The following is a 72,089-nucleotide window of genomic DNA, read 5'->3' on the forward strand; positions in this document are numbered from 1 at the left end:
CTAACCATATTGGTTAAGTCATTGATTTTGACTGTTGAATTAATACAGAAAATACGTGTATTGATTGTGTGTTGTATATGATAAGTGTTTGATTCATTGCATATGCATTTTGTTTGGGAGGAGATAGGGGATGTACTCCACGGTTTAGGGGAAGATAGGGGATGGACCTCTAAACCGGATTTTGTTTGGGAGGAGATAGGGGATGGACTCCATTAGCACCACTATATGTGTGCTTATTGATTTTTGGAAGTGTTTTTTTTTTTACATGTTGTTGATACAGAAAATTTGTGTATCAATTGAAGTATGGAAATGTTTATATATGAGTTGTAGTCTCATTTAATAGCTCGGCTAGGCAATGGGCCATGTTTATGATTTTAAATTGATTAAGTAAAGGAAGGTAGGATGAAATTCCAAAATCATGAATTTCTTATGCCTTATGTGTTGATAGTAAGGTTGTTATTTCTATTAACTATTATTATAGAAATGTTATGTTTTATGTTGGTTGTGGCATCACCGTGTGAGTGGTGGGTGTTATGTTGGAAATAGATTGGAACATAAATTCTTCCTAGTGTTTTGGCCTTCTAAGGGCGCTGTTAAAAAGGAAAAATGTTGAGGATTTGATTTAATTTGAATGTTATGAGAATTTCCAAACGAGTAGTTTTTGGCAAATAAACTGGAGATGTTTATGTATTATGGGTTTATGAAAAATGTTTACAAAACTTTTGAGTTTCGCATGGAAAATGCAAAATTTATTTTTGAATGTCACGTTGAAAATTTGATTATCTTTGAGAAATGTCTCATGAACAAAAGAATGATTTTTCTTATATTTCTATAAAAGATTTGCTTTGATTGTCTTATGTGAAGTTATGAATGTTGAGTAGTGACATAGCTTGGAGCGGTAGTCGGGTGTTTTGGTGATTTGTTTCGAGAAAGGTTTGGTTTTGTTGAGGCTTTTGTGCCTGAGTGTTGCCTTTTGAAACGTGTCCCCTTGGTAAGCCCTTTCTTTTGTGAGAGTTAACCAGAGGTTTGTGGTGAGAATAGTTTCTTTTCTAAGTGCTCGGGTGTTGAGTGCTATGTGATTAGTTGGCCTTGTGTTTCTGGTGTATTCTTAATTTCGGGGACGAAATTCTTTAAGGGGGGGAGGTTATAGCGATCTCAGTTTTCCCTTCATTGTTTAATGGTATTTTAGACTCGGTTCCGTGGATGTGTTGTTGTCTTTTTCTAGTTTCCATCCTTTACTCTTTGTATATGAGTCTTGGGTCGTGTTGGGTAGGTTTAAAACACGTTGGTTGTGTTTGGAAACCAAGGGTTAGTGTCCATTAAATTTTCATAATGGTTCATTTAATATCCTTATTAGTGGTTACAAACTTGTTCATTTAATATCCTTATTAGTGGTTCATTTAATATCCTTATTAGTGGTTACAAACTTGTTCATTTAATATCCTTATTAGTAGTTCAGTTACTACCCTTATTAGTGGTCCATTCATATTCAAACTTGTCCATTCATATTTGTAACTTGTGTTCATTTAATTCTACTTAGTGTTCATTTAATGCTAGTTAGTGTTCATTTAATTCTAACTTGTCCTTTCATTTTCCAATTAATGGGCTTTAATAACAACCTTTCAATATCACTTGTTCATCTCCCTTTTGATTTCAAAACCCTAGAACCATCTTCTCTCTCTACACACCTTCTCTCTAGGTTTTCATCTCCCTCTAGTGTAAATCTAGACTAAGTCCTTTGTAAGAAAGGTAGAGTGGGTTGAGAGCTTCATTTTAATCTGAAAGTTTGGCGATTTGGAGCACTTTGGTTTTTGGCCATCATCTTCTCCATTTGAGGTAGGGATTTCTTTGTTCCTTTTCAATACTCCGTCTATAGATAGACATGTGGTAATTTTGTATTGCATGAAAATCATATCCGTGTTGGATTTGTTTTAAAATCATGAGGGGAACCTAGGGTTGGTTGTTTGAGAATGGTTTTGTTATCATTGACTGTGGTTTGGACTAATTAGAGAATAAAATTAGCATGTTATTATTGAAAGAATAGAAAGCCCTAAATTATATTTTGATTTGGTAAAATAAAAAGGGTTTATGGTTGAACAATGTTGGTAAATTTCTATTGTTAATATGAGTTGTGTAGAAGGTGTTAACAGTTAAAGGATTAATTATGGTATTGGAGTTATTTTGAAATGAACGTATTGAATCAAGTTGGGTTATGGCTTATTATCCATGGAATTGATTTTGTAAAATGAAAAGAATGTAATTGGTTTTGTGAAAAGGGAAAAGTGTTTTTGGAATAAGTGATGGAACGTGTTGACTTGAAAAATTATGAAAGTTGATCTTGAAAATGGTAAATGAAATGTTAACTCTATGTGAGTCTCAGAAAATAAATTTGAGAATTGAACTATTGTATCATGAGTGTTGAATACACACATTTGGGGGTTTTATCCTTACCTATCGTACTAGTGCCGTTGTTGGGTTTAAGGATTGCTTAAGAGCTGAGTCTCTTTTATTAGGTGTACTGAATACATGCATCTAGAGGTTTTGTCCTTGGTCATCGGTGGAGGATGACATTGTTGTGTTGAATTGTGATGTATGCGTTACACTTGTGTTGGGTAAACATTATTGAATAGTTTATGTGTATGTATTACACTTGTTATTTATGCTTTGTTGTATTGAGGAATTTGTACATGATAATCGCTTATATACATTGTTTTGTGTGGGAGGAGATAGGGGATGGACCTCTAAACCGGATTTTATTTGGGAGGAGATAGGGGATGGACTCCATTGATACAGCACTAAAATGTGTATCATTTGTGAAGTATAGAAGTGTTTTTGGTTGATATTGATACAACACTAAAATGTGTATCATTTGTGAAGTATGGAAGTGTTTTTATCTGAGATTGATACAGTACTAAAATGTGTATCTATTATGAGGTATGAAATGTTTAAAATGAGTTATTATTTCGCTTATCGCTTTGGCATATCCTTAGCTACTGTGCATATAGCCGGTAGAGCAGAGTTTTAATTGTTATTGTCAGTGTATCTGAATATGTTATGGGTTGCGATGGTTACAGTTTTGAAAGGCTGAGCTGCCTCATTTGTGGATTATATACATGTTGATGATTTGTTATTTCCCTTTTATTTAAGGCATGCATGTATTGATATGAATGTATTAGGAACAAACCAAAATGCCATTTTGAGATTTTGGAAAGTGTGAAGGAAAATGGGGTATTTGTGAACATGTTTTCAAAAAAGGTCATTTTGTTGTAAGTACGGAAAATGGGGGAAGAGTAATGGGCTTGGTGAAATTGTTTTTTTTCTAAAACTGTTTTAGTCATGAAAGTTTGGAAAAATGGGTAATTAAAAGGAAAGAAGGTGAACCACTTATAGTGTTGAATGAAATGGTTGTTTTCGAGAAAAAATTCATACTTATGTATATTTTGTATAAACTGCCACATTACTATTCTAGTATGAGATTGAACATTCATGATCATAGCTATCTGTAAGTTGTTATTGTTGAGGATCATATTGAGATCTCTACTGGACTATATGTTCATCCCACGTTGTTGAATCTTTTTCAGGTGATAGCCAGGATGTGCTACAAGGTTTTGGATCTTCTTATTTGTTGGCCACGGGGCCTCTTTTGTGTTGACGGAATGTCATTTATGTAAAAAGGGTTATACCCTTCTTCTTGACTTTTTAATGATGTAAGCCCAAGGGCAATTTATTTAGTGTTCTCATGTTGTATTTACTTGCATACGAATGAGAGTAATGTTATTCACTTCTACAAGTTGAATATACGAGTTTATTTCCGCATGTTATCTCTGAAATGGAATTAAGTAAATGAAATTGGTAATACTTCGAGTAATAAAAAGCGGGGCGTTACATTACCCCACCATTTTAAAGCATATAGATAGGAGTTTGTGTTATCACAAATTAATAGTGGCATGAAACGAAAGCATTCTATGTTGGGAAATCATTCTTGGATTTTTGTTCATTTATCACAAATTAAGCTATGATTTTATTTATTTATTTTACTTTTGTAGTTATATGATTAATTTAATGAAAATTTTGTTGGAACTCCCTTTATTATAAGTTTTTACTAGCATAACATAAAATAAAAGAAATTATTAACTCAAGTCTTCTAATTATTCGAAGACCAGATGATGACTAAAGTACTCTCCTATAAAGCTAACCATTGCACTCTATTATCTTGTTAACAAAAATATATTTGATTCATTTAAAAATTTTAAAATATGATAATTTTGGAGGTGAAATTGGATGTGGTAGTAGGTGGTAGCAATGGCGGTGGTGGTGTAGGGAGTGACAGTAATGGTGCTAGAGTAATGATAGTAGTGGAGTTGAAATGGTGGTAGGGAGTGGCGACGATGATAACGGTGGTGATGGTGGTTGTGAAATCGGTGGTCTTAGTGTAAGAGGCGGTACCTGTTGTCCAATCCATTTGAATCCAATTGTAATTGAGTTTCTAGGATAAAACTCAGCCCAAGGATGAACTCATGGAAAGATCTAGTTTATGGGACCCTTTTTGCACATTTCGAGTTTTATGTGAAAGGTGCTTTATTTTGTTGATGCAGGTTCTTCACCTCACATCTTTGTAAGGGTGATTAGAACTTGGTTGGGTATGACTTATAGGATAGTATTTATGTTTTTCTGGGCCAACTATAAATTGACAAAATTAAAAATACAAAGTGTATTGTGTTAAATGGCTCAAAACTTGGGTTTTTTTTATTTTTAATAGTAATTGTCGCCCCCCCCCCCCCCCCCACGGCAAAAAAAAATGATGAGTTAAGGAGTATTAATGATTTTCATTTGAGAAGAGTTTTCCATGATTTTTTTATGCTAAATTCCTTTGTATTTCCTCGCATGATTTATGTGTGGTTGTCATTTATATAACCTGGCATAAACATTGAACTTCAAATTATTTTTTAAATGCGTAATTTTTATTTTATTTTATTTTATTTTTTTATACCCTAACTTTAATTAACTTTGCATAATCATTGAACTTCAAAGTTGAGCATATAGGATACAAATCTAGACAGGATACTACAAATCTTGATATGTAGTTTTTGTTTTGTGTTTTCTATATGGACATGTTTTTTATGCATTACATGCTTATGTTATATTTTGCTTTGTTTCTTCAAGTAAATAGTTTGCTTTATATTTTATGTTTTACATAAATTTATGCTTTTTAGTTACCAAAATGGCCAAAGGGGAGAAACAATGGATGAAACCAGGTTTTCTAGTGAAACAGAAGCTAATAGAGTATGAAAAGGAAAGAAATAAGAGAATCAAGAAGAATAATAAGAAAATGAACGCTCTACAAGTGAAGGGTATAGCAGCTTCTTTGATGGGTTGTACTTAGCCCAATCGTGTCAATGAAAAGGGAAAGAACATTAGGGTTGAGGTAGATGACAATGACTACATACCGTCAGATCATCATCATACTGATGATGATGATGAGTCCTTTGAAAGTGTTGAGGATGAGGTACTATATGCATGATATAGGTTATGTATGATATCTAATTTTTGTTATTATGTCTTGTAACTATATATTCATTATTTTTTTTTATTATGTCTCGCAATTGTTATTTTTTCATGTGCAAGATTAGAATTCTTCGTAACCAATGAAGATGTTTAATAAAACGTTATTTTTTCCCCTTTTGTTATTGTTTTATTGTATTTTCATATGTACCATGATGTGGAATCTAGGGTTCTTTATTTGGGTTTTAAAATCTATATTATATGTGTATATGATATGATAAGAATTTAAAGCCCCATGCTACTTCCCTATTTCTATTTCACGATCATTGGGGTTTGATGTAATGAAAGGGTTGTAAAATTTTTGGCAATTAGTGATTATACTTGTCACTACAAGGGCCTTTACCAATTAAAGAGTTAAAATGGAAAATTTTGGCTAAATTTGCACATTTTGTTGAAAGGTAGTAATCAAGTTAAAGTTTTGCATAAATATGCTTTGTTATGTGCCCATTTAAAATTTTTGTCAATTAGGTTTTTGCTTCATGGGCATGTGATAATTATCAGTTTTGCCTCTAATTTGCAGGTACAATTGTTTAGCTTTTGGAAAACTTGGTATGCTATTATCTATTGTTTGATTTGGCTTTGTGGCAAGTTTAGGGCAAGAAAAGCCTGTAGATTTAAGGTTCTAGAAGAAGGTATAAGAAAGGTTGTAGGTGTGTGGGGATTGAATAGGACAACATATTGTTTGGCTTTGACTTTCTTAAGATAGTTCTCTGGCAATTATTGTTGAGCTGTTTACACTTTTCTATAAACATTTAATTGAGTATAGTTTAAGACATTCAGTGAAGCTCATGATGTGTAAATTTCTTTTATGAAGCTGAGATGGTTATTTGAAGTCAAGGTTTTGAACCACATTCATGTTTTTCAAATCTTTGTAATTAATGTATGTGTGGTGTCTCCAGGGAAGATTCAAGTATCTACCGAGCCAAGTAAGAGCTTTTGGGAGGCACTGGCATTACTCCAATGTTCTAGGTACCTAACTTGTTGATAAAAGACGAATAGCTTTCCCAAAACGAGGACTCTTTCTGTGTTGAACAAAAAAGATGTAGGTTATCTTTTACCCCTCAAAAGCAAGTTTTATTCTTTTGAATTTTTTTATTGCAGTCCCTCTACTTGTCATGAAAATATAGATTGATATTTCTATTACATGTTTAAATTAATTTATTAATTTAATGTTATTTTTCATATAAAAAAATTTGTTAGGTGCTTGCAATTGATATTTTTGTTGTAACAAATGCATATTTATAATAAGGGTAAATTATACTGACACCCTTGAGGTTTTTGTTTAATATAGACCCCTCACGTTTGAAAAATTATATTTTCCCCCGTGTCAGATTAAAATAACATATTTGCCCCTTAGCCTTTATACATATAAAATAATACTGATATTTTGTTCATTTCATTTCAAGATAAATAATAATCATCTTCTTTGGTTTAATTCATACAAAAAATTAAATTTTTTTTTTTTTGTGTGTGATTTTTTTTTTACTGAATTTTTCAAAATATTTTAAGCAATTTTTTTTTTTTTTAGATACATATAATCTAGATATACTTAATAAGTATAATATTTTGTAATTTTATTTTAAATTCACCAAATACAAAAAAATAAAAAAAAAATACAAAAATTCAATAATATTGTAATATATGTGAATGACAGTGTGTGGTAATACTGTAATAAATGTGGGTGAATAAACGACAAAGAAAAATGATGGTGGAAATAAAAATGAAAAATTCTATTCATATATAAAAATTTATAAAAATAATATCATAAAAATGTTGCGATAGTGATGTTGTCATAAATATAAATCATGTTCATGGATGTTTTGTTCTAAAGTGAAAGGTCACCATTAAGCTATATCATTGTGTTTCAAATTTTTATATAAAGCCTTGACAATGAAATTATTGAACAAATACCTCAAGTAACACCATTTTCAGATTTTTTTAACAAAAATAATTTAAAACCAATACAATTAAAAAGAAAACTCGGTTAAAAAGAAAACTCAAAAGGAACCTAATTCGTGCATGCATTACTTGCATATATCCAATGATTGGTTACAAAAGTAGAATGAAAAAGATTTTAAGGTTATTACATTTCACATAAACATTGACATGTACAAATGAATGTAGCAAATAAAAAATTAATGTGAAGCACAATGCTTTCCCCAACCAATGTGCTACGTTTTGAATGAGTTAAAATTCAAAAAAATTCCAGTAAGATATATTTGATCATTGGATACCCAAGATATATTTGATCTATTTCAGTGAGCTAGATTTTAACCATTTTTGGTAGCCAAAATAATTTGAAAGATCTTATGCTTAACACTAATTTACCAAAAAGATTTACTTAGTAAGTAAAAAGGGCAGCACATTCAAACTCCTCTCCAAATGCTCTTCACTAAAGTTTATTTTTGTTGATCAAAAGGAAAAAAAAAAAAAAACTAATGCATTTTTACAAACATCTTAAATGCAATCAAAATTCAAAGAACAGTTTGAACACAATCATTTACAATCCAATTTTGAATAGTTTGGAACATTCTCTTATTCTTCAGATAATCTTAACTGCAATCAAAAAATCATTGAGAGCAGTTTGGAACAACTTAAATACAATCAAATTCAAACATCTTAAACACTAGAGAGAAAAATAGTTTAAAATCATTAACAAGTTTGGAAAAAAAACCCTTAAGTTGTAGTTTCACTAGCCCTAGTTCAAAATTCTGAGATAATCTAAGATAATCAGAAGAATGAGAGACAAAATTGGATAAAAATCAAAGTGAATAGAGTTTTCCAAGCAACAAAAAATGAAGGGTTAGTAAAAATTATAATAAATAGATCATATGGGTTTCACCCCACAAACAATGAACTTAAAAGAAGTAAAAATTCAACAAGCAAAGAAGAGTTCATAAAATGGACCATAACACAATAACGAGAGAGAGGGAGAATATATCAGCAGAAGAACACAAGAAGATGCGTAGACTTCAACTGCTTCTATATATTAACACAGAACCAGAATAAGGCTCACAAAATGGACCAACATATATACTAGATTTTAGGGGGGAGAGAGAGCTCTGACCTAAGGCTTCGATGGCAAAGTACAAGGGATTTTGCGGCAACAACAAACATAGCAAAATACTCCTGCCACCATGTAATCACCTTCGCATTCTCATATGTGTGTGTGTGTGTGTGTGTGTGTGTGAGAGAGAGAGAGAGAGAGAGAGAGAGAGGGTTTATAGCCTTGACGGTGTGTTGATTAACGGGTGTAGCCGGTTGCCTATTTTGCACCCTCAAACAATTGAATGGTTCAGATCAAATTTAAGTAATCCAAGGGTTTAGAATTAAGATGCAAAGCCCCCACGTATATTTTGCAAGAAATTGAAAAGCAACTTACCATGTTGCTATGGGTTATACACAATTTAACAATCTTACATTTTCCAACATTATTATTTATCATGCCAAACAAAAAAGGAAAAAAAAAATTCAAAATTTTTCCTTTCTCACACTTTCCACTACTTCAATCCTAAAGTTTCACACTAATCTTTCATGGTTGCTAGGCAAGCCTCCACGGTTAGAGGGAAGACAATAATTCATGGATTATCTTAACATCAATACACTTTGAAAAAAGTATGCGAAGAAAAGTCATTTTATTAAACATAAGCTTCATGTGAATTGAAAATTAAAATTAAAATCGTATAAAAGAGGGAATTCATTTTATTAAACATAAGTTCATGTCGACTACTTTTTAGCTAAAATTAAAATCATATCCTTCAATTCTTTTTAGCTTTTCACACTTTTTTGTTGGTTGGAGTCTCTTCCCTATTATCTTGTCAACTGCTTATGCTTAAACAAGGATTGTTTAGCATTTTTGGAAGTATTTCTATTGTTTGTGAACTATGTTCGCTTATATATATATATATATATTTAAAAACTAATCAAACAAATGATTTACTTGAGATGGCTATGTGATTCAACTAGAACAACAAGTACTAAAAATTACCAAAAACACTTGGAATAACTATTTGCCCTAACTTACAAATTGGGAGGTCCCAATCATAAGTTATAGTTGCTTCATGTGAATATCACTAAATATATTTTGCGATAAATCTTCGGAGAACATGTTAAGTCAATTACAAGTTTTCAACATCTAAATGCAATGAAAATATAGTTCCAAAATACATTTGTTTAAATTGCTAACGAACAAGGCATTTTTACAAACATCTTAAATGCAATCAAAATTCAAATAACATAATTAGACCTATAATTTTAATGCCAAAATTTCTCATGAAATATTTTTCAACAACTCAAGAACAAGTCATGGAAAAACAATATGGTTACAAACTACTATATTAATTAGTGTAAAAATGGATTATTTCATTAAGAATGCCAATCGAGATACATAAATAGCAAAATAGAACAAAATCCTTACCAAGCTTTGCTTTAGTACAAATTTCGAATCAGTGTGAGCCAAGAGAGACTGGAATAGAAATTCAGATAGCACTAGAGATAGAAAATAGGGTAAAAATCAGAGAGTATAGTTTTAGAAGAGAGAGGATTTCAGAAATATCCACAAAGAGTAAAAAATTAGGAAGAAGAGAGTTTTAGAGAAGGGTTTAGGGTTTCAGAAATAATCAGAGGGAGGCATACCTTGTTGATTGCTCTTCAAAAAAAAATTCCTTTGTTTTCTCAGAAACCAAACAAAGGCTTACTGGGTTAGATTAGAGTTTTAAACCGAATAGCCACTTAGAATCTGCAGTCAGTCGAACTAGAGAGAGAGAGAAGAGATCACTTGAAGGAGGGAGTAGCAGAGGGAGAGAACGGGAGAAACGAAAGAGTGAAAGTAGAGAGAGAGAATACCCTGTGGAAGAAGAAGAGAGATGGTCAACCGGTTGCTCTCCGATGTCCAATTTTTCAAAATTAAAGAATTCAATGGTTAGGATGTATTTGTGTAATCCAATGGCCAATAATGAAGGTGCATATGGTGTGCAACTCTTTAGGCAGTGAGGTGCACACTGCAACAGGAGAGGTTGGGCTATGTTTTTTTATATTTTTATTTTGGATAAATTACATTAACACCCCTAGAGATTTGGTCCAATTACTACCCACCCCTTGACGTTTTGGAAATTACATTCCCACCCCTGTGGTTAATAGTCTCATTTCACAAACCCTTTGCTTATATAAAAGGTAACAACTCCTAGTAAAAAAACAGAGGAAATTACATTAAAAAAAGTAAAGGAAATGGAAGAAAGTAAAGCAAAGCCAAAAAAGAGAGAGTGCATGAGTTCAATGTCTTCATTTTGTCTAAATAATAACAATGACAGGGGGGTTAGTGTAATTTTCCAAACGTCAGGGGGTGATATGTATTAAACCCAAACCTCAGGGGGTGTAAGTGTAATTTACCCTTTTATTTTTTATCATGACAGTTTTCCTTTTAAATATAGAAAATCACAAAGAAAACAACAAATTTGAAGGAGGTTGACTTATCCTTGATTTATTTCAGTGTGATGTTTTGGAATTTCTTATACTATATGTGAATTGTTATGTTGGAATTACAATGCTAGGATCCAACTTTTTGTTTTTACCATTGAATGGGGCAGGTTGACGAAGGTTGAAGATGAAGAGGCCAAATCAATTTCTTATATGGACATTTAATAAAATGTGTTCTTGTTGTTGATCAAAAAAATTAATACAAAATTTAAATTCTTATATGGAAAAACACGAGAATTACATTGTAAGGAGGGTTGTATTCTTCTTTAGAAAGAGGGATTTCTGTTCTTTCTTATCCCTTCCCCCTGTTTATTGATTGTAATGATTCACATTATTATTTATAAACTCTTTCATTTTCCAATAAAAAATAAAAAAATCATATTGTTGATGCTGAATGGCAATTTATTTTCTCACTTTTAACACCCTAGACAATCAGGATTACATGCCCAATCACAATAATCAACCATATCTTTCTTTTTCTTTTTTAATTTTTGTGTTGGAACATTGATTACTTATCTAGAATTTATGTATTTTCACCATGAATAATTGATGCCTTTTTGCTTCATCTACATATGTCGTTTGATCTCTGTTTTGTGTTCGTCACTGACCCAATTACTTTTCAATTTTCAGCAATTTTTCTATTTTGGTGATGGTGTCTATGGATGACAGCATGGTTTAAGGATTTTTTTAATTTTGAATTTCTATTTCTTTGTTTTGTCTCTTCCAGAGCTCAATGTAAGTATCATCAAATCTAACTCTGTATCTCGGATATTCTTTCTTGCTTTCTTTTTTTTATCATTGTCAAATTGTTTCTCCAACTATAAAATTGAACTCATGAAGTACAAAAGGAGTGAGGTTTGTCGAATTATCAAAATTCCTGACCTCATTACTCATTAACTAATTGTTTGTGCCATGATTTTCATTTTTGTTCACTGGAGGGAGAAAAGCATGATCTCTTTTGTAGGTGTAGCTTTTTTGAAATGGATTCTGCTTCAAACTCTACACTTAAATCAACTTTGGAAAATTGTGGATTTCAACTTTTGGGCATCATATATGATCTATGGCAGGCTCGCAGCACCTCATGTTCTGCACTTAAATCAACTTTGGAAAATTGTGGATTTCAACTTTTGGGCATCATATATGATCTATGGCAGGCTCGCAGCACCTCATGTTCTGCTTGGGTCACACACGTATACACTATATTGGGTACACTTATGCATGTACAATTAAAAATAGTTTATTTAAAAGAAAAAGAAATGAAAGTATGAATTGCACAAATATTGTGACATCGTTGTCGTTATAGCAAGTGTTCGTTTGCTTTTGCAGCAGTGTTTATTTTCTACTAGCATTGTTTTGCCATTTTCTCATGTTTATTTGCAAACTAAATAAATAGTATCAGAAATTCTCAAACCGAAGCAAAGGTCATGGTTGACAGCCAATATGTCAAGTAGTTCAAAGTATTGTGCAATTTTTTCTTTAGTCTGTCTTTATCTTGTTTGAACTTCATGTTCATTTTAAAATTACATTGAATTGCCCCTACTGCTTCTATTGCAGTTCATCAGTCTTGCTCAATTTTTTTGGCCTTACCATCATCCATACAAGTAAAATTTCCCCATCACCTATGAAGCACAAGCACCTCTCCATAAGTCATGTATCAGTGTCTGACATGGACACACGCCAGACACGTTACGGACATGTTGCAGACACGTTAAGACACACCGGGGACATGTTGTGAATACACTAGGGAGCATCTTTAATTAAAAAAACGTAATATTTTTAATTTTTTTTTTTTATTGAAATAGTATACCTAAGGTTGATGAATTTGATGAAATTAAATATTTGACATAAAATAAATATATAACATTAAAAAATGACCTATAATAAATATATAAAATTATACATTTTGCACATGTCCCCAGAGTGTTGTGTTCTGCATTTTAAAATTTTGCATGTCTATATTGTATCACGTGTCTATGTCCATACTTCTTAGCCCTTCACCCTTAATTTCAAATGATGAATGGGTTTTTCCACATTCTATTATTTAGAGGGAGTCTGTATAACAATTTCACTACTAAATTTTGTTGTCTTGTAATGCAATGATTTTGGCCTTTGTCCACATTTATTTGTCAAATTTTAAAAAAATTTAAGCTAGTGGTTAATGCCATCTCTAAGTTATGTACTTCGGAGCTCATCTTTATGCCAAAGAAATGACCAAAATTGTATGTTCTCTTGAAAAAATGAATCCGAAGCATGTGACATGGTTTTACTTGAAATTTTGCTATTAGAGATTGCGTCTTTCTCATGACTAGCTAAGGAACTGCAATGTTTACCATAGGGGTTACGGTTATGTCTATATGCTTAGTTGCTTGCGCTAATTCCATTCTTCATATTTGATGTTACAATGTTTAGGTATTGTGTAGTTGTATTTCTTTTGGCAACGTTGAATAACTTCATACAATATATGGTTAGTCTTGCACTCGTTTCTGCATTACTGGATGCTTATGCAAATATTAGTTTTTATGATGAAATGCATTCTTCATGGAATATTTATTTTAATGTTGCCATCATTCACCAGAAGTTTGTTGCTAAACCATCTCTCTCTCTCTCTCTCTCTCTCTCTCTCTCTCTCTCTATTTTCTTTTTTGTTGTGGCCATGGTGTTTGCAGATTGTAGTGAAGCTGATTCAAGGTGTAAATGTCATCTATTCCAACCACAGGAAGCTGGTTCAAGGTGTAAATGTCATCTATGCCAACCACATGAAGCTGGTTTCATGTGGTTTCAGTTTAAAATGACAATAATGTCAGGAGGGATTTTTGGTGGCTGCTTGTCAAATGCTTTTAGTCATTGTTGTTTTCTTTTCATTTCCAGGTTTGATACATTTATTTTTGTGAATGGTATCAGCTCTTTCAATCACTTTCAACCTTGTCCAGTGAAGTAAATATTGCATCTGATAAATGTAGAATATCCTATTTTGGGAAAAGATTGGTTATTGATGACCTAATGAAGGTTTGATGATTCTAGACATGCAGTAGTTTGATGAATGTGTATTGTTGTTGTTGTTTCCATGCTTCTGGTTGTGTTGCTTTGCTTCTCCTATCATACTCTATATGATGCTTCTGCTTTTGTATCTGCATCATATTGTAACACGTCCGCGAGGGACCCCGCTACAGTTCGGACTCAATTTGTGTCACAGTTCTTAATCTGAACCAAAGAGTCCAAATTCGGCAAATCGTTTTGAGAAACAGATTTTTTGAAAAGAAGTGCCAAACATGGACTGCTTTGCCAGATACAGAGTCGCCACCTAAATATTTTAAAATGGGAGAATTTAGGAAACCCTGACTCGGTGCCAAAGGCCATGTGTCCGTCATTGCCAAAGTTGCCTCGGCTCGGGAGCTTGGGTACGATTGGGGAAGGTCAGCTATGAGCACCCCCTCTCGCCCGATCCGAAGATCGGCCTCTACTAACCGTGATATCCATTTTTGAAAACGTTATGTGTTCTTATTCCGGTTATTAGCCTAGAATTACTATGTTATGCGCACAGCAAACAAGTATAGACTAGATTGCCTAATTTGGAAATAAGCATTGCATATCCGTTTGTTTTGGAAAAATGCTTTGGAATTTGCTACTCGCAAGTAGGCTAAAATATGGATTTCAACGAGTTTTCCCAACTCAAACAATCCAACCTTCACCCACAGGCATTCAAACAGTTTATAACACATAAGCATCTAGCCACATGGTAAGCATACTGTCATGATAGCACTCACACGCATGCGATGATGCTAAAGCATAAACACTTACACCGTACTCCGTACCAAAACAGTAAACTAGTTAGCAAACATGCGTGATCCTAGTTCATGTTAAAAATGGCTAATGCATCGCATGCAAAAATGCAATCTAGACAGGCTCAGCTATCCTAAACATGGTATGTGAAGTGTAGTCAATCAATTGATGCACGTATTCAATTTGGAGTTGAAGTACAAATGCAGTTAGCGTGATGTACCGAGCCTGATGCATGCAATACAAATGCATAAATGCACGCATGCATTGCATAAGGTATGCTAATTTAAACATGTCCTAATCTACCATCATAAGCAGGTAAGTAAAAGGGAAGAAAGAAGTGGGGATTGGAAGACATGCACGCACACACACCCACACTTATTACAGATTCGCCCTCGCTCGGAGAGACCGAAAGAATATTACAAATAATTGACCTACAAGCTAATTAAACATTACAGACCATCTAATTAGCTAAGCAAATTAACTAATCTAGGGAAAACAGATAAACCGCCTCGGGAGGAGAGCTCGATGCAATGCATGCTCGGTCCTGCTCGGAAGTGTACCGCCATGCATAGGCTGCCTCTGTTTTCCTTTCTTTACTCCTCTGGAGGCTGCCAAAACCTCAGGATTGCTTCTATGGATACTGGGAGACATCACCGGCTGAGTAGGATTACCACCGGCAGTGTTATGTGGCCACCGGCCATTGGTGAAGCTATCGGCAGAGAGAGGATTGCCGGTCGGCACTTGGCACTGCCGGTCGGCAGAGTGTTCTTGCAGAATCTGCAATTGACAGCAACAGAGGGCAAGGCAGAGCATGGCAGTACAATTCAAGGCATATATGCACCAATCATGTCCCTTATCATGGTAATGACTCAAAGGAACATGCTCCTCGGTTCTCAGACCATCAATCACGCATTTCCATGCGTGATGGCTCAAGGGACCAAGTGTGCACATTTGATGCCAAATGCAATGCAATGCGACAAACCAAAACCCAATTCCTATCACTAGATCAAGGAATAAGACATGCATGCTAGATGCAATGCAACCTAGGCACGCAAGCTAAGGATGCAACATGGGAAAGCGAGGTGCACATGCAAGCATGCAAACAAACATCCAAGGCAAGCACGCAAGCAAACAAATAATGGACTTAAACATGATTTGGGCAGCTCTAAAAAGGGCCAAAACAGTTGTCAAAGTAACCAAAATAAAGGACCAAATACACATACACACATGCACATGTTAAAGGGCCAACACTTAGGCACAAATGAGGCAACTCTCAAGCACATTTGAATGAGGCAATCATGGACATATGGCATGCAAGGTAAGCATTGGAACTCATGTTAGGATGGTGTCAAACCAAGTAAACAAAATAGACCAAGTATGCAATGAATGGCCCAAGTACTTGAAGCAAGTCAAAGGGACTTGAACCATGGCTAAGCCAACCAAGCCTCACAAGGCTAAGAGGACTTAAAATAGATTCAAGGCAGACCTAGACCATGCAAAGGGGACTCTTAGATGGCATCTAAGTGGCTCAAATTCAAAGGCATGCACAAATACCAAAACATGGAGCATGCCACACAAGCTTTCAAAGCATTAAAGAGACATCCAAGGAAAGCATATAGGCATGCAAAGGGGACTGAAATGACATGGTGGATAATTCCAAATCACTAAATCAATGCAAAAATGTCATGCTATACATTCACACACTTAAGGCCAACAAGCCGAAATGCAAAGGGACTATACTAAGCATGCCAAATCCGACCCAAACAACCTAGGACAGACCTTAAACATGGCAAAATACGCACAAAAGCTTCACAAGACTAAGCCTAAAACATGCTAGAATCAGGGGTTACAACCTAAGGCATGTTAAGGCCTAAACATAGCATTACAAGGTAGGTATGCTAAGCATGCATGGTGTACCAAAACCAAATAAAAACAGAAGCATATTATGGCATATTAAGCACAAAAAACAACTAAGGCATGGTCAACATGAAGCTTAGCTAGGTGCTCCCTCAAGAGGCCAAAAATGGTCCTTTTCAAGGACAACAAGGAGAGGGGGTGGCCCTCTCCTCCCTAGGACCTCAAGGCACCATCCTCACCTCTGAAATCCCTCAAGATTTCAGTGGTGAGGAGGCCCAAACACCAAGGTCCCGGAGTTCACTCAAAATGGCTCAAAATGGGGCCTTTCAAGGCCTAAGAGGGGTCAAATAAACCACAAAACACTCTAAACAAACTATTTAGAGGGCCTAAAAACAGAACTTTTTTATGTTATACAATAAGCACGAAAACAGCTCTAAGATAGGTAGAAAAGCAATGCAAAAATGGGGAATAAAAGGGAAGTTTCTCACCCTTGTAGATCACCTTCACAAATGATGCTCCAACAGCCCTCTTTGGCTTGAATCCAGCTCCAAAACACCAAAACCAGCCTCTTAGAACCTCAGTAGCTAAGAGAAGGTGGAACACTAGGTGTTTGTGTGCAATACTAAGAACAAATGCACCTAGAACACTCAAGAGAGAAAAAGAGAGATAGAATGTATATCTAACCCTAACCCTAAAACCAGAGCTCTCCCCTGTGTTTTTTGTTTCTAAAATGTCTAACCCTAAGCAAGGGAGAGAAGGGCTCCTCTTATAGAGCTTCTTGTCTTGTAAAGCTTACAAGACAAGCTTCTAAAGAGGGAGATCCCTCCATACACGTGTATGGAGGGGAGCCAAATGCAAGACAGCTGTGATAAAATATCTGCAAAAGCAGATGCACAGTAGTCGGTGTAGACACCCCATTTTTGACCGTCCTCAAGACTTGGACGTCACCGTTTGAACACTCGGTAATCATCCATGTTTGTGTTTGTTTGGAGTTCCCGGAGGTCTCGGCTTCGTGCCTTGCCTCGGGATCTCCGAATTCGACCGTTTAGTGTCTGGTTTTGCACCAAACACTTGCATTTTGCCTTGGAGGGGCAGGGAATGCCTTGTGAGGTATCCCCACACACCACCGGCCATGGCCAGAGGCCACCGGCTGGTTTTTGCTGCCCCCGGCAATGTATATTGCCGGTCGGCACTATTTAGTGCCGGTCGGCACTCCATTTTGCCAAAATGGCATCTTTGGCCGGCCGACTACTGTGCATCTTCTTTTGTAGATATTTTGTCACAGCTGTCTTGCATTTGGCTCCCCTCCATACACGTGTATGGAGGGATCTCCCTCTTTAGAAGCTTGTCTTGTAAGCTTTACAAGACAATAAGCTCTATAAAGAGAGGTCTTCTCTCTTGTTGCAAGGGTTGGACACTTGAGATATTCTAGAGAGTTTAGACAACCATTTTTAGAGTTTTGAGTTCTAGGGTTAGAAACCATACACTTTCTATCTCTATATCTCCCTCTTGTGTGTGTTAAATTGTGTTTGTGTCTTACTATTGCACATAAACACATAGTGTTTCACCTTCACTTAGCTACTGAGGTTCTAAGAGGTTGGTTTTGAAGTTTTGGAGCTGTTTTCAACCTAGAAGGAGCTGTTGGAGCATCATTGTTAAAGGGGTCTTCAAGGGTAACAATTTTGCCTCTTTATTCCCCAATCTTGCATTGTATTTCTACCTATCTTAAAATCATTTTTGAGCTTAGTGTATAATACAAAAAAAGGTCTATTTTTTAGCCCTCTTGATTGTTTATTAAGAGTGTTTTGTGGTTTGGGTTTGTTTGACCCCTCCTAAGCCTTGTAAGGCTCCTTTTAGTGCTATTTTGTGCAAGTTTCGAGACTTTGGTGTTTGGGCCTCTTCACCACTGAAATCTTGAGGGATTTTTGTGGTGAAGATGATGCCTTGAAGTCTCCAAAAGGGGAGGGCCATCCCCTCTCCTTGTTATCCTTGAAATGGACCATTTTTGGCCTCTTGAGGGAGCATCTAGCTAAGCTTCATGTTGACCATGCCTTGGCTGTTTTTTGTGCCTATTATATCATAATATGCCTCTGTTTATTGTTGGTTTTGGTACACCATGCATGCTTAGCATACCTACCATGTAATGCCTTGTTATTGCCTTAATATGCCTTAGGTTGTTAGCCTTTGCTCTAGCATGTTTTAGGCTTAGTCTTGTGAAGGTTTTGTGCTTATTTTGCCATGTTTAAGGTCTGTCCTAGGTTGTTTGAGTCGGATTTGGCATGCTTAATATAGCCCCTTTGCATTCTGACTTGTTGGCCTTAAGTGTGTAAATGTATAGCATGACATTTTTGCATTGATTTGGTGATTTGGAACCATCGACCATGTCACTTCAGTCCCCTTTGCATGCCTATATGTTTGCCTTGAATGCCTCTTTAATGCTTTGAAAGCTTGTGTAGCATGTTCCATGTTTTGGCCATTGTGCATGCTTTGAAATTGAGCCACTTAGATGCCATCTAGGGGGCCCCCTTTGCATAGTCTAGGTCTGCCTTGAACCTATCTTAAGCCTCTTAGCCTTGTGAGGCTTGGTTGGCTTAGCCATGGTTCAAGTCCCTTTGACTTGCTTCAAGTACTTGGGCCATTGTTGCATGCTTGGTCTATTTTGTTTGCTTGGTTTGACACCATCCTAACATGATTTTCAATGCTTACCTTGCATGCCATATGTCCATGATTGCCTCATTCGAATGTGCTTGAGAGTTGCCTTGTTTGTGCCTAAGTGTTGGCCCTTTAACATGTGCACGTGTGTATGTGTTTTGATCCTTTATTTTGGTTACTTTGGCTATTGTTTTGGGCCTATTTAGAGTTTCCTAAATCATGCATAAGTCCATCTTTTCATCCATTTGCATTGCCTCATGTTTGCTTGTATGCTTGCATAAGTGTCTTGCCATGCCATGTTGCATCCTTAGCTTGCATGCCTAGGTTGCATTGCATCTTGCATGCATGCCTTGTTCTTTGACTTGATGATGGGAATTGGGCCTTGGTTTGTTTGTTTGGTTTGCATTTCATTTGACATGAAAGTTGCACACTTGACTCTTTGGGCCATCATGCATGGGAATGCGTGATTGGTGGTCCGAGAATCGAGACACATGTCCTTTTGAGTCACAAACATGATAGGGGACATGATTGGTGCATATATGCCTTGAATTGTGCTGCCATGCTCTGTCTTGCCCTCTGTTGCTGTCAATTGCAGATTCTGCAGGAACACTCTGCCGACCGGCAGTGCCAAGTGCCGACCGGCAATCCTTTCTCTGTCGATAGCTTCATCAATGGCTGGTGGCCACATGACACTGCCGGTGGTAACCCTACTCGGCCGGTGATGTCTCCCAGCATCCATAGAATCAATCCTGAGGTTTTGGCAGCCTCCAGAGGAGTAAAAGAAGGAAAACAGAGGCAGCCTATGCATGGCGGTGCATTTCCGAGCAGGACCGAGCGTGCATTGCATCTGGCTCTCCTCCCGAGGCGGTTTACTGCTTTTCCTAGATTAATTAATTTGCTTAGCTGATTGGGCAATTTGTAATATTTAATTAGCTTGCGTAGTTAATTAATTTGTATTATTTATTTGGTCCCTCCGAGCGAGGACAAATCTGTAATAAGTGTGTGTGAGTGGTGTGTATGTCTTCCAATCCCCACTTCTTTCTTCCCTTTTACTTACCTGCTTTGATGATTAGTAATAGGACATATTCAATTTAGCATACCTTATGCTATGCATGCGTGCATTCATGCATTTGTATTACATACATCAGGCTCGGTACATCATGCTAACTGCATTTGTATTTCGATTCCAAATTGAATATGTGCATCAATTGATTGCATTTCACATGCCATGTTTAGGTTAGCCGAGCCTACTCTAATTGCATTTTTGCATGCGATGCATTAGCCATTTTTTAACATGAACTAGGACATGCATGTTTGCTAACTAGTTTATTGTTTTGGCATGGAGTACGATGTAAGTATTTATGCTTTAGCATCCCGCATGCGTGTGAGTGTTGCCATGACAGTATGCTTGCCATGCGGCTAAATGCTTATGTGATAAACTGTTTGAATGCCTGTGGGTGAAGGTTGGGTTGTTTGAGTTGGGAAAACTCGTTGAAATCCGTATTTTAGCCTACTTGCGAGTAGCCAAATTCCAAAATATTTTTTCAAAACAAACGGATATGCAATGCTTATTTCTAAATTAGGCAATCTAGTCTATACTTGTTTGCTGTGCGCATAATATAGTAATTCTAGGCTAATAACTGGAATAAGAACACATAACGTTTTCAAAAACGGATATCACGGTTAGTAGAGGCTGATCTTCGGATCGGGCGAGAGGGGGTGCTCATAGCTGACCTTCCCCAATCGTACCCTAGCTCCCGAGCCGAGACAACTCCGGTGATGACGGACATGTGGCCTTCGGCACCGAGTCAGGGTTTCCTAAATTCTCTCATTTTAAAATATTTAGGTGGCGACTCTGTATCTGGCAAAGCAGTCCATGTTTGGCACTTCTTTCAAAAAAATCTGTTTTTCTCAAAACGATTTGCCGGATTTGGGCTCTTTGGTTCAAGATTAAGAACCGTGACACAAATCGAGTCCGAACTGTAGTGAGGCCCACGGGCGCGTCTACAGTCGGCCGACCAAAGATGCCATTTTGGCAAAAGGGAGTGCCGACCGGCAATATACATTGCCGGTGGCAGCAAAAACCAGTCGGTGGCCTCTGGCCATGGCCGATGGTGTGTGGGGATGCCTCACAAGGCATTCCCTGCCCTTCCAAGGCAAAACACAAGTGTTTGGTGCAAAACCAGACACTAAACAGTCGAGTTCGGAGATCCTGAGGCAAGGCGCGTAGCCGAGACCTCCGGGAACTCCAAACGAACACAAACATGGATGATCACCGGGTGTTTAGACGGTGACGTCCAAGTCTTGAGGACGGTCAAAAATGGGGTGTCTACACATAAATTAAAGTTCATTGGTAATATTTGTTGTAATGTTGCTGATATTAACTGGTTTTATGTTGATGCTGCTAACATTGTTGCTTTGCCTTTCTTGCCTTTTTGTGCAGCTATTTCTATCTTTTCTCATGATCTGTATGGTGTACCTGTTGTGCATATGTTCATTTCGGTTATAGCCAAGCCTACATTAGCTACCCAAGCCTATCCTTGTTTGTATTGTCCTGGGATATGCTCCTTGTATTTTGTATTTATTTCCGATCTTTGGTCTATATATTCACTTACACAATATATATATATATATATAAAGCCTTTTTCACCAAATAATCTGCATGTTGAAATTTGATTCATACTACTTGCCTTTTTCACAATATATATTCACTTACACAATATATATATATAGAATCATCATTCACCATTGCAAGGGAATGATCATTTCATAAGAAATCCTAAAGAATGACCATTCCATTCCATTCTATCTCATTCTAGTAAACCAAATAGAGAATGAATATTCATCATGTGACTATAACTAGTGTGACTATAACTATAATGAGCATCTGACTGTGTTCAAACTTTCTGAATGTTGGAACTTTGATTGTGTTTTGGTTAATGTTTATGCACACCAAATGATGGGGTGAAAAGAGGAAATTTGTGGGAGGTTCTTGTCAATCTTAGACCAATTTTTTGTAAACCTTGGTGAAAAAATTAAACTACAATGCTAGGAATTGGAAAACTTTATAATGTGTGGTACAAAGGATTGCAATCTTGAACTCAGGTAATGAAACTAGTTTGTGGTCATGTAACCTTGTGAAATTTCAGGGGAGCCAAGATGCAATTTTATCCTCTATTATTCAGGTTTAACTGATTTCGTTCAATACAAATCATCATGTGGAGCACTGGATTATCTCAAGACACCAGAGGTGTATCCTATAGAGAAATGGTGAAATCTTATACTACATAAATGAAACACTTGAGATTGTGCAAAAAACAAATGAAGAGAATTCTCTTTCACAATGTTTGGGGGAGGATAGTCCTGATGTATGATTGTATATCTTGGGGCCCTGGCTGGTTTCCACAAGATGAACTGATGCTTCTCTATTACCAGTTGACTTTGAAAAAATATACTAGAGGAGTGCATCGTCCTTTAGATGTGACGATGGATGGAGTGAGAGGATTACATTCTATTTTTTTCGGAGGCAGGGAAAATGAGAGTAATTGTTCAGTTTTCTCTACGATTAAAAACCTTAGAATCAGCTATCACTAAATGGCCAGTGATAGAGTCGAGTGGGGAAGAAGGATTCATGTAGCCGACCCCATTTGATGGGACTTAAGGTTTGGTTTGGTTTGGTTTATAATATTTAGATTATCTATTTTCCTTTTAGCTTGTGTACTAGTAACTGTATTTGACAAACTATTTTCCTTGCTCTTTGTGTTGAAATCTACCAAGTCTCAAAGATCTAATCTTTTCTAAATGATGATGTTTTGAGGAGCTGATGTAGCACCAGTAAGGAGAAGGATAAGAATGAAAAGAGCAGGAGGGAAGAAAACAAAGGGCAGGGTAAAACAAAGAATAGTCCCAAAGCAATATCTTAATGTCAATCAATTAATACTCAAACCTAAGCCTGATAAACCCTTACATAAAAGCCATATATGCAAGTAAACCAAACAAACAAAAACTACGAAATAAAATCCTAAACAAATTCATTTTCCTAAATAAATTAAACTTCTAAATAAGTAAAATTCCTAACCTTCAATTATTTCTTATCCAATTCTTTTACGTTCCCCATCAGGAGCTTCTACTGAACCAAGTGTGGCTGTCTGTTTTTGGAGGCTTGTGGCTGTCAGTCCTTAGAGGGTCCTTAGGCTCTTGATGTTTGTTTGCTGTCCAGTTTGGAAGTGGTTTCTAACTGTTTTGTTAGGGTTAATAGGAACTCCTTGCTAGGAGTCCTGAAATTTGAGGCTATAATTTTCGGTTGACTATGCTCTGGTAGTCCTGCACATACAATTCAAGAAGGTTGATTCATCAAAATTCTCTTAAACTTTTTGCTTTTTTGTTTTTTAATGGATTCCATTAATTTAAGCTGCAGATGTGCAATTTGCTAGGATACACTAGTTTGTTGTTGGCAAGAGACAATGCCAAATCTCAATTTTGATGGTTGGGTATATAAAGACATCTTTGTCTTGTAAAATAGCATTAATGATTAATTACTAGTTGTGTTCTCGTCGAAGAAAGTGGGTCAGTGAATCTTAGGGATGGGCAACCAAGTACACTATGAAAGGGATTTCAAATCTCCAACTAGGGGTGTTCACTTGTCAGGTCAGACCCGGGGGGGTTTGCCATAGACCCTGTCACCCGAACCGATCATCTCGGGTTGAATAAGAAAGAATCCAATTTTGACTGTCTAGATGCTCGAAACCGAACATATTCGGGTTGAATAGTTTCGGTCAAAATGTCAAAACCAACCAATCTTCATCGCATTGCAGATCATAACCCCAAAAAATTAAAACAAAATTTAACCTCGTATATATATTTTTTGAGATAAAAAAATAAGGATTAGAGGAATGGGAAAGAGACCAAATTTAAGAGAAAAAGAGCTTTGGGTGTGAGGGAGACAGGCAGGAAGGCGGCGGAGTGAGAGAGGAGATTGTTGTTAGGTATACCTCCTTATTGGAGTGTGGGACCCAATTGGTTTTGGAAAAAGAATTTTAATTTGGTTTGGTATTAATTATAATATATATTTATATATTATATTTAATTTGTGGAAACCCAATCCAATTTGATTACAATTAGGGTTTGATTACAAAACCCAAGATTTAATAATATATATCTAATATATATATATATATTGTTTTGTTCTTTACAAAAGTATGGACAGTGGCTACAACTCAATTCGGTGGAAACAGTGTAGCGGCTAATTGATTTCGGGATTTGGGTAATCAATTTGGTGAACTTTGCTTTGTGAGTAGCAGTTTGTTTATCTCTGATTCGAGGTTGATTTGGTTCGTTATTTTGGGTCTTCTTCAACTCTGATTCTGAAGATTTTGATTCATCTATTTGGTGAGGTCTTTCCTCTTGTTTATTTGTGATTATTTGAAATTCACCTAAGGGTGGTTTTGTGAGACCATTAGTGTCTCGTTTGTAATCGTTTAGAACTTATTTGGTTGATAGTGGAATCGGATTTCGATCCCGTGGACGTACCTCACATTGAGGGAACCACGTAAAATTCTTGTGTTGCTTTTGATTTAATTTTTCCGCATTAGTTCTTATTCCCATTGATTGATTTACTTGTGGGGAATCATCGATTTTCCCTAACAACTGGTATTAGAGCTTACGGTTTATTAGGGTTTATTTATTTGTGTAAATCAATGGAGGGGAATGTGGGTCGTATGTCTAGCTTCAATGGAAGCAATTGGGTAACTTGGAAAACTAAAATGGAGGACCTATTATTTTGTTAAGATTTGTATAGACCCATTGAGGGTGAAAGTGGCAAGCCCGAAGGTATGAAAGATGATGAGTGGAAGAGGCTTAATCGAAAAGCCGTTGGTGTTATCCGTCAATGGATTGATGACAGTGTATTTCATCATGTTGCTACTGAAACTTCAGCACATGATTTATGGAAAAAATTAGAGAATCTTTATGATAGAAAATCAACCACAAATAAAGCCTTTCTGTTTTGTAAGTTGGTTAATTTAAAATATAAAGAGGGCAGCCCTATTCCGAAACATCTGAATGAAATAAAGAGTATTGTTAACCAACTTGCTTCTATGAAAATTGTTTTTGATGATGAGTTACATGCTTTGATGCTACTGAGTTCTTTGCCTGAAAGTTGGGAGACTTTGGTTGTGACCGTTAGTAATTCGGCACCCGATGGAGTTGTCACAATAGGCCAAGTCACTAGTAGCTTGTTGAATGAAGAAACTAGAAGAAAATCAGCCGGCTCCTCTCATTTGGAAGCATTTGTTGTGAGAGGCCGAAGCAAAACAAGGGGGAGGAGTAAGACTCCTCATGGTCGTGATCAAAGCCGTGACAAGTCAAGAGATGGTTCTTTTTCAAAGAAAGACGTTGAGTGTTATTATTGCCATGAGAAAGGGCACATGAAGCGAGAATGCCGAAAGCTCAAGAATAAGGAGAAAAGGCGTGACAAAAGTGTGGATAAGAAGTAAGAAGACACAACGGCAGTTACTACCGATGATCTCATGGTCGTTTGTGAAGATGATTGTATCAATTTTGTGGGCCAAGAGAGCAGTTGGGTGATTGATTCTGGTGCTTCTTTTCATGTGACTTCTCGAGTTGATTTCTTCACTACCTACACTGCAGGAGATTATGGTTCTGTTCGAATGGGTAACGAAGGTTTGTCCAAGATTATCGGCATGGGTGATGTTTGCTTGGAAACAAATTTGGGCTGCAAGTTGTTGCTTAAAGATGTAAGGCATGTTCCCGACATTCGCCTTAATTTGATCTCTACTGGGAAGCTAGATGATGAAGGCTTCAACAACAAATTTGGTGATGGAATATGGAAGCTCACAAAGGGTTCTTTGGTGGTGGCTAAGTGCAAGAAGACTCATACACTTTATTCGATGCAAGGAAAAATTTGTAAAGGTGTTGTCAATGCACTTGAAGATGATACTTCTACTGAATTGTGGCACAGGCGACTTGGGCACATGAGTGAAAAGGGGCTACAAGTTTTGTTCAAGAAAGAGCTTCTACCCGGTTTGAAAGGTATACATGTTAAAACTTGTGTTCATTGTTTGGCGGGTAAACAACATAGAGTTTCTTTTCATAAAAATGTTGCTTCTAGAAAAGAAAATGTGTTGGAGTTGATTCATTCTGATGTTTGTGGTCTTTTAAAAGTTAGAACACATAGTGGTGCACTTTATTTTGTTACTTTCATTGATGATTATTCAAGGAAAGTTTGGGCTTTTCTACTAAAAATTAAAGATCAAGTTCTAGAAGTATTTAAGCATTTTCAGGCCATGGTTGAAAGAGAAACCGGGCAGAAATTAAAGTGCATCCGATCAGACAATGGTGGTGAATACATTGGGCCATTTGATGAGTATTGTCGCAGCCAAGGTATTCGGCATCAAAAGACAGTTAAGAAGACTCCTCAACAAAATGGAGTTGCCGAGAGGATGAACCGCACCATTGTGGAAAGAACAAGGTGTTTGCTTTCACAAGCTAAATTGCCAAGATCCTTCTGGGGTGAGGCATTGAAGACAGCGGTTGATGTGATCAATTTGTCTCCTTCCTATCCTTTGAATGGTGATGTTCCAGAAAGAGTTTGGACCGGTAAAGATGTATCTTATGAGCACTTGAGAGTGTTTGGTTGCCGAGCTTTTGTTCACATTCCAAAAGATGAGAGGTCCAAGCTTGATAGTAAGTCAAGACAATGCATTTTTCTTGGCTATAGGCGTGATGAATTCGGGTATAGATTGTGGGATCCGGTCGACAAGAAAGTTATTCGAAGCCGTGATGTTGTGTTTCTTGAAGACCAAACAATTGAAGACTTTGGCAAAGGTGATCAACTGGAGCAAAAAACTAGTGATCTCATTGACATAGATCCATCTCCTTCATCTTCAGTTGATGATGAAAATGGGGGAGATGTGCAGTCACCTATTGAAGATGTGGAGAATGATGCTAATCCTAATGAGGTTGAGCCAGAAATTGAGGAAGAGCATCCAACTCAAGAACCGCCACCACAACTTGAGTTGAGAAAATCTACAAGGGACCGACAACCTTCAAGAAAGTATCCTCCCAATGAATTTGTATTGATTTCTGATCAAGGGGAGCCCGAGAGCTACCAAGAAGCAATTGAGCATGCAAAGAAAGGTGATTGGAAAAAGGCCATGGAAGAGGAGATGAACTCCTTACTTGAAAATCACACCTATGACTTAGTGAAGTTGCCTAAGGGGAGGAAAATTCTGAAAAATAAGTGGGTCTTCAAATTGAAGAATGATAGCAAGAATCTGAGGTACAAGGTACGTCTTGTTGTGAAAGGCTTTGGGCAAAAGAAAGGTATTGACTTTGATGAGATTTTTTCGCCGGTTGTGAAGATGTCTTCTATTCGGGTTGTACTTGGCATGGCTGCAAGTATGAACCTTGAAGTTGAGCAACTTGATGTGAAGACCGCATTTCTTCATGGTGATCTTGAAGAAGAAATTTACATGGAGCAACCAGAAGGTTTTGTGGAGAAAGGGAAAGAGAAATTTGTTTACAAATTGAAAAAAAGTTTGTATGGCCTCAAGCAAGCCCCGTGGCAATGGTACAAAAAATTTGACTCTTTCATGATGAATAATGGTTTTTCTAAAACCACTTCGGACCATTGTGTGTTTGTGAAAAATTTCCCAGATGGCAAATTTATTATTCTTTTACTTTATGTTGATGATATGTTAATTGTGGGTCAAGATTCTTCCATGATTAACAAGTTGAAGTTAGAGTTGAGTAAATCTTTTGCTATGAAAGATTTGGGACCGGCAAAACAAATTCTTGGTATGAAAATTGTTCGTGATCGCAAAGAAGGGCTGATTTGGTTGTCTCAAGAAAGCTACATTGAGAAAGTTCTTGAGAGGTTCAACATGAATAAAGCAAAGCCGGTTGGTTGTCCACTTGCGGGTCACTTCAAGCTTAGTTCGAATCAAAGTCCTACAAGTGAGAAAGACAAGGAAGAGATGCTGAAAGTTCCTTATTCTTCAGCAGTTGGTTCTTTGATATACGCCATGGTTTGTACAAGGCCGGATATTGCTCACGCCGTTGGTGTGGTGAGTCGTTTTCTCTCTAATCCGGGTAAAGAACATTGGGCAGCGGTAAAATGGATTCTAAGATATCTTCGAGGGACTTCGAAGGTGTGTTTGTGTTTTGGGGATGGTAAGCCGATGCTTGATGGGTTCACAGATTTTGACATGGCTGGTGATGTTGATTCTAGGAAACCTACTTCGGGGTATTTGATGACTTTTGCAGGGGGAGCTGTGGCATGGCAATCTAAATTACAAAAATGTGTTGCTCTCTCAACTACCGAAGCTGAATTTATTGCCATTACAGAAGCTTGTAAAGAAGAGTTATGGTTGAAGAAATTTTTGCAAGAGTTGGGTTTGAAGCAAGAAAAGTATGTGCTTTATTGTGATAGTCAAAGTGCTATTCACTTGAGTAAAAATTTTACTTTTCATTCGAGATCGAAACACATTAATGTGAGATACCATTGGATTCGTGAAGTGTTAGATTCGAAATTGTTACAACTCGAAAAGGTTCACACAGATGATAATATTTCAGATATGTTGACAAAGACTTTGTCGAGGGACAAACATTTAAAGTGTCGAACTTTGGCGGGTATGGTTGATTTCTCCACCTAAGTCGGTAGGGGGAGAATTGTTGGGTATACCTCTTTATTGGAGTGTGGGACCCAATTGGTTTTGGAAAAAGAATTTTAATTTGGTTTGGTATTAATTATAATATATATTTATATATTATATTTAATTTGTGGAAACCCAATCCAATTTGGTTACAATTAGGGTTTGATTACAAAACCCAAGATTTAATAATATATATCTAATATATATATATATATATATATATATTGTTTTGTTCTTTACAAAAGTATGGACAGCGGCTACAACTCAATTCGGTGGAAACAATGTAGCGGCTAATTGATTTCGGGATTTGGGTAATCAATTTGGTGAACTTTGCTTTGTGAGTAGCAGTTTGTTTATCTCTGATTCGAGGTTGATTTGGTTCGTTATTTTGGGTCTTCTTCAACTCTGATTCTGAAGATTTTGATTCATCTATTTGGTGAGGTCTTTCCTCTTGTTTATTTGTGATTATTTGGAATTCACCTAAGGGTGGTTTTGTGAGACCATTAATGTCTCGTTTGTAATCGTTTGGAACTTATTTGGTTGATAGTGGAATCGGATTTCGATCCCGTGGACGTACCTCACATTGAGGGAATCACGTAAAATTCTTGTGTTGCCTTTGATTTAATTTTTTCGCATTAGCTCTTATTCCCATTGATTGATTTACTTGTGGGGAATCATCGATTTTCCCTAACAATTGTAATGACAGAGAGAGGATAAAGGAGAAATTGAGATCTGAGACAGAGAGCAAAGTGATCTCTAATGGCAAAGGTGAAATAGTGGCGGAAAGCAGCATCAATGGTGAGGCAGTGGCAAAAAGCAACAGTAGTGGCCAAGCCTTAGTCAAACTAAAGGTTACTGGGTGGTTCTATTACAAGTTACGACTAGTGTTTAGCAACTAAATGAAAATATGAGAGAGTTTTGAAATGAAAAGAAAATGTAATGATGGTGGGGTGATGGAAAGTCGAAGAAAGTGTCATTATGATGTGAAGATGAAAGGTTGAATAAAGTAATAGTAATTATGATGTGCGAGTGAAAAAGTTGAATAATATGTAAAGAGGTAAAGAATGTGATAATGATATTTGGGGTTTCTCAAAAAAAAGAAAAAATTGTTTAATATTTTCTATCAATATGATAAGGTTGTAACACTCCAACTAATAAAAAGAAGAAGTCTGGCTGGAAAAATGCATCATATAATATTTCAGTTGGGTCAGGTTTCTTCGTTTTTTTGATCTATTCATCCGATAGCCGACCGCAAAAATAAAAAATCTGCAATCTGAACTCGTGGACTACTAAAATGGCGGTCAAAACCATCTGTGAGCCGTCGGGTCAGATCAGGTTGGGTCGGATGGATCTTTGAACAGACCTATCTCCAACTTTCATTGTATAGATAGTATACAATTAAGCAGCAATTATGTTAATGAAGTTATAGATGTTAAAATGAAATGTTTTCATTAGCTGGTGTTAGATTAGTCCTTATTCATTCCACATTGGAAGCATTTTGTTTTCTAGTGCTTACCCAAATCCCTAAGGCTATAGAGTGGCAGCCAGTATACTTATATTATTTTTGTAAAATAGATAAATAAAAACTGCAACCCTGGATGAGAACTGCTAGTGGTGTTTGGGAAGCAAGTTCCCAAATTTTTTTCTCATTTTTTCCACTAAAAGACAAAAGTTTTACAAAACCAAAAAAAACACATCCAAACAAAATATCACATCCAACCCCATAATCATTTCACTTTTTCTCTCACAAACATCACATCCAACCACATAAAAACCCAACTATCTTCCCAAACACTAAAAAATTTTTATCTCATAAAAACATACATCTAATAAAATCTACATAAAAACTCACTTCCCAAACACCCACTAATTAGCAGTAAAACTAGATTAATATCCAGGTGTTGATCTCATTGGCTTACAATCTGCTTATTTATCTATGATCAGAGGCTTGAGATACCAAGGTGCCACAAAATCCGCGCTTGTTTAGTAATATGATTGTATATGGATTTGTAACTGCTTTTTTAAGGTTTGATATGTCATGGAAAACGTCCTTGTTTTTTTTAATTGAGCTGTTTTATTTACCATTGGTTAGATTCTTTCCTTGATCACTTTCTTTCGCTTTTATATTTAAACGATCTAGTGTTTTGAGCTCAGCAATGTGTTCACTAATTGTGAGGTTTCTATATGATTATGTCGTTGATGTCAGCTAGTATAATCAAAGTTTTTAAAGGTGAATGCGTACCTCTAAGCGTTTTACCCCTCATGAGGCGAGGCGTAAGCCTCAGGGCGTTGAGGTGTAAGGATTTCAAATTTCAAATTTTAATATTTAGTGAATAAGTGAAATATGTTAAAATAGTAAAAAAATAAAAACAAAATTAAATATAAATGTGTAAATATTTTTTGCCTTAACATTTTACTGCATAAAAGGAAATTTTCCTTCACTGAAAGTGAAATTGATATTCTTAACTTTAGTGATTGAGCTTATCACTTGACCATTAATTGTGTTTTTTCTTAACTGATTATTTACTTAATTTTTCCGATAGAATATAGTTGTAAAAAGTTGCAAAAGGGGATTCTTTTTATTTTTTTAAGTTTAAACAATCTAATAGGCTAAGTTTAACAAAAGCCCAAGGCAACCTCTACATGTGCGTACTTCTCACATGCTTATGCACAAAAAGCGCACCTAAGACGCATATCTCAAACTACAATGCGCAAGCCTTTGGGAAGTAATGCCTAAAAATGAAAGCCTTAATGCATTTTACCTTAGCCTTGAGGTGAGGCGAGGTGAGGCGAGCCTCAGGAAAGCCTTTTAAAACTCTGAGTATAATTACTTTGAAAACACATATATAGATATGGAAAATTCTATTGATACATAAAATTCATACAAAAAAACTCTCACAAGAATGATGTGGCAATGCCATTCTTGTAAATAAACTCATCTTCATGGTTGTTATGTTTTTAAAGTGAAAGGTTCATATTGTGACACATCAATCTGTATGAAAATTTTGTATGAATTTTCTGTTTGCATATCATTACTCTATAGATAGTAATTTACTTTTGATGGTGGTTGCTTTAGGATGGAGCTGCGTCAATCCTTAGGTTTGATCTTGGCAAAGGAAAACACAGTGGCAGCCTTGCTAGACCTACTTCTGTGCAGCGTGCATTATCCATTCTTGAGATGGAGGTTGAGCAAATAAATAAAGGAAATTATGAGCATTATATGCAGAAAGAAATTCATGAACAACCAGAATCTCTGACAACAACAATGCGAGGCAGACTTATACAAGAAGGTTCATGCAAAGCGAAAAGTGTTCTTTTGGGTGGATTGAAGGATCACCTGAGAACAATCAGGAGAAGTAGGCGTATTGTTTTTATTGGCTATGGCACAAGCTATAATGCTGCTTTAGCTGCAAGACCCATATTGGAAGAACTTTCTGGTAAGTACTTCTTGCATGTCATGTCAGCAAATTTTGAATTTGATGTTACCAACTAACTTTAAACTATTTGAATTTGTAATATTCACAGGTATTCCTGTTACAATGGAGGTTGCTAGTGATCTGTTGGATAGGCAGGGACCAATATACAAAGAAGATACAACTGTTTTTGTTAGTCAATCTGGTGAAACTGCAGATACATTACATGCATTAGAGTAGGCATTAGAAAATGGTGCACTATGTGTTGGCATTACAAATACTGTTGGTAGTGCAATTGCCAGGTACACACACTGTGGTGTCCATATAAATGCTGGTGCTGAGATTGGTGTGGCTAGTACCAAGGTATAAAATTTTGTTTTTATTTAATTTTTTTTATCAGTGTCGTAATTTGAGTTTATCTCATTACCTTTGCCAACAGGCATACACTAGTCAAATAGTAGTGATGGCTATGCTAGCACTAGCAATTGGTGGCGATGCAATATCCAGTCAAGCAAGAAGAGAGGCTATAATAAATGGCCTATTTGAATTGCCAAGTATGTTTTATTGATTTCTTTCCTTGTCATGTTGCAGATTTCATAGACTTTCAATTTAGGGAAAAGTGAGATTTAGTGAGAACAACTCAAAATAATTGCACTTTCATAGAGGTACAAGTCGGTGTTGTGCCCCATGCCACGACTTGCACTTGCACCGGGCATAGACCCAGTTACACCTCTATGAAAATTGCATTTATTTTGTATGGTTCCCACTAAACCACAATTTCCCTTTCTGTTTATGGCCAAGGAGGTATGTTGTTAAAAGTGCTCATTTTGCAATATCTGGACATTTTTTTGATTATTTATAATTTTTTTATTTTGCAGGCAAAGTCAGAGAGGTGCTGAAGCTTGACCAGGAAATAAAGGATCTTGTAAAACTATTGATTACTGAGCAGTCATTGCTTGTGTTTGGGAGAGGATACAACTATGCAATGGCTCTTGAAGGGACCTTGAAAGTGAAGGAGGTGGCACTTATGCACAGTGAAGGTATACTTGCTGGTGAAATGAAACATGGTCCTCTGGCTTTGGCTGATGAAAATCTCCCAATTGTTGTTATTGCTACCCGTGACGCTTGTTTCAGGTTAGTTTTGCTATGATAAAGAACAGTTACATCTTTTGAAATGGCAAATGTCATTTTCTGCTGACATGTTCTTGTTTGTGCACAGCAAGCAGCAGTCAGTTATTCAGCAACTTCATGCTCGCAAAGGTCGACTCATTGTTATGTGTTCGAAAGGAGATGCAGCATCTGTGAGCGTGGGTGGTTCTTGTAGAGTAATTGAAGTCCCTCAGGTTGAGGACTGTCTTCAACCAGTAATTAATGTAATTCCATTGCAGGTAATTTAATTAGACCATTCTAACATATATTCTTAAGTGTCTTTCCTCATTTACGTTTACACTGGGTAGATAGTTATCAACATTAATTGTAGTTGTTCAATCAATCTTATATGTTTTATTTGAAATTAGTAATGTCGTTCAGCAGTTTTACTACAGAGTCCAGGAGCCTTAGCTAGAAACTTTGTCTCTTCAAGATATTTATCAAGAAGCTTTGCACAAGTATTGGTGTTTATCATGTGTATGCTAACATGTTACTAAAGCAAATTGTGGAAAATATATCTTTTTTATAGACTTACCTAACTGTACCCGTATTCTACTTATAGGCTTTGTTGTATCGACATACCTGTACCGTACCTGCATCCATGCTTCTTAGGCTTTTTTACTAGTCCTGGCAACCTTTTAGGGCATACTTTTAAGAACTATTCTGACTTTCTTTTCTTTTCTTTTTTCTAACAGCTCTTTGTGCTTAGATTTTTGACAGTTTGGCATTCCCTTTTGGCAGATATTATCGTGTACTACTATATGTTAACTTTCATTGGCAATATAGCTCTTCTGTCTAGCACTTGCAGGGAATGCATCTTTGATTGAATACACTGTCTTTGCTTCATGTTTAATTGGAGAGGGCTTAAACTTCCTTGACTCCTCTTCTAATTTTCTCTTGACAATTTCCGACCATGCATTATGTCTTTATCTTTGTGTGTGTGTTATCAATACATAAGATTTGTGGTCAAAGGAGTTTTGAATTTTAACCTCCCCCTCCCCCAAACACTCAAACGCTGTTAAGGATTGCCACAATCAAACTAAGTGGACGGAGCATCTCTGGTTCTAAATAGTTCCTGCTTGCCATTATAATTCAAATCGTAAATATTGTAATGTGACAATGTCTAGTGCTAGAAATGATTCAAAATCCCTCCCTTATTGCATATGCATTTAAAGCATTAAAAAACATTAAGATCTATGCTAGTTTCCTTCAAATCTGTTCACCATATTAAGATATGAATCAATTGTGCTCTGTTTTGATTATCCAGTCTAACTTTATCCACGTTGAATCATTAAGTTTATTTTATTTGTCTTCTGGTGCAGTTGTTGGCATATCATCTCACCGTTCTACGAGGCTACAATGTTAACCAGCCTCGCAATCTTGCAAAGAGTGTTACTTGTTGACCATCTTCACAATCTCGGAAAAAATGTGGCAACCCAATTAGGAATCTTTATCCATAGAATTCTAATGCTCCTCATGTTTTAGAATATTGTGAAAAGCAGGATTTCCAACCGAACCCTTCCCTTCTTTTGGGCTCATAACCCCTTCTAACTTCTTTAATACAACTATTGCTTAGTTATGCTACTTTTTCATTTGAGTTAATTAAACACAGGTCAATATTACCCAAATCATACAATGATTTTGTACCTTCATCATAAGTTTGGGAAGATGGTTATAATCAGTTTTTTGGTGAAAAGTTGCTTATAAGCAGCTAATAAGCAGTTTTTTTGTGAGAGAGGAAGTGGGTTATAATTTAGGAAGTGAGTTATAATTTAGGAAGTGGATTATAACCCACTTCCCAAAATAGGCCATGTGGTTAAACTGAAGTTATGGTTTCTAAATAATTGCAAGTCGTAACCTGAAACTCAACTCTCCTCTCCACTCCTCTCCTCTCCTCTCCTCTTGTTTCTTTGTGACTCTTGCAAAAACAGTTAGAAAGTAGCCACTCACCCCTAGGGTCACTTAATTAGCAAGTCCCTTCTAATATTACTCTTCTACTTAAATTATCATCATCATTACAAAAATAAATAAATAAATAAATAAAAACTACAAGTAAGGGTATATTTTTTAGAAAAATGTTACTCTCTTATAATATGATCCACAAAATCACCTCTAATGATGTAATAAGGATTGAGTTTTGCATGATTGATTTTTAAACTAATTAATAATTGATATGGAGAGAGATCGCAAGAGAGAGGATTGGTGGGGTGCTTGGTTATGGATAGTAGAAAATGTTATTTGTGGTAATGTTTTTAATGGCCCTAATTAGAGGGTTAACAGAGCAGAGTTTCTAAATGCACCCCAAATTGTTGGTTGAACCCTATTTTTTATTTTTTTTAAATACAATTTTTTCATTATATTAAGGCCTTGTTTGGGATAAATTAAAAATGTTAAAAAGTTAAGAAGCTATTAAAAAAATTAAAATGTTTATACTATTCAAAGGTAGCTTGTGGGGAAAGTTAGGACAAAATTATTATTTTACTTTTTGAATTTAACTATTCAAAAGTCAAAAAGTCAAAAGGGTGAAATAATTATTTTGATTTTACTATAATATTTTATTACACATCTTTTCGAAAAAGATCAAAAAATTATCTCAAACATGTATTTTTTCTCTATTTTTTAAATTAAAAAATAAATTTATATAACACACCCCCAAACAATTATTTAATTTGAAAACTTTATTCTCGCATCCATTAATTTTTTTTTTCTTTTAAAGTATAGATGTCATGGTCAGTGGTCCAATGAGAACAGAGAAAGGAGAAAGAAAGTGGTGAGAAAAATTGCTAAAAAAAAGTCCCACCCACCCACCTGAGGACAAGATAATACAGTGGTGAGAAAAATTGCTAAAAAAAGTCCCACCCACCCAAGGACAAGATAATACAGTGGTGAGAAAAATTGCTAAAAAAAGTCCCACCCACCCACCTACTGAGGAATTCGGTTCCTCGGCCGCTCTTCCCGGCCGTCCTTCCAACAGCCCTCCAAAACGACGTCGTTTTGGAGGGTGTTTTTTTTTTTTTTTTCTTCTTCTCAAGTGTGGACCTTAGTGTTAGCATCGGCATTGGTGGCGGAGGCGGCGGAGGTGTATGGATTGGTGGAGGAATCAGCAGCGCAACAGCCCCATCTGGGACTTCATCATCTTCAAATCTCAAGAATGCCTACATTGCTTTGCAGACATGGAAATCATCAATTACAGATGACCCACAAAGGGTTTTAGAGACATGGGTTGGGTCAAATGCGTGTTCTTGCAGAGGCACACTTGTCAAAGAACTCTCTTTCCTCACTGATCTATCTTTTCTTCACTTAAACAGTAATAGATTCACAGGCACAGTCCCGAACACTTTCCGATACCTCTCATCACTCAAAGAGTTGGACCTAAGCAACAACCACTTCTCTGGCCCATTCCCAACCCCAACTCTGTTCATCCCTAACCTCCTCTACCTAAATTGGCCTGCAATTTGCAAAGAAATCAATTGATTGATTGCAAAAAAAAATTATTTTTTTGCGACATAGTTGTTGATCTGTTGATTCGAAGAGTATATTGCTTTAAATATGATTTTTATTATTTTTTGAATGATAGATCTGAATAGTTTTTGCCTTAATTTTAAAGTTCATTGATTATTTTTTTGGATCTGAACTGTTCCATTCTCTCAGATCTGTTCATAAAATCATTTAATTATTGATTATTTTTTTGGATCGAGTCCTCTGGATCTAAGCTTAATTTTGATGGGTTTTGATGGGTTTTCCATTGATGGTCTGAAGAAAAAAGGGTTAAAGAGGAAGAAAGGGTGAGAGGGTCAAAGAGGAAGAAAGGGTGAGAGGGACTCTCAGATCTGTTCATAAAATCATTTAATTATTGATTATTTTTTTGGATCGAGCCCTCTGGATCTAAGCGTAATTTTGATGGGTTTTCCATTGATGGTCTGAAGAAAAAAGGGTTAAAAGAGGAAGAAAGGGTGAGAGGGTCAAAAAGGAAGAAAGGGTGAGAGGGACAGAACCTGTTCGGTTTCACCACAAATAGTCTGTCTTCTGCTGATCTATCATAGAAGAGGCATAGAAGATCGTTCATTTCAGCAGACCGAACAGGCATAGAAGACGCCCCCTTAATCTGTCTTGGGTTTTTTTTTTTTTTTTTATTAAAATTGAAATTTCCCCCATTCCTGAATCCCTCTTCGACGCAAGATTTGATGCGATCTTTCTCAACAACAACAATTTTGATGGTCCATTGCCTTCAAATCTGGGGAATTCACTAGCCTCTGTGATCAATTTGGCAAACAACAAGTTTACTGGTTCAACCCCATTTCTGTCACTCTCTCTCTCTGCTTTCTCTCTCTAAATTTGGCAACAAAAAAAAAAAAAAAACTTCCAAAACGACCTGGTTTTAGAGGGCTGCTGGGAAGGCGGCCGAAGATCCGGATTCCCTACCTGAGGACAATATAGTATAGCTGTGCTTTAAACTCTAATAATAGAGAACTCTAACGGAATTATTCTAAAAGCAATTTTACTGAACTGATAATGATAATACAAGGAGAAAAAAAATTAAAATTAAAATTATTTTAGAACTTTTTTTTTAAGTTTTAAAACATTTTCCTGCTTTAAAATTGTTGTGCGGGATTGAGAGAAATGCTAAAAAAAAATCCCACCCACAATTCAAACTTTAGAATAGTTCATTGTCGACTTGATTTAACCTAATTTATTAAAAAAGACTTATTACCGAGACATCAATGAATCTCATCGACTATCTTTAATAAAATTAAGTAAAATTAAGTTTCAATCAAAATACAATGCGAAATTTCTACAGTGAATCACTCAAAATTGCCTAACATTAATCAAACGTGACTCTTTGGGGTGTTTTGGGAAGTTGGTAAAAAGTTGACTTTTTGGCTTTTTGACTTTTTTAGTGACTTTTTTGACAAAAAGTTGGGTTGTTTTGGATAAAAAAGTTGACTTTTTTTACTAAAAAAGCTAAAAAGCCAACTTTTTGACTTTTTACCATTATTCCCAAAAGAGCCCTTTGTTAGGAAAGGCCCATGCGTTCACCACTAAAGGAACCCCTCCATTAGTCACCCACCCACCTATCCAAGGGCGAGAAAATACAGCTGTGCTTTAAAGTTGTTGTGCCTATGGGGTTGATATTAGGGTTGCTTTAGGGCCGTTTGGCAATAATTTTTTAGTTGATTTTTTAATTTTTTTACTTTTTAGTCTAAGACTTTTTTATTTATTTGGTTTTTTTATTTGACCTTTTAGTTTTGGAATGATAAATTTTTTTATTGACATTTTAACTTTTTGATTTTTTTTTTTTTTGTCCATATGTCATTATTTAGTCCAAAATCAAAACCAAACCGGGGCTTAAATTAATTAGGTTTGTTTTAACAATTAGGTTAAAAGTAGTTTTTTTTTTTTTATCATATTATCTTTTTATTTTTTTATATGTTTTTTTATAAAAAATTTAAAAATTCAAAAAATTAATTTTTAATTTACTTTTCAAAACAAGTCATATATGGTAAGATTTATAATTAAAAAAAAATCAATTCAGCATGTATAACTATATATTAATATTATATTTTTTAAAAATAAATAAATAAATAGTAAGGCTTTGGAGTGTTTTGAGAAGATGATTAAAAATTGACTTTTTAATTTTTTCTATTTTTTAACTTTTTTTATGAGAAAAAAAATATATTTAAAGATGAGAAGTGACTTTTAACTCACTTTTTAAAATAGATTTTTGTTTGGTATCATTTGAAATAAATTAAAAAATAATAATAAATTACAATTTAAAAATTTTCAAGAGGAAAAGGTGCCTGAGAAGCCTTGCTTGCAAAATGACGAAATTGCCCCTAATTTGGACCATTGCCACTGATTTCTGGCAATATAAGCCATCGTTTGGGAAGTGGGTCAGCTTTTTGACTTTTTGACTTTTTGACTATTTTAGCCTGGAACTTAAAAGCCTAGTTTGAGAAGGGCTTTTTAACTTTTTGATTTTTTTTGTGAGAGAATAGTGTAATGATTATGAGTTGAATTTGATATTTTATTTTTTGTGACTAAAATAACTTATTTTATTTTTTGCGACTATTTTAACTCCTAACCCACCAAAACTAACTTCCCAAACTATGCCTAAATGTGTCCATTAACCTCATCACTCTCTTCACAAGCAAGAGAGAGAGAGAAAAGCCAGAGAGAGAATATAGAGTGGCCAAAAATGTCGGGCAACATGTGAAGCTCTGTCAAGTGAGGTGACTTAACAATAGGGGCAAAAATACCATTTAAAATATGAAAATTGTTTGGGATTTTTTTTTTTTTTTTGAGATCTCACGATCCTTTTTAAGGTTAGGTTTGACATCTTTTGAATATTTTATTTAAGTCACTATCTTATTTAAGTCACATTATCTTATCTAAGTCACATCACTTCTCTACCATATCACTTTAAACCTAATTTATATTTCATAAAAAGTCAAAAAGTACACTTATTTAGAACATCCCAAACAACCCCTAAATCTCAATAATTTATGTATATGTAGGATCTATTTATGTATGTGTAGGACTTACATCATTAATGATTGAGATTCAAAAAGAGTTGTGGGATCTTAAAAAAAAAAAAAAATCTCAATCATTGTTGTTAAAATATTTACATTGGACTATTTTAAGAAAATAGTTAAATAGTTAGAAATTATCTTTTAATTTTTAAATTATTTTGAATCATATTATCTCTCATATTTTTTTATATATTTTTAAAAAAAATTAAAAGTTAATTTTTAATTATCTTTTTAAAACAACCTATTATTTAATATCGCGTTTTCTATAAAAAAATATATATATATATATATATATTTTTAAATATATTAATTTTTTTCTATTCTTTTAATAAAAAATTAAAAAATTATTAAAATAATTTATTCCTAAACAACCTCTTAATAATAGAGTATTTAATTTTTAAATTTTAATTATATGATTACAAATATCCAATTTATAAAAAAAAAAAATTATGAATACACTTTTTGAACAAATGAATGCACTCTATTTGACAACGACAGAGCATCAAAACCCATTTGTTTAGAGAGTTAGAGGGATGATTGAAATTGGTAGTGAGATAAGACATATTAATATTGTGTTTGTTTTAAGAGATAGGGAGGGTATTGATAGTGAGCTTCGGATCAAGATATGCCTTCCCAAGGAGATTCAAATGGGCCTCCAGTACTTCGTATTAAAAAAATAGTCCGACGGACTAGAATTTTTTAATTTTTATTTTTATTTTATTTTTTACATGTCGGACATTTTTTTTTGAACATTAATGTTTAATTTTTTGTATTTTTTGTTAAGTAAAAATTATTATTTTATTTGTTTTATTTTTTTCTGGAAATTTTTTATTTTATTTTTATTTTTAAAAATTTTTTTACATGTTGGGCATTTTTTTTGAAACATTAAAGTTTAATGTTTTTGTATTTTTTTATTTGTTTTATTATTTTATATAAAAATAATTTAACAATCCTATACTAACAACTATCATAAAAACAAACACAAGTTTACTTAATCCTCTCACAGTCAATCCCTTCGCTAATAATCTTCTCACTATTAATCCCCTCACTTTCAATCCCCTCCATTCTACCTCTGAAAATAAATGAGGCCTTATAGTGTTACAGCTAAAGGCATGAGCAATTTTTCATTGCCGCAAAGAACAATGTTCCAAAGAGTTATGTCTAAGGCATTTTTAATGGTGTATCAAATTTTTTGTATTAAATTTGAGTAAAATATTTATTTGATATCAAATGTTTTAACATAAAATTTTGAAACTTTATTAGAATACTAGTCGACCCGGCGAACAACCAGGCAAATGTTCAACCGGTCGATCAGCCAATGTAATTTTTTATAAATTTTTACTTTTAGGTGGTTATCCGGAGAACATCCGGTGGTGAAAATCCAATGGTAATGAACAGTAATTTGATGAAAGGCACGTTGATCCTTAACTTGATAAAAAAAAAAAAAAAAAAAAGTAAAATCCTTAATTTGATACAACCGTTGGAGCAGGAAAAGAAGTTACTTTTCATCAAATTTAAATTTAATGACAGTTATGAGTAACCATTGGAGATAGTCTTAGGGATCTCAAACAATCTATCAAACTTTTTACCAAATTTTTCATATGGGTATGAGACCCATACATATATAGGTTAGTGTGAATTTGACACCCATATGAAGAATTTAGTAAATTATTTAGGGATTATAATATTTTTCTGTCGCAAATTAATCTAAGCATCATTTTGGGAACACAATTATAAGCTGCGTTTGGCTGCATACTCAGACCCCAAAAGCAGCTTTTTTGCCATAAATTGATTTGGGATTGTGGTTATAAGCCAAAAGGAAAATAACGAAACTACTCTCCTGTGTGAGTCAATTTCTGACCATACTGCCAAACAGATACTCAGCTGGAAAACACTAGCAGAATAGATTGAGCTCGAACGACCTGTCACAGAAAGAAGAGATTCCGGTGGCGGTTCGTCTACCTGGGGGCACTCCGATGATTAAGTTAGTTATCTCTCAAAGATAGTAAAAGTGCTTAACTCACTATTCAGAATACAAAAAGTGTACCTTAGACCCACGAAGGTGCCTCTCTTTTATAGTCAACACTGACCTAATCCCAATAGAAGCCTAGCTCCATTGGATTCTGTCTCAATGCTAATCTTTGACTCCCAGTTAGATTGGGATAAACTCTTTAAGAGTTTTATCTTTATCCAAACTGAAGTCCTCTCCCAATCTAGGACTCTTGTCCCTTATCCGCTTATCCCGGATTCCTGTATCTTCGCAGATAACCTCGGCCTAGCCGAGATTACCTCGGCGTCATGACTAGGACACGTGGCACCTCAGCTGACACTTCGGTGCCACCTCGGCCATGTGTTGTCATTCAAAAATTATGTCCTCACAACTGCCCCCTAGGTTCTATTACCTCGGCATACTGAGGTGATGAAACCTATATCATTGAACCCATATCATGTCGGCTAAACTCGCTTTGTCTTTCAGTGCCGAGGTTGCCACACATCGACTTCCATATGATAAACACTTTAGTGTGTTTTCATCAACGCTTTAGAACCAATAACCAAGTCTATTCAAGTTCATTGAGCCGAGATCGCCCCCGTAGCCGAGGTCTTTGCTTCATTAAATCAAGAACTCCGAGTGTTTCAACACGCGTGTGAGCCATCACGCACAATATTTCAACCGTTTCTGCCATGCGTCTTTCCCCTACTGAGCCGTACCTAACACGCGCCATTAAGTCGCATCGCTCGTGCGTGCGTCGTCTGACAAGCACGTTGTCTTAGGCACATTGATGATATTTTGTCACCATTATCCGCGTTTGATCAAAATCACCTCTCTCTCTCTTCGTCTTTTCACTTTTTCACCATCATTTTCGTGTAAACTCTCTCTCTCTCTACTCTCCCAAATCCACCATTGCTTCAAGCCTTCAAGCTCTGCAACCACTTTCATTCTTCCACTCCGGTGAAGCTTTCGCTGACCTTTTCCGATTGTAACCATCACCTGACTCTGACGTACTTAACACCGGTTTCACTCCTCTGGTAAACCACTGTTCCTCCTGGTTTCAGTTCTTGGTTCACTTCGAACTCTGTTACATTTGTACTCTGTTACTGTGACTTCGTTCATGTTTTTTTATTACAAATCTGTGTATATGAACTCAATCATGTATTAGGGCATGTTTATCTTATGACTTTGCTATTGCCCAATCCATTCTTGAGTGTACACACGTTGCTTACACTTTTGTTCATTTTGCCACTGTTTTTGGCCTCACACCCTTGTACAGTCTGTCATAGTGTTCTTGGTAGTTCATCAATTTTCTTTACATTGAATCATTGTTCTTGTTTTTGTTTTCTGTGTCTTTTTTCTAGATTCTTGCCTTCAATCCTTGTTTACATAGACTTAGGTTTTGGGCATGTTGTAGAACTCACGATTTTTAGGAAAAATTGAAACGAATTCCCCTTAGATCTTTTAGAAAAATTTGCCCTAACACACTTGCAGTTTTTAGCCGAGGTCCCTCAAACACCCACAAAACACTTCCTTCTGAAATCCAACACCTTCCCCAAAGCCGACGTCATGGGTATGTGGAGGTATAGGGTAGGCACCCCCAACTAAGTTAGAATATTTCAGGCAGGAGTTTTCCATCCCGGCCGACGTCCATCTGAGGTTGGCAAGAGAGGAAGATTCCATCATGCCTAACAAGAACTTCATGCCCTTCCCTGTTGTAGCCTTTACAGAATGTGGACTCAGGTTTCCACTTGACATCCTTTTTCGAGAAGTCCTCTATTACTATAAATTGAACCCAATGCATCTTGCTATTAACTCTTGCCGAGTTATCAATGGCATAATAGCCTTAGCCAAAAAAGAGAACGCTAGGGTTACTCTTGCCAACATCCAGCACTGCTATACCATGTGTGGCCTTAAGTTAGAAAAAGGCTACATCTACTATCTTAAGCCGAGGTCGACCCAATACAAACTCATCGCCGACCTCCCTGATTCCAACAAGGGTGCCGGCGATGATTATTTCTCGGGCAATTGGGAATTCTCACTAGATGAGGACCTCCATCACTATCCCTTGAGCCGATTAGTTTTTAAAAAAGGTGATGGTAAAAGCCAAGAATCACCTTACTTGCTCTCAAGTCTTTAACACTTTGTTCCTTCTATATATGTGCTAGCGTCTGTTTTTTCCTTGCAGCTCTCCCTCAACCACCAAAGGATTTCTGCAAGTCCTTCTTTCCTAACAAGGGCCTCAAAAATCTGTTGGGTCTGCCAATTGAGCAGTGGAAAGCTCCATTGCTGCTCAACCACATCGCGACTTACAAATCCATCTTGCCTCAACGTCCCAAAAAAGAGCAAGTTGCCTCCTTCTGCTACGACTCCCTCAATAACTTCATCCCCTCAGCCAGATCAGAGGTCAACCTCTGATCCAGCAGAACAACCATCGACCTCGGCTCCACAACAGATCCGTCAATCTCAACGCAAACGCCTACGTCAAACTGTAATCGTTGCCGAGATGGGTCATAAGAAAGCTGTTGCAAACGACCTTTTAGCCAACATCCCCAATACTGTCACCGCACAACCAACACAATCCCAGCCTCAGCCAAAGCTAAAACCAAAAAGGTTGAAGAAAGCCCAACCCAAGCCAACGGTGACTCAGATCGACACTGAAGACACCTTGCCGATCTCCAAAATTGTTGAGGCGGAAAAAAGTGCCTCCGTCGTCGAAAAGAGGGACGCCGAGGCCGCACCTTCCGAATCAACCAGGCCAAAGAGACCGAGGTCTAAGTCGGCAACAACCTCGGGCTCTCTGAAATCTAATGCCCCCTGAGCTCCCCCCATTACCATCGAGGACAAACCGATTAGAGCTAGCGACAGCGCCAATGATATTGAAGTCGGCGTTGCCCTCTCTACCGCCTTGCTCTTTTCCAACGATCTCAATCGCAACGCCGAGATGAGTGAATACAAAAATTTCACTCTAATGTTGCAGCATTCCATACAAGTAAGCCCCTAAAACTTTGGTACTTTACATTTTTCATTTTTTTGTACTTAGAAAATTTTTCTAACTTTTTGTCTTGTCCATTTCTGCTAAGTGATCCAACATGGCCACTCATTCGCAATGCAGGCTTTCAACATTAAGGAGGAGTTGGTGAATAAAACCGAGGAGGCAGCTAGCTTGCAGAGGGCCCTTAACAAGGTTGAGGGCAAAATGAAGGCCTTAACAGATCAGGCCAAGGCAGCCAAAAAAGCTCAGGACGAGGCTGAGGAAAAGGCAGATGCTGCCGAGGCCATTGCCAAGGTCCTTGAGGCCGAAAAGAAAGAGGCCCAAATGAAGACTGCTGAGGCCCAGGCCGAGCTCTGAGTTGTCCTGGCCACAAAGGATGCAGAGACCAAAGCGGCTGATGAAAAGGCGTACGCCGAGGGGGCAGTCGATGTCAATGAGGATTATAAGAAACAAGTCAGACAGGCATGCAACAAGGGCTTTACCCTTGGTTGGATGGCTACTCTGAAGGCGTTGGCTGTCCCCGAGGACTCTCCTCTGAAGGATGCTAGCAGCCTTGTCCTGCCATTCCCCCCCTTCTCAAAGCCAGTCCGAGGACAAAGCTGAGTCCGAGGATAACACTAAGGCCGAGAAGAACAAAGAGGCTGCTGGGGCCAAGTCCCCAACTCTAAATGAGCAAGTCCTGGACTTGACTCATGATGAGGAGGACGAGGTCTCAAAGGATGCCTCTGCTGAGAAGACATCATCCGAGGCGCTTATCGCCGAGAAGAGCCTCGACGGGACTCTTAAAGAGATCAACGTCGAGCTCGCAGCTGAGAAGGCCACCGAGAAAAGTTCCCCGATGTCCACTGAGCCCCAAACTCAACCAGCTAATGACGCCGAATAGTCTTGTTTCTTTATTTCTTGTATCTTATACTTTTTTCTTACTTTTGAATCAATGTAAGCTTTAATTTGGCCAATGTGCCACTTTTGTAATTTTGAACAATTACTCTTTAATGTCAGGCTGAAGTGCCTTCTTTCCTTCTCTGAATGTATTCTCTAATTTTTTCTTTCAGAATGATTGAATGTTTGTCTTCCTTTTACTGTCTTGTGCGATTCTATACTTAGAATAATTTACATGTCTTCAACATACACCTTAACTGTGTAATCTTCTCGATGTGGAATACTTCGACTATACCCACTAACAGTTTACCTCGGCTTTGACCTAACACTTGAAAATATTTCTCATAATATTTTCACAAGTGTTATTTACAACTTGCCACTTCATTCTTTTCTTAACAGGAACTTTTATTATTGCAACATAACGTTGGGTTAACTTCCACTCAAGGTTCTAAAAAGCGGTTGCAGTGGCCGTAACGGTAGCGGCGGCGCGGTTGCGGTTGCGAGGTGTAAAGGCCATAGCGTAATGATTGCGGTAACTGGAACTGTTAATTTTTTTATTTTTCGCACAATTTGAAAAAAACTTATCGATACGCATATTTTTTTTCCATGATCATATTTATTAGGTTTAAAATAGATATTGATCAATTTTTGTAAATTTTTAAGTATGTTCCAATATATTTCATATTTTTAAATCACTATAAATTGAGTTTTTTTTACATTTTATTTTAATAATCAATAACTTTATATTATACAAAAAATCAATCACTAAGTATTATATATAAGATAAACAATGACAAAAGTAAGAGAATAAATAAGAGCCTAAATATATATATATATATATATATACATATTTTAACCAAGCTAAATAGATAATGACCACACTTATTATTATTATTATTATTATTATTATTATTATTATTATTATTATTATTAAACAATATATAGATAGACACACACAAACAAAATGATTGAGTGATAGCAGCTGTATAGAATAGTATAGGTCTTACAGCTTCAACAAATCAATAACATGTTTTTTATCTTCCCTCTTCTCTCTCTCTCTATCTGTTGCTCCTCCATCTTCTCTCTTTATCTTCCCTCTTCTCTCTATTCCTCTTCCCCCATTTTCACCTTTTTTTTTTTGTGTGTTTTTTTCGAAAGAAGTAGTTCGGAACCGTTACATAACAGTGCGTAATAGGCCGTTACGGCTGTTACGGCACTATTACGACTTCTACAGTAGCCGCTATGGCTGACACACCTGTGAATCTCAATCACACTGCAAAAGTGGCTGTAACGGGTAGCGGTAACCACCACAACCATTACGTAACGATGTTACGTAACGGTTACGGCCGCTTTTTAAAACCTTGCTTCCATTTGTAAACTTTTCTTAAAATTTCAACAAGTGTTAAACCAACTTCCTTTAACATAACCTCGGCTTAACTTTAACTTGTAAATTTTTCTTAAAATTTCAACAAGTGTTAAAACTAGCTTTAGCTTGTAAATTCCCACTCCCAAGCATTATTCTCCAGCCCTCTGCCCCCTAATGTGAACTTAAGTTCCACTTGGGTTCTCATTAAGTATGTGGTTGTAACCTTGTCACCGAGGTCAGGTTCAAACAAAGACTGGCCGAGGTTATCAACCTTGGTCTTTTTGTTAATCTGATTGATATGCACTTAGCTCCAATCTGCGTCTGATTCTGCCGACATGACAAGTCCATGATAATCCACTTAGTTCAACTCTATTATATGCAAGTATAATTCTACTCTGTCATATAATAAGTCTAAGTTATTCGTTATGTTTCGCTTAGAAACATTGCCAACTTAGTTCAACTCTATTATATGCAAATATAATTCTACTTTGTTATATAATAAGTCTAAGTTATTCATCATGTTTCGTTTAGAAACATCGCCAACTTAGTTCAACTCTATTATATGCAAGTATAATTCAACTCTGTCATATAATAAGTCTAAGTTATTCGTCATGTTTCAATCAAAAACATCGTCAAGCATCTGGTCAATCATACTACGCAAGTGTTCCAGGGTCTTGGCAACTCTTTGCCTTTGCTGTTTTCAAGCCGATATGCCCCATTGCCCAAGACCGAGATGATTCTATAGGGTCCCTCCCAATTCGGGCCAAGCTTGCCCTCTCTTGGGTCTTTCTTGTTGTCAACAACCTTTCTCAGGACGAGGTCACCGACTTGGAACTCTCGTGGGTTGACCTTCTTATTATAAGCCCTGGCAAGCTGCTGCTGGTATGCCCCCAACTGAATTGCTACTTTCTCCCTTCTTTCTTCAAATAAGTCCAGATCTCGGGCTAAAAATTCATCATTAGTTCCATTCTCCACTACTTGGGTTCTGATCCCTGGGATGCCGACCTCCAGTAGAATGACTGCTTATGTGCCATAAGCCATGGCAAATGGGGATTCCCCAGTTGATCTTCTCGGCATAGTTCAATATGCCCAGAGTACACTAGGCAACTCATCCACCCACTTTCCCTTTGATGCTTCCAGCCTCTTCTTGATCCCATTCAAGATAACTTTGTTAGATGTTTCTGCTTGGCCATTACTCTGAGGGAAGCTTGGAGTAGAGTAATAATTCTTGATCTTGTACTTTGCACAGAAGCTCTAGATTAGCTTACTGTCAAACTGTGTACTATTGTCAGCTATTATTGCTCTTGGTATCCCAAACCTGGTGATGATGTTCTTCCATATGAAGTTCTTCACATCAACGTCCCGAATCTTGGCAAGGGGTTCAACTTCTACCTACTTGGTGAAGTAATCTGTTGCTACCAGCAGGTATTTCCTTTATCCAGTTGCTTGAGGCAGTTGTCCAACAAGATCTATGCCCCATTAGGCAAATGGCCAAGGGCTAGATACTGGGTTCAAGTCTGCTGCTGGTTGATGTATAACCTCTAGCACTTCTCTCACTTCTTGACATAGGCTTCAGCATCTTTCTGTATGTAGGGCCACCAGTACCCTTGAGTAATGGCCCTATGAGCAAGTGACCTGCCCCCAGCGTGGGTTCCACATACTCCTTCATGTATCTCGTATAGAAAGTCTTTAACTTGTGCAGGATGCACACACCTCAGAAAGGGTCCAGTAAAAGATCTTCTGTAGAGATGTCCTTCTATTGTCAAACTGAATCTTGCCGACTTCAGTCTGATCTTGTGCGCTTCTTTATGGTCATCTGGAAGCTTTCCATCTTTAAGGAATACTATTATTGCATCCATCCAACTTGGTCCCATCTCTACACACATTGCTTCATGCTTTGTGTTCAGTGGTTCTATGCTTGGACCTAACAAGTAGTCAACCATTATCGTTCTTGCCTCTCCAAGTTTCATTGCACTAGCCAGGTTGGCTAGAGCATCAGCATAGCTGTTATTATCTCGGCTAACCTGCTGCAGTTTGCAATTTTGAAATAAGGCTCCCAGTCTGCCCACTTCCTTTACATAGGCTGACATCCTTTCATCTCGGGCTGCATATTCGCCTGTTGTCTGGTTGACTATTAGTTGGGAGTCACAAAAGACTATTACCTCATTAGCTTCCATTGCTACTGCCAACTTTAATCCTACGATTAGTGCTTCATACTCTGCTTCATTGTTTGAGGCCTTAAACCCCAAATGAATGGATTGTTCCAGTATCTGCCCATCTGGAGATACTAGCACTACTCTTGCCCCCGCTTTTTGTCGGTTTGAACTCCCATCAACAAACACCCGGAAGGAGTCACCGATATAAATACTGCAGGGCCTGAGTTTCTCTTCCTTCCTTTGTTTTACTGTCCCCTGCTGGGTTTTTCCATGCTCACTTGGACGTTGTATACCTCGGCTCAACGGAGCCCGATGTATGACGGCGTCTGGTATGAATTCAACCACAAAGACGGCTAAGACTTGGCGTTTGATTGCTGTCCTAGATCTGAATTTCAAGTCATATTGGCCCAAGGTCACTGCCCATCTGGTTATTCTGCCTATCGAATCTCCCTACTGTAACAGGGACCTCAGAGGATGTTCAGTTAGCACCATAATTTTGTGGGCTTGAAAGTAATGATTCAGCTTCTTGGAAGCCATTACTAAAGCTAGTGTTAACTTCTCCAAGGGTAAGTATCTAGTCTCTGCATACACCAGGGTTTTACTCACGTAGTAAACTACCCTTTGCTCTTCCTTTTTTTCTCTGACTACTACTGCACTCACTGCGTGCTCTGAAACTGCCAAGTATAAGAACAGCTCCTCTCCAGGTACTAGATTTGAGAGAACTGGAGCTGTGGTCAAATATTTCTTCAAGTCGGCCAAGGTAGCTTCACACTCTTCGGTCCATAAGAAGTCTGTGGCTTTCTTCACTAAGCTGAAGAAAGGCTTACATCTATCAGAGCTTCTACTTATGAATCTATTCAGAGCTGCAGCCCTTCTAATCAACATCTGCACTTGTTTTGCCGACGTTAGGCTCTTCAGTTCTAAGATGGCCTTGATCTGATCTGGGCTTGCCTTCATGCCCCTTCTGGTTACCAAGTATCCCAAGAACTTACCAGACCCAACTTCAAATGCACACTTCAATGCATTGAGTCGGAGCTGATATGTTTTAAGGATGTCAAAAACTACCTTTAAGTCTTCCAAATGATCCTTAGGCTCCTTGGTCTTCATAACCATATCATCTATGTATACCTCTACTGTTCTTCCAATTAGATGTCTGAACATATTGGTTACCAATCTCTGGTAAGTTGCTAATGCATTTTTCAACCCAAAAGGCATTATTCTGTAGCAATATAGCCCTTTTAAGGTAATAAATGCAGTCTTTTCCTCATCTAGGAGGTACATAGCTATCTGATGGTACCCCCTGTAGGTATCCAGGAAGCTCATCCTTCTATGCCCTGAAGTGGCATCCACCAATTGATCAATTTTCGGCAGTAGGAAATTGTCTTTGAGATAGGCCTTGTTCAGGCTGGTGAAGTCTACACAGACCCTCCACTTTCTATTCTTTTTCTTCACAACCACTGTGTTTGATAACCATGTCAGGTAATTTACCTCTCGAATGTCTCTGACCTCCAGAAGTTTATCTACTTCCTCTTCTACTGCCTCAACATGCATTAATGTCGGCCTCCTTGCTCGTTGGATGATAGGTTTGGCCGACATGTCCACATTCAGTCTATGGCAAGTGACCTCGGGGTCAATGTCCGGCATCTCGTATGGCGTCCATGTAAACACCTCCAGGTTTGCTCTCAGGAATGCCTCTAGCTCTTTTTCCTTTTCCTCGGCCAAGCCCGAGCCAAGAAGGAAGAAGCGTTCTTCATCCCCTTGCTAGACAAGGATTTTCTTCAAGGCTTCGTTACTCTTCTCGGTTGGCTCTTTGCCGACATCCTCTAGGACTTCTACGTCATCGTCTTTGATTTTTGTTGTTTCTGCTTCTCGTATGTTGAAAGTAGATTTCATTGTTGCTATGGAGCAATTCTTTGTATGCACCTGATCCCCTCTAACCTCCTCTATTCCATGCTCTGTTGGGAACCGCAATAGCTGATGCAATATTGAGGGAACAACCCCCATTGCATGTAGCCATGGCCTTCCCGGGATAGCATTGTAAGGGGAGGGGGTGTCGATTATGGTAAACTCTATTTTTATCTTCTTGGTGCCAACCTGCACCTCCAAACTCGCTACTCCCAGGGGCCACGTCGACGTTCCATTGAACCCAACCATTGGGCCATTGGACTGCTCCAGATCGTCTTGGTGAAGGCCAAGCACCTTGTAACACCTGACATACATAATGTCACAAGAGCTGCCCTGGTCAACTAAGATGCGCTTCACTTGGCACTCTCCAATCTGGAGGGATATTACCAAGGCATCATTGTGTGGATGCTGCACCATCTCTAAGTCGTCTTCCGTAAAGAACACCACTGGTCCCTAGCACTCGTCTGCCCTAGGTCTTTTCTGATGGACCAGGTACACATGCTGTAAGTGCTTTACCTTCTGAGTCTCCCCACGTATTTCGTTCTCATTGACCTTCGAGTGAATCACATTGATCACTCGAGGTCCGCGCTTCCTGAGGTTGCGATGCTGGGAATGGCGGTGTTGCCAGTGCCTGGGGCAGTCTTGCCTGCTCTTCCCTTGTCCTAGCTTCGTCTAGTAGGTCCCTTAAATGGCCCTGTCTTACTAGGTCTTCCAGATGTGCCTTCAGGGCTCTGCACCCATGGGTCAGATGTCCACCTTCATTGTGGTAAGCACAGTGCTTGCCAAGGCTTCTTTCCATAAATTCGCCTGATACCTTTGTTGGTGCTTTGTAATAGTGCTGATTTCGAATTTTCTCCAAGACTTTGTAAACCGAGATTCAGAATACGGTTGTGACTGCCTGTGTAGCCCTTAATCCTGTTTCTTGTTTATTGTACCCACCATCACCTTGGCCTCGCTTCGGCGAGCCGTTTTTCTTCTGTTGTTTCGACGCCTTTGTCCCCGGCGTGTCCTCCTCGGCCCTAGCATATTTTTCTATCCTGGCCATAAGCTCCTCCATGCTTTTCGGTAATGTCTTTGCCAGTGATTTTCGAAGCAGGCAGTTATCTTTCAGGTCGTTCTTAAACGACACAACTGCCACCTCTTGGTTGCATCCTGATATTCGGTTGAATAGCTCATAATATCTTTTGGTATAGGCCCTAAGGCTTTCCTCCTCACCGATTTTCAGGGCCATCAAGGCGTTCACCCTCAATGGCTGTAGCTTGTTTGTCACGAACCTAGCCACAAACATCTCGACCAGGCCTTCCCAGGTTTTCATAGTTCCTTTCGGTAACTTGTGAAACCAGTCCGATGTAATTTTCCCAAAGGATGAGGGGAACACCTTGCAAAGCAACGACTCGTTCCCAATGTACAATGCCATCGAGTTCAGGTACAAACCGACGTGAAAGTTAGGGTCCAACTTACCGTCGTATATCTGGAATCTCGGCATGTTAAACCTTTTCGGGGCTTCGAATTTGTCCAACTTTACTGAGCACGACGTTCTCGGCTTGACCAGAGAAGTTACCTCGGCATCTTGTTACTTCCTCTGTAGATAATCCCTCAGATCCTCCTTGGTCCGTCTTGGAGCTCGACCATCTCCTGACTTTAGCCTTTTCGGTGCACTACTCCCAGTATCATTATGAGTCCTCTTGGGCCTTTCTCCATTAGTTGCGTCGAAGCACAGCTCCTGCCCTTGAAAATGCCGATGTTTTTTGGGGTCAGCTTCCTTGGTACGATACGTCCTCTGAGAATCTCCCCTTCTTAACTCTCTTCGCCTGACCTCCCTTGAAGGCCGGTGAGAGTGTTTTTTGGTCCTGGTGTGCTAGGGGACTGTAGGGACTGTTTTCTACCCATCTTTTCGGGCATCTCTCTTGACCCCTCGAATCGGCGTATCTTGTAATGGGAATGGTGACTGCATGATATTGTTCTGCATCATGAAGTTGACGACTGTTTGCAAGTCTGCCAATTTGTTTGTCATTCCCTTAATCTCGTCGTCCATCCACAGGCATCTTTCTTTCCATACCTAGAGGTCGTCCTCGTTATAATACCCACTTCGGTCTAATTTCTTTGATACGTCGCCCTCCTAGCTGACGTCATTTTCTCCGTGATTCTTATCACGAGTCTCTTTGTTGCAGTTGTCTTCTTCGACGTCAAGGTCAATATGTTTCCCACTCCCAGTAGGAGTGTCGTCCCCAACCTTCTCTTTCTGTCCGTTATTGGCCATCTATTCTCCTTTCTTTCCCACAGACGACGCCAAATTGTGTGAGTCGATTTCTAACAACACTGCCAAACAGATACTTAGTTGGAAAACACTGCAGAATAGATTAAGCTCGAACGACCTGTCACAGAAAGAAGAGATTCCGGAGGTGGTTCGTCCACTCGGGGGCACTTCGACGATCAAGTTAGTTATCTCTCAAAGATAACAAAAGTGCTTAACTTACTATTCAGAATACAAAAAGTGTACCTTAGACCCACGAGGGTGCCTCTTTTTTATAACCAACACTGATCTAATCCCAATAGAAGATTAGCTTCGATGGATTCTGTCTCAATGCTAATCTTGGACTCCTAGTTAGATTGGGATAAACTCTCTAAGAGTCTTCTCTTTATCTAAACCGAAGTCCTCTCCCAATTTAAGACTCTTGTCCCTTATCCGCTTACCCCAGATTTTGGTATCTTCGCAGGTAATCTCGGCCTAACCGAGATTACCTCGGCGCCATGACCAGGACACGTGGCACCTCGGCTAACACTTCGGTGCCACCTCGGCCACGTGTTGTCATTCAAAAATTATGTCCCCACACCTCCATAGGTGGAAAATGAGCTACATGGTGAAAATGTGTATTGTCTAAATTGGTCAGGGGTATTTTGGTCAATTGGCATTCTTATCTGGGTTAAACTATATAAGTGTACTTTTTTGCATAAGTACTTATTTGGATCACATCAATCAATATCGTCTTTCTACTTTTTTACACATCTTTTTATAAAAAATCAAAAAGTGTACTTATTTAGAACATCTCAAACTATAACATGACAACATAAACCAATATTAAACAAAAAAATCAAAAAATAACTTTTACCAACTTGCCAAATAACTTTATGAAAAAGCAAAAAACATTTGTTAAAAGTCAAAAAATAATTTTTTATCATCTTTCCAAAACACCACTAAGTTAATTCATTCGTGTGAAACCATATGAGACCCACCTAAATGAATAATTTAGATTGATTTATTACAAAGCCATATGGGGTATGGAATAATTTTGGAAAAATAATCACTCCATGGATGGTTGAAAATAAAATTCAAATTCATTCTAAATTTATATACTTTGATTACTCCATCCATTTTAGAATATTAGTTTTTTTATTTTATTTTTAATTATCTTAAAATATTAATTCATTTTTAAAAATTAATGACTAAAATAATATAAATTTTCTATTTTGTCCTTCTTTTAAATTCACTAACATTAATATATATATATATATATATATATATAAAGAATAATTATGACAATTGATGTTGTAAAAAAAAATTATACTTCTTAATTTTAAATCAAATGGTAGTTTTGAAAAGTAAAATATTTTTGGAAAGTTAATAATTAGATTCTCCAAAAAGGATCAATATTTTGGGATAGATTGAGTCTTATGATTTCTTATGGATCCAAAAGTCTTATTCTAGTATGAATTACATAAATTGTGAGTTTTTGTCATAGTATTGAAATTATTAGACGTAACACTTCAAAAAAAAATTTTAGCGTATTTTTTCCAAATGTAACAATGTAACACTTCAAAAAAAAAATTTAATGTAATTTTTTCAAAAGTAATACTTCAATCAATGTAACACACAAGAACTTTTTACCCAAATGTAATATTCCAATGTAACATACTAAAAAACTCCTTAGTGCACTTTTTCTAAACATATCACTCCAAACAATGTAGCATTAAAAAACTCATTAATATACTTTTTTTCAAATGTAATAACGTAGCATTCTAAAAAAATTTCTTAGTGTATTTTTTTAAAATGTAACATTTTAATCAATGTAACACACAAAAACTCATTAATATATTTTTCCCAAACGTAACACTTTAATATAATACACTAAAAAATTCGTTAATATATTTTTTTCAAATATAACAACGCAACATTCTAAAAAAACTCTTTAATTTATTTTTTTCAAACGTAACACTCTAATCAATGTAACACACAAAAACTCTCTAATATACTTTTTCCAAATGTAGCACTCTAATATAACATCAGAAAACTACACTATATAAATGTAGATTTCCACGCTCGACAACCAACATTTCAGCCAACAATTCTTTCAAAAGGAATCTTTCACACCTTACCTTTTCATTCCCATCCCAAAAATAAATTAAAAAATTAGAAAAATGAATCATAAAAATACTTAAAGTCAAATGATATCAAATCAAATAAATATAACTTTTTAAAATAAAAAGGACTAATTAATTTATAAGAAAATTTTTAAGATTAAAGCTATGTTTGGTTTTGGCTTTTTGGCTAAAAAATCATAAAAAAACAAATTGATTACATAAGCCAATAAGATAAAATGTCACATCCAAACCATAATTATTACATTTTTTCTCTCACAAAAGCCAAAAAAACCCAAAACCAAACGAGACTAAAAAAGTCAAGTTCAAATAGTTAAAAAACCAAAAAGCCAAGCTATTTTATCCAAATGAAGGTTAAATGGATCAATATTCTCTCATATGAAATTTATAGGTAAATTTTTCTTAAAATTATAAGTTTTCCCTTAATTATGTAATTATTTTTTAAAACTAAATTTGAATGGTAATTTTCCTAATAATTTTTCCCGCATAGGAGCATTCCCATTTCCTAGAAATCAATAGGCAGGTGAGGAAAAACAATTCAATATTTCTTGCGCGCTACGTGTTTATGTTCTAGCAATAATGATCATATATCATATTTTTTCAGGTTGTTTAATAATTTGACCTAATTTTGTAGATCTTACCTTCTCTACTCATCATAATATCAGAGATCTTACATTCTCTACTCATCATAATATCAGATAGTGGGTGTTTGAAAAGTTATTAATTTTAGTAGGTTATTTTTTAACTATTTTAATAGGTTAAAATTTATATTTAAAAGATAATTAAATTTTTTTTATAATTTAATATGATATTTGTAAAAAAAATAATAAATATGAATTTTATATGTTATTTTATTTTTTTAATTATTTTATCTTTTCGTTTTAATCCTAAAAAAAATTAAAACTTTCTTGCCAAAAACACCCCCATAATCATGCATCAGGAACGCCTCTGTCGCAAATGAGTCAATAATGGCGTCCTACGACGAGACTGGAGTCTGGAGTCAACAACGCATGTCCTCTCCTCTGTGGATGGCCTAAACTTATCAGTAATTTATCTGTATTTCAGTAGCAATTTCATTTTTTTTTTTTTCAATTATAATTTGATAATATTAATAGAAATGATTATTAATAAGGAAATTTTATTTACACCACAATTTTGGATGTGTTTGATTTAGTTTTGGGAAATAAAATTTTCAAAAAAAAATTTGGAAAAAAAGTTTAGAAATTTTTTTGGTTTGTTTGATTATATATATTTTGAAAGTAATTTTGGAGTATGAGAGTTTGAAATGATTTGATATTTCATTATAGTTGACTAGATATGTGTGAAAAAAATGATTGAAAAAGAGAGATAAGAGAGAAAAAGTGATTGATTGATGTATAAGAGATAAAGAGTTATTTTGGAAAATTTTTTTCCAAAATCACTAAACTAAACAAAATTTTAAAAGATTTTCTCTAAAATTTGTTTCTAAAAAACAAATCAAACAAGGCCTTTATCTTTTTATATTTATTTTTTATTACACTTTTATTATATTTTTTTATTTTTATAATTTAAAATGTAAAAAAAAAATTTATTGGTTAGTTAATTAAACTTAAAAAAAAAATTTATAATTATTTATGATTTCAAATTTCAAAATTCAAACTATGGCAAATTGCTAAATTTTTTTGAAGTATTATATTTAGTAATTTTAACATTATGAGAAAATTCACACTTTATGTAATTGTGGGACCTTTGGATCCATAAGAAAAAAAAGGACAAAATAGTTTATAAGATCACTATTTGAGTAATTTTTAATATTCCATCTGTCTCAAAATATTGATATTTTTTGGAGAATCTAATTATTAACTTTTCAAAAATATTAATTTTTCAAAATTACCATTTGATTTAAAATTAAAAAGTATAATTTTTTTTTTTGACAACATCAATTGTCATAATTATTCTTTATATATATAATTAATTTAAAAAAATGACAGAATAAAAAATTCATATTAGTTTAGTTATTGATTTTCAAAAAGAGACAAATATTTTGAGATAATAAAAAATAAAATAAAAAATTAGTATTTTAAAACGGAGGGAGTAATCAAAGTTTGTAAATTTTATAATGAATTTGAATTTTATTTTCAGCCACCCATTGAGTGATTATTTTTTTAAAATTATTTTATACCCATATGACATTGTAATAAATCAATCTAAATTATTCATTTACGAAAATCTCAGATAAGTTCCACAAATGAATAACTTTTAATTTGTGACATTGTTCTTTGCGGCAATGAATAATTGCTCATGCCTCTGGCTGCAATTCCATACCCTTCATGGGGTATCAAATTTGTTTTGATGTTCTGCCGTTGTCAAATAGAGTGTATTCAGGGTCCGTTTGGCAGGGTGATTTGGACTGAAATAATCATATAATATAAAATAAGTTATTTTATTTAGATAGGATAAAATTTTCATATAATTTATAATTATTTTATTTTTTCTTTTATAAAAGTTAAAAAAATTATTTTTAGTCCTAGGTTAAAATAACCAAAAAAAATTTAAAAGTTGAAAAATCAACCTACATCCCAAAGGAATTTGTTCAAAAAAAATTTGTTTGGTTTGTTTTTAGGAGAGTTGTTTTAGAAATTTTTTTGGTTTGTTTGGTTGTATATTTTGAAAGTAGTTTTAGAGTTTGGAAGTTTGGATGATTTGATATTTTGTTGTAATTGAGTAGATGTGTGTGAGAGAAAAAGTGATTGAGAAAGAGAGAGGAGAGAGAAAAAATGATTGATTGATGTGTAAGAGAGAAAAAGTGATTTTGAAATTTTTTTGAGAAAAATCTCAAATCAAACAATTTTTTAGAATTTTTTTTCTAAAACTCATCTTTAAACTCAAACCAAACATACCTGTATTCATAAAATTTTTTATAAATTGAATATTTATAATCATATAATTAAAATTTTTAAAATAAATACTCTATTATTAAGAGGTTGTTTAGGAATAAATTAATTTAATAATTTTTTTTTTTTTTTTTTCATAGAAAACGTGATATAGATATTTTAAATGATATTTTTGCCCCTATCGTTAAGTCACCACACTTGACAGAGCTTCACATGTTGCCCGACACTTTTGCCCACTATATTCTTTCTCTCTCTTGCTTTTCTCTCTCTGTCTTAACTGTGAAGAGAGTGACAATGTAAATGGACACATTATTATATGAGAAAATATTGTGAGCTCTAAAGTAGGAGTTAAATAATTTTAATTGGTGTGACGTGAGATTTTGGTGTTGGTTTTTTTTTTTTTTTTTTTTTTAAAAATTTTTCACAATATTAGCAGTGATAGAACCAAAAAATTAAATTAAAGAAGGCATTTATTAATTACAATATCAAAAAATTTTATAAAAATATTTCACGTAAGTTTTTACAACTAATTTTGAGAAATATCAAAAAAATAATGTTATTTATAACTAGTGTATCATGGACAATACAAAAAAATATGGATATAAGTCTTAAAATAAATTATATAATGATAAATTTTTTTATATAAAATTTGATTAAAAATTCAATATAATGGTAATACCACACTATCATTGATATGTGATATCACCAACTAATAGTACATAAACACATAAAGAGTAAACCTCACATGTCAAGTGTAACTAACAATCTAATAAATTTCATATCTTTATAATAAGATTACTTATACTTGCATGTCAATAATAATGATATCATCGTTACATTCAAAAAATTCCATAGATAATATGATTTATAGTAGTCTCTTCATTTTCAATTAAAACAGTCATTATTATTTTCGTAATTTTTAAAATGTCGTTGACATTTCACTCTAATAATATTTTTATAATTTTTTTATTTAAAATATTTTCTTTATATTTGTAAAAAAAAATTTCAAAATTCAAGAAGGGCACGTAACCCCGACCCTTCACTCCCTCCGTCACTTATCATTAGTTCCTTTTTAGAGTTTTTAAATTTGAGAGATGTATCATTTCTGTTATTATATGTAGGTAGAAATTAGTAGCAATGGTCCAAATTAGGGGCAATTTCATCATTTCGCAAGCAAGGCTTCTCACGTAACCCCGACCCTTCACTCCCTCCGTCACTTATCATTAGTTCCTTTTTAGAGTTTTTAAATTTGAGAGATGTATCATTTCTGTTATTATATGTAGGTAGAAATTAGTAGCAATGGTCCAAATTAGGGGCAATTTCATCATTTCGCAAGCAAGGCTTCTCAGGTTCCCCCTGAAAACTTTTTAAATTGTAATTTTTTTATTTATTTTAAATGATACCACACAAAGCCTTACAATTTATTTATTTTTAAATAAATATAATATTAATATATAGTTATAAATGTTGAATTGAATTTTTTTATGTTTTAAGTAGTATGTTAAAAGTTAACTTTTAAATTTTTAAATTTTTTAAAATATATATATATAAAAAATTAAAAGATAATATGACTTAAAAAATTAAAAAAAACAATTTACTTTTAACTTAATTGTTAAAACAAACCTAAATACTTTAAAGGATTTTTTATTGATAAATCACATTTAGAAGTGTTCTAATTCAAGAAATCTATGAAAGAATTTTTTTACCCACTTAGTCCCATGTATTTATATTTTTATTTAATAAAGTCTTTTTTTTTTATTTACATTATTTTCTTAGACTCTTATGCCCTTATATTTAATATTGATATTTCATGTTGAGAAATGAGAGAGAAGGGGAAGAACCAAGACATAGAAAATTTCATACACAAGTTAAATAATATTGATGTTATTATTTTATATTATTATATAATGTGAATATATTTTTAATTAACAACACATTAAAAATAATGTGAACATTTTCCCTCATCTAATGTGAACGTTCACAATACCTTTTCGAAAATTTTTATCTCATCTAATGTAGTAATGTGAACATTCACAACATATGAACCTTATTATTTTTAATTGACAATACATTAAAATAACGTTCATTATATTTTTAATTGATAACACATTCTTATTCACATGTAGTGATGTGAACATTCACAAAATGTGAACATTCTTTCTCATCTAACATAGTGATGTGAACGTTTACATTCGTATATTTTAGTATAAATATTCACATCATGTAATTAACAATACAATGACAAAAATTCATTTCAAATTAATGTGAATATAATGATATGAATATTCATTTCAATTACATGATGTGAATATTCATATAATGTAATTGACAACACAATGATAAAAATTTATTTTAAATTAATATGAATATAATGATAGTTAATATTTTGATACATAGAAACTACTAAAATATAATGACAATTAACATTAAATATCAATATTAATAAGGGATAAGAGAGATTAAAAGTATTTTAATTTTCTTACCTCAAATAGAATTTAATAAAATAGTCAAAAATAATATAAATGGAATGAAATAAAATTTTTAAAAAGAGAATTTATCAAAAAAAAAAAAAAAAAAAAAAAAAGCTCCCTAATTTAAATCTATCTAATATCAACCCCATATGACAGACACAACTTTAAAGCACAACTCCCATCCCTAGGTAGGTGAGTGGGTGACCACCGGTGGTGGCGGCGGCGGCGGCGTAGTGATCAATGTACTGGCCTTTCTTAATAAAGGCATTTACGATGGACACACTAAGTTATGTGTTATTGTCAGGTGTTAATTTTTAATTAGTTGAGGGTATTATTTAGTGTTATAGTGGATGAGTTAGCGTGTGTATTAGTGGTGTGTTTTAACTTGTTTATTATCTGCAGCGATGGTTTTAACTAGCGGAGGGGAATAAGTTTGTGTTCTTATGGGTTGACCAGCGACCGGTCAATGGAATTTTTTTTTTTTTTACTTGTTGGAATTTTTTTTTGGACTTGAAATTTAATTTTGGACTTGAAATTTTTTATTAAACTAAATTATTTATTTATTTTATTTATTATGTACACACACATATATATATATATATATATATTCAACACACATCTTAACACACCCCTTAACACATTCATTGTACCACCACTCACTCTCTAAAATTAACAAACTCTTAACACATCTTAACAAACATTTTTGGGGCCCACTTCTATTACTTTTTGTCATATAACACACATTAATACATTTTTTTAGCCATCTCATTATGGATGCTCTAAAGAAGTCAAGTTCGATTTTTGAGGGAGTGAAATGTTAAGGGTCTGTTTGATAACTATTCCGTTTTTAATTTTCAATTTATATTTACTAAAATTTAAAAAATTGTCATAAAAACTTATTTGAAAGTTTTTTTGGTTTATAAATGGTTGTCTCAGTTTATAAATTTAAGGAAAAAACGTAAACTCAAAAAATGAGTTTACATTTCCAGTTTTCAAATTTTTTTTTTTCAATTAATTTTTTTTTCAATTAATTTTTTTCAATTAATTTTTTTTCAATTAATTATTTTTTCGAAGAATTTTTTTTTCAATTAATTTTTTTCCAATTAATCTTTTTTTTCAATTAATTTTTTCCCCCATTTAATTTTTTTTCAATTATTTTTTAATGAATTTTTTTTCATTTTTTTCAATTAATTTTTTTTAAAATATTTTTTTCCAATTAATTTTTTTTTTCAATTTTTTTTAATTAATTTTTTTTTCAATTATAATGTGTGTGATCCTATTATCATAAATAATAAAAATAAATATAAATATTTTAGGACTGAACAAACATATTTTTTAATTTATGTTCTTAATTTTTTTTAAACATTTTGTTTAAACCAAACGGGTTTGTAATTTATGTTTTTCTAAAAGTAAACAAAAACCAGTTTATGAAATTTTTCTAAACATAAACCAAAGCGTAAACGTTACCAAACGCTACCTAAGTGATTTTTAGTGGTTCTTTATAGGAATCTCATGTTGTATTTCATTCGAAATTTGGTCTTGTTAAGTGTGATCGATGAGTTTCACTAGTACTTCGGTGATAGATCTTTTCTTATAGATTGAATTAAATCATGTATCATGGGGTCTGAGTTCACGAATACTGTAATGACATCTCAAAATATATATTTTTTGTTTAGAAATAATGGATGGGTGGGTGGGTGGGTGGGTGGGTGGGACTTTTTTTTAGCATTTTTCTCAACGAGAAATGATAGAGACCTCTTTTTTCTTTGACACCACAACCCCACGAATCAGGATCTTCTCCTAAAGTTTCCTACTTGCTAGGTTATTGGGCCCATTTTTAGGCTCAATTTCGGTGATCCAAACCATCACATTTTAAGATTTGTTTAGTATATCATACTGGTAAAAAATCAAGTTGATTAGATATTAGAAGACATGTGTTCGGAAAACTGTTTATTACTTTTTTTTAAAAATAGTTTTTAATTCGATGATACGAACACATACTTTCTAATATCCTATCAACTTCATTTTTTACAAGTATAATAAATTCAACAAATCTTAAAATGTAAATCGTTCGAATCATCAAAATTAAACTTAAAAGTAGACCCAATAAATTAACAAGTAAGAAGTCAAGTAAAAAACTCAAGCATGGGAGGTTGATTCCAACCCCCCCCCCCCCACATACCCGTGTCAAAGTGATTGAAGAAAAAAATAAAAAATAAAAAGTAAAAAGTTAATCAATTCTAATATATTAAAAGTTATGGGATAAAAAAAAAAGGGTCTTCACCTTTTTTTTTCCTTTTTCAACCGCATGACAGGCGCAACAATTTTAAGAATAAAAGTTGAGACCCCCTTCGAGGGTCACTCCTTTCATTCTCTTTAGTTTTGATTGGTCAATTTTTTTTGTGTTTTTTTTTCTTCTTCTCACCTAATTCCTAACCTTCATGTGTGTGAGGGGGTTGTGGAGTGGATGTTTTAAGGGGGTCTAAAATTGTTTAAAACCGGTCATGCCCCAGACCCCAGCAACCCCAGCACATTTTTGGGTGGGGGAAAAAAAATAATTCGGAGTTGTGGGATCAAAAATTGTAGTGTTTTAAAACACGGCAACTTCAAAGCACAGCTCTATTCTCTTGTCCTTGGTGGCTGGGTGGGTGGGACTTTATTAAGCATTTTTCTCACCACTTTCTTTCTCCTTTCTCTGTTCTTATTGGACCACTGACCATGACATCTAAAGGAAAAAAAATTATAATGGATGTGAGAATAAAGTTTTTAAACTAAACTTTTTGATTTTTATAATTTAAAATGTAAAAAGAAAATCTATTGGTTAGGTAATTAAACTATAAATAATTAAAAATTTTAGTTAATTAAATTAAAAAAATTAAAAATAATTTTTTTAATTATTTATAATTTTAAAATTCAAAATTCAAACTACAGTAAATTACTCTAATCTTTTTCAAAAATAATATTGATCAAAACAATACAACTAATAATGTTAAATTTTAAAATTCAAAACAATATAATAACTCTCTCTCACCCTTTTCAAAAATAATACGGATCAAAACAATAAAAATTTAAAACTTTAAAAATCCTATGATGTATTCCATACTCAATATTTTTTTCTATGTAATAGTGTAAAGGTTAGTCTCTCTCTCCTCTCTACCAATAGTTCAAAATTTTCTATTTTGTGTTTTTTTTTACCCAGTAAATTTTTGTTTTCATATGATCAATTTTTTCTCTGTTTGATTTTTTTGAGGCCAGCTCTCTCTAAATGTAATGGTACAAATGTTAGTGTGATTCTCTTACCCAATAGTCCAAAATTATTTCTTTTTTATTTTTTTGAATTTTGTTTTTGTGTGGCTTTTTTTAATTGTGTATTTTATTTTTTTAACTAAATTGATAATAAAGATATAATGCGTTTGGTAACGTTTACGTTTTCAGTTTATATTTACAAAAATTTTATAAACTGATTTTTGTTTATTTTTAGAAAAACATAAACTACAAACGCGTTTGGTAATTGACAAAATGTTTAAAAAAAATTAAAAATATAAAAAAGAGTGAGAAATAACAAGTGGTGGCGGAAGACGGTGGTGGAAAGTGATGAGAGTGGGTGGTGGGTAGCTGGTGGTGGCGGGTGGGTGGGTGACGGTGGCGGGTGGTGGGTGGTAGCGAGTGGGTGGTGGCGGTGGTGGTGGCAGGTGGGTGGCGAATGGCGGGTGGGTGGTGGTAGCGAGTAGTGATGGTGGGTGGATGGGTGATGGTGGCGGATGGTAGCGAGTGGGTGGTAGTGGTGGTGGTGGTGGCAGGTGGGTAGCGAATGACGGGTGGTGGTGGGTGGTGATGGTGGGTGGGTGGGTGACGGTAGCGCGTGGTGAGTGGTAGCGAGTGAGTGGTGGTGGCAGGCGGGTGGTGGATGGCGGGTGGTGGTAGTGGTGGTGGTGGGTGGGTGGGTGGGTGACGGTGGCGGGTAGTAGGTGGTAGCGAGTGGGTGGTGGTGGGTGGTAGTGGCATGTGGGTGGTAGGTAGGATAGTGGGTGATGGTGGTGGTGGATGGTGGTGGCAGGTGGGTCGTGAGTGATGGTGACAAGTAGGTGGCGGGTGGTGGTGGCGGCAAGCGGTGGATGGTAGTAACGGGTGGTGGACGGTGGCGGGTGGATGACAGGTGGGCGGTGGGTGGTGGTGGTGGTGGTGGTGTCGGTGGTGGTGGCGAGGGATGGGTGGTGGTGGCAAGTGGGTGGTGGGTGGTGGTGGCTGATGGGTGGTGAGTGCTGGTGGGTGGTGGTGGCGGAAGACGGTGGTGGAAAATGGTGATGGGTGGTGGCTAGTGTTGGGTGATAAAAAAAAAAAAAAAACTCAAAACTCAAAACGGAAACATATTTTTTGTATTTTCATTTTTTGGCCAAATTTATAAACTGAGATCACTGATTTATAAATCAAAAATTTTACCAAACAAGTTTTTATTTAAATTTTTTTAAATTTTTGTAAATATAAACAGAAAACTAAAAACGTAAGTGTTATCAAACGGCAAGTGTTTAGCTATCTTTGTTTTGGAAGTTGATTGCAATTTTTTTTTCCTTCTTCTTCTTCTTTTTTTAGATGTTTGTGTAGTTTTCTATATACGTGGAACTTTTTATTATTATTCATATTGTTGTTATTATTTTTTTGATATACTATGTAAATTGATAATACAATTATAAGTTTTTGACAGGAGAGGACATCTTACATTGTTCATTGTGATTTGGCCATTCCATAGGACATTAATTACAAATATGAAATAAATATATTAAATTAGACAATTATAATCTAATAATACATATTTGAAAACTTAACAACAACCAAGCACACAAATCCTAACAACTGATACAAAAAATAATCCAAAACGAAAAGAAATAAACAATTGCATATAATTTTCATAGTGGAGAAGAAATAATTAATCTTCATCGTTGGCCCGATTTGGTAGAGCTGTGGAAAAGTGATTATAAATTATAACTTAACAGATTATAACTTATAGCTGTGAACATAAGTTGTTAACCTATTTATGTGGGATTATGAATTTAAGCAACATAGTAGTGTTTGGTTGATAAGTTGTAAAATAACTTTTTGTTGTATAATTATCCTTTTTGTCCTTATATGATATAAAAATGATTATTTTGTCATTTTTTTTTTAGTTTTAATTTAGAAAAAATTATTTCATTAATAAAACTTAATATAATTACTATTACAAAAATTATTATTTTAATTAATAGTATCAATTAGTGTAAAATTATTTCATTTTTTCATTAATAGTATCAATTAGTATGATTAGTATCAATTAATATAAAAATTGATACATTTCATTACAACAATTGTTATTTCATTTTTTTTATATTTCATTTAATAAAAGTTATTTCATTTTTTTTAATTTCATTTTTTTCATTAATATCAATTAGCAACAATCGTTTTTTTAATTATTTATTACAATACCAAAGAATTTTATATCAATATAAAATTCTTTTAATAAAAGTTATTTTATTGAAATAAATTTATATCAATATTAATTGAAATAAATTGAGCAATTTATTTCTTTATTTAAATTGTGCAATTGTGCAATTTATATCAATATTAATTGTGAAATAAATTGTGCAATTTATTTAATGGATATAAATTGCAGAATTTATTTCAATTTATATCAATATTAATTGAAATATTTTTTTTAAATTAAATGGAAGTTAACTGAAATAAATTGTGTTTTTTTCATTTCTTTTTTCATTATAATTATGCAAAACCCTAGCCACCGCCGATGGTTCGCAATAAACCCTACCCGGCAACTCCCTTCTTCTTTTCCTCATTATCATCTCACTGCCAGAAGCCCCCTGCAAAACCCTAGCTGCAATCGCGAAGAGAGAGAGAGAGAGGGCTCTTCAAATCGTGATGCCGTCGATCATCATCATCATCGTCACTATTTCAGATCGAGAGAGAGAGAGAGAGAGAGAGAGAGAGAAAGCTCGTCAGATTGTCACTTTGTCGATCGTCATCATCATCGTCGCCATTTTCAGATTGTGATGTGGTTTCAGAGAGGGAGAGAGAGAGAGAGAGCTCTGGTTCACGCCATTGGAAATCGCCTCTTATGCGTCGGAAATCGCCTTTCACTCTCTCTCTCTCCGAGGAAGTGAATAGCGTTTGTTGTGGATTTATATACTGATTTTTTTTGGTAATATTTGAAGTATATGAGAGGCATTTAAGTTATTACACCTCTCAAAACTCAGCAGTCCGCTTAAGCCGTTTAAAAAAGCACCTCTCAGCCAACTTAGAGATTTAAGCAAAAAATCACTTAAAATTAGCTATAATCCATATCTGAAAAGTTATATCAAACATTCCAAAATTACTTATTTTAAGCTATAAGTGGATTTAAGCTGAAAATAAGCTCTGCCAAACAGGCACTTTGACAGGAAATAATCACACCTACACTTCTGAATATGAGTATACAAAAATAATCAACTGAGCTAATATTTCATAAGTTAAGAACGCCTTGCATTGTTCTCAAGGTCGATGTACCAATATCCCATTAGTTTAGTTGTTTTGTTACTTTGTTTTTCTATTTTTTATTTATTATTTTTAGAGCAAATTATATTTGTAGTTCTTGTAATTTACTTCTTGTGTCAATTTAGTCCATGTAGTTCTAATAATATCAATTTTCCCTCCAATTTTTCATAGTGTCTCAATTTAATCCAATTAATAACATTTGTTTTGACGAAAATCAAGGGTAAAATGATCAATTCAAAAGGAAATAGACCATTTTAAATCGAAAACTAATCTCTCAATCATTTTAGGAATAGTGAAAAAACTATTTTGGTCTTTGATTTCGGTCCAATTTCTAAAGGAGCGTTACCAATTAGACTAAATTGACATAACATGAAAAATTCCAAGTCAAAATCGATACAAATAAAACTATATGGACCAAATCGATACAAGAGGCAAATTGAAGGGACCATTAATGTAATTTATCCTTATTTTTAAATACATACTTTCTCATATGAGAACATATGTATTTCTTTTCAATACTGTTTATGTAATAACCCACATTCATGTCTTAGTCATGTTCATGTACATTTGCATGATTTTGTCTTGTTAAGCTTGCATTTGTAGACTTGGACTTGTTTTGCCTAGGTAAAGGTTCTTGTCTTGTCTTGATGCTATCATGTTTTCCCTAAGTGTTGTATGCATGCTTTGTTCCTTCCTTGCCATGTTAAGCCTAGGTCATGCCAAGCCTAGGTCATGTTAAGCCTAGGTCATGCCAAGCCTAGGTCATGTTAAGCCTAGGTCATGCCAAGCCTAGGTCATGCCAAGCCTAGGTCATGCCAAGCCTAGGTCATGCCAAGCCTAGGTCATGTTAAGCCTAGGTCATGCTAAGCCTAGGTCATGCCAAGCCTAGGTCATGCCAAGCCTAGGTCATGTTAAGCCTAGGTCAAGTTAAGCCTAGGTCACACCTTTGAACCTCTTACACCTTGGACCATCTTGGAACCCCTTTGGTTGACCTCTACCGTCACCTAGGCATATTGGCCGAGATGTTATCACCTAGGCGTCCGAGATCCTTAATCCTTGCACCTAGTGACCTTGTTCTGGGACTGGAATGACCTAGACCGAGGTGTGGCACATCTAGGCCGAGGTGTGGCACAGCTTAGTCAAGTGTTGTCCTTCCTAGCCGAGGTCATTGTCATCTTAGTTGCCGAAGTCTTATTGTTAGCCAATGTCACCACTTGCCGGAGTGCCATCCCGAGTAGCTTGTTAGATACGCCTTGTCAGAACCTTGTCTTGTCAATCCATCACCTTTTTGAAGAGAACCAACCAACCGTTGCCACGTGTCCGAGCTGAGAGTTAAGTCAGCCGGCAGAGAGAGAAACCCCTCATTTGTTGTATATTGTTTTGAAGAGTAGAGAGAGAAGCTCTAGAAGAGGGAGAAGAGTTCTTGAGAGAGAGTAGATTTCCATGCTTGATTCCTAGAGATCCAACCGTTAGATCCGCGTTCTAAGGTTAGATTCTTGATCTGCTCATGATGTTCTTTATGTTTATGTTATTGCATTGTATGATTGAAAATGATTTGTAAGCCATGCATTGCTTTGAAGTTCGATTTTAGAAAGAGAAAATGGCATTCATGTGTTCTTCAAGAAAAGTCATGTTTTGATCCGAAGGCTCATGCCTAGATCCATGTCTTTGTGTTTGTTCTTGCATGATTTTCAAAGTATGGGTACCCAGGTCCATGTTTTCGAACTCATGTCATGAAATCCCAGATCTTGTAATAACAAGTTATGATTTTAGCATTCATGTTCTTCATGTTCTTCATGCTCATGTTCTTCATGTTCTTCAAGGAGGAAACCCAGATTTCCAGGCTTCATTTCCCTAGGTGTGATCACTGACACCACTCTTGCCTAGATCACACACCTAGGCCAAGCATCGTATCTCACCTTGGCCTACCTTGTATGATCACTTGCACGTTAGTTTATCTTGCATGCACACCTAGGCTAACCACTGTACACCTAGGCCGACCATGGTACACCCATGCCGGCACCTTGTAACACCTCGGCAGACAGCTGCATACTGAAGCCTAGGTAACCACACCTCGGCCAAGAGGTGTGGGACCTCGGCCAAGACCTCCTGAGTTCACCCAGCTAGGTCGTTTTAGCCTAGATCATCTCTGTGCATCCATTCCAGGACCTGGTTGGTACCCAGCATGTTTTCCCTAGGTATTTTCAGCATGTTTTCCCTAGGTATTTTCAGCATGTTTTCCCTAGGTGTTTTCAGCATGTTTTCCCTAGGTATTTTCAGCATGTTTTCCCTAGATGTTTTCAGCATGTTTTCCCTAGATCATTTGCATTCATGTGAAGCTTGTTTTAAGAGTGCGTTCAATAGACTTTGCCACGTGTTTGTAGGACTTGGACCTTTGCCTTGATCCCGACATCCCAAGAACTAGGTGAGTGGTATTTTTAATAAAGTTATGTTATAAAGTTTTGACAAAGCCTTGCTTCGTTTTAGAAAAGTATTTGATCAAGCATGAATGATTATCTCTATTTTGTGTATCAAGTATAAGCTTTGTTTTGATGACATTCTTGGAAAGTCCTCCCATGCTAGGGGACTCTAAGCCCATGTAGCACCATGTTTGAGAGATCTCTGTCATCGACGGTCTATGAACGGATGGCCCCACCGACGGTCTATGAACGGGTGGATTTGTCTAATCGATTCCGGGTCGATTATTCCCTTGTCTTGTCCGAAATGTCATCACCCCATGTATTATGTAGATGTTATTAACATCCCAAGCAAGATTTGAAAGACCAAGATTTGATCGATGAACTTGATTCATCCCATGTTTTGAACAAGCTATGATATATGTATTGTTTTGACAAGGACCTTGGAAATCATTCATTTAACCCCTTTATTACTTATACCATTCACTGAGTATCCAAGCTCACCCTCCCTATGTATATATGTAGGTAATAAGCAAGAGGTCGGCTTCGCCAAGATGTGTGTTTTATATGCTTGTTTGGTCGGCTGTAAGGATGTCGGCAATCCTGAAGATCATGTTCCATGTTTTGTATTTCATGTGTTATATTTATGTCGGCTTGAGAAGCCCTTTGCCAAGATGTAACATGTACTTTTGTAATCAAGTTATAAGTTATGTAAAGATGTATGCCATTCCATTTGACTATGCACTGCTCTTATGGACCGCTTGTATTTTAGATTATTGCTTCCGCACTTGTGAGCCCCGTATATTGTACTCTGATTGTGTGTGAATTTAGTAAGTCGGCCTTCGGTAATCTCGGATTACTGGCCATCACGGCACCAAACTACTAGGGGCGGTTTGGGGGCGTGACAGAATGGTATCAGAGCACGCGTTCCTTATAGTACGTTGTTCACACACTTTGAGTCCTAAAGAGCATAGGATGTCCCTTAGAAGAATGTTAAGATTGCATCATGATTGCTTGCTACTTGACAAGGTGTGCATTATCTCGGCATGAGCATTTTGTTACATCGGCATGACCATGTTCACTTGCACACACGTTCATCTGTTCATTTTATTCTAAGAGTCACATCCTGCATACCCCCAGCATCATGAGAAGAGGTAGACCCCCAGTTAGCCGAGATCAATCCGAGGACAGAATAAACAGATTGGAAAGATTGGTTGAAAGTTTGGCCGATGAATTAAGGCAGGCAAGGCAGCAGAACACCGGTACTACCTCCACCCAGGCCGAGCAGACAGATGGCCGACATGCAGTTCCACCACCTCCAGTACCACAAGTGCCTCCGCAGCCAGCTTTGTATGGAGATGACACATTGACCCTGATCAGAGAATTTAAGAAGATGAAACCGCCAAAGTTCCATGGAGGTATAGAGCCGATGAAGGCAGAAGCATGGATTCTTGAGATGGAGAAGTTGTTCGAGGTTTTTCCTAGCACCGACGCTCAGAAAGTGTCATTAGCAGCATTCACTTTGGAAGACGACGCTCGAAGATGGTGGATGATGATCCGAGAAGGTAACCCAGACTTGACTTGGGCCAGATTTTTGGAGCTGTTCTATGACAAGCATTTCCCGCTCAGTGTCCGAGATCGCAAAACCACAGAATTTCAGATGTTGACCCAGGGTAGCAAAACAGTGGCGGAGTATGATCGTGCTTTCACCGAGTCGGCAAAGTATGCACCTCACATGGTCGACAACGAATACAGGAAAGCTCGCAAGTTTGAGAGTGGACTTCGATGGCCAATTCAAGACCGGGTTAATTTGCTTAACATGCCGACGTATGCTGGAGTGTTAGATAAAGCCATCCTTGCAGAAGCCAACTTGAACAGAAGTCAGAGTTTAGGGGAGAATCAGAAAAAGAGGCAGACCTATGACAATCGCCAAGACCAGCATGATGCCAAAAAGAAGACAAATGTGGACAGTTCCAACAATACGAACCAGGAAGGTGGCACCAGGCCGACATGTACAAGTTGCGGGAGGCGACATTTTGGAGTTTGTCATCG

General features: G+C 35.7%; 1 long non-coding RNA gene and 1 pseudogene across 2 annotated transcripts; both read left to right on the plus strand.

Moving 5' to 3' along the window:
* The first annotated feature begins 4,801 nt into the window (after nt 1-4,801).
* Nucleotides 4,802-7,619, plus strand: LOC114284851 (uncharacterized). Its single transcript, XR_014361772.1, has 2 exons — nt 4,802-5,506; nt 6,083-7,619. It is a non-coding gene; the product is annotated as an uncharacterized LOC114284851 (long non-coding RNA).
* A 6,292-nt stretch (nt 7,620-13,911) lies between these two features.
* Nucleotides 13,912-35,184, plus strand: LOC114285290 (glutamine--fructose-6-phosphate aminotransferase [isomerizing] 1-like; annotated as a pseudogene). Its single transcript, XR_014361773.1, has 7 exons — nt 13,912-14,043; nt 32,077-32,437; nt 32,526-32,776; nt 32,853-32,967; nt 33,292-33,547; nt 33,633-33,801; nt 34,885-35,184. The product of XR_014361773.1 is annotated as a glutamine--fructose-6-phosphate aminotransferase [isomerizing] 1-like (transcript).
* The last annotated feature ends 36,905 nt before the right edge of the window (nt 35,185-72,089 follow it).

This window comes from Camellia sinensis, chromosome 2, assembly GCF_055761805.1.
Source record: "Camellia sinensis isolate YWXY chromosome 2, ASM5576180v1, whole genome shotgun sequence".
Classification (NCBI taxonomy): Eukaryota; Viridiplantae; Streptophyta; class Magnoliopsida; order Ericales; family Theaceae; genus Camellia; species Camellia sinensis.